This window comes from Lathyrus oleraceus, chromosome 6 (assembly GCF_024323335.1).
Source record: "Lathyrus oleraceus cultivar Zhongwan6 chromosome 6, CAAS_Psat_ZW6_1.0, whole genome shotgun sequence".
Taxonomy (NCBI): Eukaryota; Viridiplantae; Streptophyta; class Magnoliopsida; order Fabales; family Fabaceae; genus Lathyrus; species Lathyrus oleraceus.
The window spans coordinates 433,959,230-434,031,318 of NC_066584.1; the positions used below are offsets into that span (position 1 = coordinate 433,959,230).

A 72,089-nucleotide genomic window follows, 5' to 3' on the forward strand; every position below is an offset into this window, starting at 1 on the left:
TCTAATTTTAAAACCCTTGTTCCAAAGCCGATTGAATTTTCAAAATCCCTTGATTTTATTTATTTTATTATTAAAGTTTTTTATTTGTTTATTTTTTAATTGTTACAATTAATTAAATAGACAAATAATAATAATAATAAATATAGATAAATAGTTAAGGGAGTATTTTCAAACATATTAAAACTCTTGGTCCAACACCAAGTATATTTTCCAAACTCATTTCCCTCGATTAATTTCATTATCAACACAATTATAAATTTTCTCCCGATTAAAACATAACATTAAAATCTTTTCTTAAGCAAACACGAAAGAAATAGATCTTTGGAGTTTCACATTCCTTGAATCCTTGAATGATCGCTCTTGAGGCACACATATTAGGTTAGCCGTTCATTCACTATTTCCTTTCTAAAACATTTAACATAATAACTTAGACGAAAAGAGGGGTCGTTGGAGTCTAGCATGGTGGAACCTTTGAATAATTAACTCCAAGGCACACGTCTCGTTCTTGTTGAAAGTTTATTGTCCATCAAAATAATTTCTTAAAGTAATTGAATGAAAACGGATTTATTTGAGTCTAGCATTCCAATAATACTCTGAATAATTGGTCAAAATACTCACGTCTCGTTCTCATCCAGCATTCATCATTCACCTTTAAAAAATATTCAAACATATCAAACTTATTTCTTTGCCCCCGTGCGATCAAAAACCTTTCACAAGAGAATATTTGTCTAATAATTTCTAATGTGTATACAAACTAGCGCTTAAGTCTCCACCGTGAGCATGCAAGCCCATGTTTTACCATTAGAATGCGATCTAAATACATGTTCAATCCAATACACTTTAAATTAATCAAAATATTTTTAAAAGAACGACGCTTAATCTTTTCTAATGCATAACAAACTAGTGTTTAAGCCTCCACCGAGAGTAGACAAACCAATGTTTAACCCTTAGAATATGATATAAGTATTTATTCATTAAAACAAATCAACCAATAAACTGTACCCCGAACTACAAAGCTTTGAGTTTCTCATTGTACCTGAGAATACGTAGGAGTAAGACTCTTAATCTTGTCTAGCACCCATTAGTAAAAAACTTTTTGCGATTTCCTTTCTTTTTCCTTTTTTATCTTTTTACCACTCAAAGAAAACAAATTACAATAACTAACATTCAATCGCAAGTTTAACTAAAAAGTTTCCATTGAGTACAACGGACATAAAAGATGATAATACCTCCCCCTTGTCTAATCGACTCCCGAACCTGAATTTGGTTACGACGATCATTTTCTTTTTAAAGGGTTTTATCGATATTTTTCCTTTCCTTCTTTTAGGATTAAATAAAGTTTGGTGGAGACTCTGTTTGAATCAATTTTTCCATGACCATCACGAAGGATCGTATTTTTCGAGATGCAACAGTTGACGACTCTATTGGGGATATGCTCCAAGAAAAAGAGAGTTAAACCTAACTTAGTTAACCTTGCGATAAATATTGGCTTTTCTTAATTGTTATCTATATGCATGTTTGTTTAGTTGCTTTCTTTTATGATTTGTCTTTTCATTATATATGCTCATTATCATGTTTATCTATGGATTCTGGGATGGTATCATGAGTAAAGCTCTACACCCGAGCTTTAGAAAAATAAGAGAGGACACATAGTTTAGAATTTAAGGTTGTGTAGTGTTCGTCTTCAAGGACCACTCCTTGTATGCCTCACATGAAGACTTCCCCTAGAGTAAACCTTTTTGTAAATCTCATTATAAGTCAGCTAGCTTATCACATGACTTGATTAATAAAGGTACAATGACTCTGGGAACCACTCTTAGAACCGGTTTTTGTCTTGGTGGTTGCGTAGTGTTAGACTCCAAGGACCGCTGCTTGTGTTCCTAGCATGAAGACCCCACCTAAGATGGACTTTTTCGCCACTCTCATCATAAAACAGCCAGCCTATTGCAAGACGTTGATATGATTAGAGTCCATGACCTTGGGAACCTTATCCATCAACTTAGAAACTACCGGTGAGCGGTTTGTAGGTAGAAAGCCCTAAACTATCCATTATAGGGAGACCTACATCTTAGCATTGTTCTGTGATACTCATGTTGTCTCAGATCCTCACAACCACACATGGCATTTCATTGCATTCATGCGTCGCGTGACATTTCACTTTTTCCATATCAAAACAAAAAAAATCATGCATCTGCATTCATCAGCATGCATGTTATTTTCCAAAACCAAAAATAAAAAACTTACGCACCTTCTACCATTTCATTCAGAAAAACTGACTACTCGACACCGGCACGAGACACGTCGCAACTACAAAATGACACTCAAACAAGTTGAGGCCAACCAGGTTACAATGAGAACAGACAACGACTCTATGCATGAGAAGATGGATAGTATGCTTGAGACTATGTTATTCTTAGCCCAGAAGGAAAAAGACGTTGAAACTAATGCCGAAGTCAGAAGAGTTGCTGCTCAGTTTGGCTCGTCCTCGTTCATTATCCCAGGGGTGATTAACCTTGAAGGAAATTTTCTTCGTCCTGAAGGAGCTCCTATCCACATACCATTGGTCAATGATAACACCCTAAATTATTCTTCCGCGTCTGCTCGACATAGATCTATGACTGATGAGGAAGATTGGTATGATGCTTTCTTTATACCACAACCAACAAAACCCATTGTTGAAACCTTTCTAGACCCAGTTGTGGAAAGACTCCTTACTTTGTTGGAAAAATTCAAGTCTTTGGAAGTTCTCACTACTACTGACTTGGATGTTGTTGATATGTGCCTGGTGCCAGGTCTGGTGATTCCCTGGAAATTCAAGCTTCCAGATTTTCATAAGTATAAAGGGATCAGTTATCATAGAACTCACCTCAGATCTTACTGTCGCAAGATGGAAGCCCACATCAATAATGATCAACTCTTAATCCATTATTTTTAGGTTAGCCTCTGTGAGGCATCCTTTGAATGGTATATGTAGTTGGAGAGAGGGCAAGTTCAGTCATAAAGAGACCTTGCAGAAGCCTTTCTCAAACATTATCAGTATAACACTGATTTGGCACCCAACCACACTCAATTGCAAGACATGACTCAGTGTAGCAACGAGTCATTTAAGGAGTGGAGACATCTTGCAACTCGTGTCCAGCCACCTCTCCTTGACAAAGAGCTGATTGCTATGTTTATGGGGACCCTTCATGCTCAATACATGGAAGAGATGGTGGGACCCACATTTTCGACGTTCTTTAAGGTCGTTTATGTTGGGGAACGAATTGAGAGCCAAGTGAAAAAGGGGAAGATACCTTGTGCTACTGGTTCCTCAAATGGAGGGAAGAAACCATACTCAAACTTCCATAAGAATCCCGAAGGGGAAACCAAGCTATCATGGGAGGACGTAGGGCCAAACAATAAGTTCCATATCATCATCAAGTAGCTGCCATTGTGCCCATTCCTTATCGATATCTGATTCAAAAATAACAACCTTATTAACAACAGGTTTACAAACAATAACCACCACAACAATATCAACATGATGCCCCTGCATAGAGGCAATTCAAGCCAAGAACACCTCTGAGGCATTATGACCTTCTTCTTGTACTGTATAGTTAGATTTTTCCACACTTACTCTATGGAGGACTTTTGACATTGAGGGAACTAAAACCATCTCCTACCGCATATCCATCAGGTTATGATGTCAACGCTCACTACAAATTTCATATCAGTGCACCTGGGCACACTCTAGAGAATTGTTATGCTTTCAAGAATTGTGTGAAAGATTTTTCCGAATCAAAGGTTGTTATCATCACACCAACAAGCCCAAATGTTGCAACAAACCCCATGATGAAGCATGTAGGTAGTCAATAAATCCCATTGAAGGGGTTGCCGAAGATAAGCATCATACCAGATTTGAACAAGTAGAATGGTATTCTGAAGGAAAAAAACTAGTCCAGCAGCAAATCAAGAAAGGAAAACTCAGTTCCTCAATGAAGACAATCATTATATTACCATTTTGCATTCTTGTAGTTATTTCTTGTTTGTCTAAGTATTATTTGCTTTGGAAATTATTGTTTGTAATTGGTTTTATCAATGAAATGATCATGCATGTTTTGAATCAGTCTTTTCGTATTCACTCATCTTTTCTCATTTAATTACAAAGCACAAACAAATACTTCTCCACTTCACTTTATCATACTATTGTTTTAGCAAAGATTGAAAGGAGAATGACGAAAATGAAATACCCATAATTGCTAAAGGTATGCTTTCGAATAAAATCATGTTGACAATATACAAGCATTATTTCAAATCCTCAAACACTGGAGAGATAAGGAGTTAGTCCCTAGTTAACCATTTCGAGTCTAGAAGTAGGTGTTTTTTTATCTAAAAAACCCTTACGGTTAACCCGGGGCAGGGTAGTGTCCAGTTAACACAAATCCGCATTTGAATTACAAGAGAATACATCCCATATAGGGATTAACCATATGATATTATTCGCACACATCCTGAAGTGTCGAAAGAACCATGCAAAATCCAAAAGGTATGTCGTTTGTTCATCAATAACCAATAACTTGGTAGTCATAAGCCTTTCCAAACCAAAAAAATAAAAATAAAAAGAAAGCTTGCTAAGTTGAATACCTAAAAAGTAACTTAGGAAAAAATTAGGGCGATCCCGGTAGACTAAGAGCTTCGAAAAGTAGTCTAGGCAAGAATTAGGGATAAAAAAAATCAAAAGAGGTCATCAAATCCTCAAATCAAACAACACAAAATCAGGTGACCACTAAAACAAAAATCAAAGGGTCACTGACATGCATGTCAAAAACAAAATAAGGTGATTGCCATTTCAAGAAAATCTTCAATCATCATTTTCACTCTTACACCATCAGACTCTCTTGGAAGTCGAATGCGTGTGTTGAATTGAATAAGCGTAGGACTTGAGTTTATCAAGAAGAAGGGGTGGGTTAAAACAAATTTGAGCCTTATATCCTTTGTTTCACTAACCATGAACCATGCCACGTTATAACCCTCAAAAGACCTAATTGAAACATGGTTTATTCTGAAAGCATACTACAACAAGGTTGCGAAAACTGACTCCTAGAGATTTGCTAATATTCTGTATTGGTATCATATTCTCGTTGTATCTTTCACACTTTGAATAGCTAAATCAACATTGCCTTTTGACTAATGATCCATTCGTCACACACTATCACATCATTCCAATAAATGATCTTTTTCAAAACTTGCATGAGCATTGCATTAAAATTATCATTTTTGAATGAAATTTTTTAATTGCAAGTCAGTATTGGGCATCAAGGAAATTCCAAGAAGCAATCAGAGAAGAACTTGATCATTTGCCGATGCTAACCCGAATCAAGACCACCTCATAATCCTATAGATCAGGGGCATGACATCCAATGACTATGTTGACCTAAAATCTGGTTAGTCAAAAATAAAATCTCCAAACATTAGTTGATCAAGGAGGAAAAATCATCTCAGTATTCAGCTCATTTGGGGAAATCCCTTAAATTATCATATTCAGTCAATCTGAGGAAAATCCCTTAAAGCCTCAATCAGGGGAAAGACATCTCAAAATTAAAGTGAAACCCAACTTCCAAAGATCAGTTGATCCGAAGTGAAACGTTTTGAAAACCGTTTAATCAGAGGCAGAACATTACAAGATTCAGACACTAGGGCAAATCATCTCAGACCATGTCATGTCATAATCGCTCCTAAGGTTTCCTTTTCAGGATAGTTCCTTCAAAGACCCTACATATTGCAACAAAACAAGCTACAAAGGGTCAGTTCCCTACAAACTTTCAAGTTGGTCAAGCAGACCGTGCCAGACACTAGTAACTGTTGAACCTAGAACAAGTGTCGAAAGATCATACCAGTAAAACATCATATCTTGACAAGAAACTCTATGGTAGAGCAGAAGCACAATTATAATGCGTTTATCATGTTGCCACGCTCATAAAATCATTTGTAGTCTGTCATGGCATATCAGGTAAACAAAATTTGAGGTTCTCCCAGGAATAAATATGCAGCTTTTCAGGAAGGGATCAAACTTGGGCACCAAGAGCATCCACGTCTATCCTTCAACCATTGCATCGTCAAAGAATGAGTGTAAGGAAGTCAAATTATTTTACCTGCCAAAAGTCCAATTCATATTGACAACTACCAAAAAACCAAAGTCCAAACTCCATTGGTCTCTTAAAACAAAAGTCCACCTTATAGGAATCATCATAAATCCAAAATCCAATCAACATTGGTACCCAAAAAGATCTCACCTTCGAAATAGGGTGACAAATTCCAAAAATACAATCACCTATTTGCATTTTTACATGCATTGCATACATTGCTCCACGCACAACTTTCCCTCCGAAATGGGAAGTTTCCAAAAAATTTACTCATTTACATTCTCATATGCACTGTACACATCATCATGCATAAGCTTTCCTGCCAAAATAGGAAATTTCATCATGCATAAGTTTTCCCGCCGAAACATGAAATTTTATCATGCGAAAGCTTTCTTGCTGAAACGAAAATTTTGTACAAACATAACCGTCTTTCCAAAATAGGAAGGCTCATTGATCACATTAACCACATACATACATAACTCTCTTGTCAAAACAGGAAGTTTCATAGAATAACTCCCTCGTTGAAATGAGAAGTTCTCCACATTACATACATAACTCTCCTGTCGAAATAGGAAGTTTCATAGCAAACTCTCGCCGAAACGGTAAGTTTTCCTCATCACATACATGACTCTCCTGCTGAAACAGGAAGTTTCATAGAAAGCTCTCTCGCCGAAATGAGAAGTTTTCTAAACATGTATCATTGTATGCACATATTTTCTATCAAAATAGAAAATTTCATCCATAACTTTCTTGCTAAAACAGGAGATTTCATAAAAAGAACTCTCTCGCTGAAACGAGAAGTTTTCATCCAATCCCATACCTCTTTTCATACACAGTTTTCTTGCCGAAATAGGAAATTCCATCCAAAATAGAGTCATCTTTCCAAAATGGGAAGTTTTCAGAAAAATCCAAATATACATTCATATTCCCATAGCCTTATTTCCAAAATAGGAATTTCATCAGACACAGTCTTATTAATCACTAACATGCTCATATACATACATGCACAACCCTCCCTCGGAAATGGGAAGCTTCATAAAAATGAACACAAATCATTCGCATTCCTACATGCATTTAAATATCCCCAACAGTTGTATCCTTGCATACATATCATACATCATTCCATGCATGGTATTTCCATCCAAAGTGGAATATTGAACAATATCATAACATACATAACATAAATCAAAATCTATGACTAATCACGAGTATCTAGAACAAGCCTTAGCCAAGTCGTGGTATTTCTCTGAGTGAGCCTTTACCTTGTATGTGCTCATAGAAATATTTCCCAGCAAGTCATTACTCAACTTTGTGTTGATAATGATATTCCCTAGTGTTTACACTACTCTACTCCCCAAACAGAGGTTGCCCTAAAATTTCTCTTAAGAGTTTTTCCTCTACAAAACTTTGTCACTAAAATCATCTTAATTTTAATCTATATTTCTCATCCACGCTTCATCTCTACATTTTATCTTTACATCTCAAAGGACAAAATTCAGGTTCTTTTTGTATTTAATCATCTTCCACCATGAATGTACGAAGATCGATGTCATTCATACCTTGTGGTTCAAGGTGATTAAATATGAGCAGTTGTCATATCCCAATTTTGTCTAAGTATTTTAAACTCATATGATACATGTTCATTTGTCAAGTTTTATATTTTTAGTCATATGCACTTATATCATCAAATAAAGTCACCATAATCATGCATATATCAATTATAGTAAAAAAGTCAATATAAAGTCAACATTTTACATGTTGAAGAAATTGACTAAAATTGCATTTTTTCATTATGCATTTTGAAAAATAAATTCATGATCATTTGATTTATCATCAAAATATCCATTTGAATTTTATAAATCATTTTCATACATCATAAAACAAAAATCAATGTTTTTAGAAAGTCCAAAACATCTCTCATTTATTACATCATTATTCCATTCATAAATTACATCATTATTCCATGCATATATTACATAATTATTCACTATTTAATTAAATAAGTTTCTAGAAGACACTCATACTCTTTGCATAATTCATAAACTATCATTTCTAGAGTCTATAAATAAACTTCATTTCATTCACAAATGACACCATCAATCATTCACAAAAACTAAGTCAAAACTCTCTTCATTTTTTTTAAGTCATTTCTTTATTTCTTTATTGAATTTTATTTTACGTAGGCTCTTATGCTTGTCATTTATTTAACTCTATTGCATTTTTATTCCTGCTTTATTTATTTAGTACCTTAATCATCATCATTTTCCATGGAAACACCATTGATTCAAAATCAAGAGTTTAAAGTGTTCTTGAACCTCCATGAGCAGAAGTGATTAAATGTGAATTATTTTTGTTTATATAATTTTCCTTGCATTATTATTCTTGCTGCACTTAATTAGTATCTTAAACATCACTATTTTACATGGAAACTCCATTGATTCAAAATCAATAGTTTAAAGTGTTCTTGAACCTCCATAAGCAAAAATGATAAAATGAGATTTTTTTTCTGGCTTATTTTTTTTAATTTTGAGTATTCTATGTTGTTTGTAACATCTAGTAGATAAATTTTCATTAATAATTTGCTTAATTTCATGAAGAATTGAGTAAGTCATGACCAAAATAGGGATGAATGTTGTTGTTTTTAAAGAAACTCAAAATTAATCACAACCATTCATTCATCTTTTTTTTATGCATGCTTAGTGCGTCACGTGACGGTGTGTGACTATAATGAACTATTAAATGAACCCAGTTTGCTTCCTCCCATTTTGTCTTGTTTCTTTTTTGCTATATATATCTTTTGTTTGCTTAAGTTGGGCCTTGAGCCATTATTTGTTATATTATTTTTTTATTTTATTTGCTAAACTCATATGTACTTTATTTTTCTTGCACATCATTTATTTTTGTTCATAGTTTTATTTAATTATTTTCTTTTTTTATTTATTATTTTAATCTTTTATTATTATTATTATTATTATTATAATAAGTAATTTATTTAAATCATATTTAGTTCATTAATTATATATTATTGTTTAATTAAATTTTCTCCATCATATCTCTCATGCCTCATGCACTTCTGCATATCATTTTTGTCTCACTTAGAATTATACTGCTATTATTATTTGTTAATTTGTTTAATTAAATAATTAAATTGAATGAATGTTTATAATGTGATAAATATGTTTTCTAAATTTAAAAACTCTTGGTCCAACGTTAAGTGAATTTTCAAAACCCCTTGATTTAATTTAATTTATTATTATTAGTTTTTATTTGTCTATTTCTTTAATTGTTATAATTAATTAATTAAATAAATGATAATAATGATAAATATGGATAAATAGTTAAGGGAGTGTTTTCAAACATATAAAAACTCTTGGTCCAACACCAAGTGAATTTTCCAAACTAATTTCCCTCGATTAATTTCATTATCAACACAATTACAAATCTTCTCCCGATTAAAACATAACATCAAAATCTTTTCTTAAACAAACACGAAAGAAATGGATCCTCAGAGTCTCACATTCCTTAATTTCTTGAATGATCGCTCTTGAGGCACACATATTGGGTTAGCCATTCATTCACTCTTTCGTTTCTAAAACATTTAACATAATAACTTGGACGAAAAGAGGGGTCATTAGAGTCTAGCATTTCGGTGGAACCTTTGAACAATTAACTTTGAGACACACGTCTCGTTCTTGTTGAAAGTTCATTGTCCATCAAAACAATTTCTTAAATACATTGAATGAAAAAGGTATCGTTGGAGTCTAGCATTTCGGTAATACCCCGAATAATTGGTCCTGGCACTCACGTCTCGTTCTCATCAGGCATTTATCATTCACTTTTAAAAAACATTCAAACACATCAAACTTATTTCCTTGCCCCGTGCGATCGAAAACCTTTCACAAGAGAACATTTGTTTAATCTTTTCTAATGCGTATACAAACTAGTGCTTAAGTCTCCAAAGCGAGCATGCAAGTGCATGTTTAACTGTTAGAATTTAATTCAACACACTTTAAACCAATCAAAATATTTTCAAAAGAATGAAGATTAATCCTTTCTAATGTGTATATAAGCTAGTGCTTACGCCTCCACTAAGAGTAGTCAAGCCAATGTTTAATCCTTAGAATGTAATCTAAGTACTTGTTCATTAAAACAAATCAACCAACAAACCGTACTCCGAACTATGAAACTTTGAGTTCCTCATTGTACCCGAGGATACGTAAGAGCAAGACTTGTAGTCTTGTCAAGCACCCATTAATAAATAAAAAATTGCGGTTTCCTTTCTTTTTCTTTTTAATCTTTTTACCACTCGAATAATACAAATAACAATAGCTAACATTCAATCTCAAGTTTAACTAAAAGGTTCTCGTTGAATTTGGTTGCAAATATCTTCCTCTTGCGTAATCGACTCCCGAATGGACGTGATGGATGCTAATATCTTCCTCTTGCATAATCGACTCCCGACTTTGGTTGCGACGATCATTTTCTTTTTTAAGGGTTTTATTGATATTTTCCCCTTCATTCTTTTAGGATTGAATAAAGTTCGATGGCGACCCTATTTAAATCATTTTTTCCGCGACCATCACGAATGATTGTATTTTTCGAGATGCGATAACGGCCTGCATAGGTAGGAGACAAAATGATACAATAATATAGTCCTTATTCCATAAGTCAGCTTAATGGAATGAGCATTTCCACTTGTAATGTGTACTATTTTTCTCACGTAAAACCTTGATCTTATCTTCTAATCTTCAGAGACTTCTGGATAAATGTTAATGGATCATGTTTAGAAGGATCAAGCCTAAATAGAGAGTCTTCAGAACCTTGTCTTTAGATCCTTATCTTCAGAACTTGTCTTCAGAACTTGGTCATTAAAAATAAAAAAGGATAATTACGTCGGTTAAAAGTGTCATTTTGTGGCGGTTCCAACCGTCACAATATATGGATATGGCGATTTTCCAAAACGCTGTAAATTTTGATGCCGCAAAGGAAAAATGGTAGTTCTCTATAAACCGCCGTGCAAACCGCCTTAATGTAGTTATGTTTAAAACGACGGTTCTTTAGTTGTAAATATTGGCAGTTGGAGCCGCCATAAGTTTCAATATTTACTTGAGAAATTAATCGAATATTTTGGCAGTTTGATCCGCCACAAATTTCAGCGTTTTTAAAAGAAATATAAAATATATAGCATATTCATATTCTAGTAATAATTTAATAAGTTAAAAAAATCATTTTTAATCATTTATTCAGCCTACACCACTAATTAATTCTAACATACATAATAATATATAATCATTCGATTTAGAAAAAACTAACTTATTAGATATCTATTTTCTTATCATTCTAATAGTCACATAACACTTATTAATATGCGTTTGTACCTCAACATATAAACCATGGAAGATTAATATATAGATTCTTATTGAAAATTTCAAAGACTTACAAAAAAAAACTTTTTGGTATCAATCAAATCGAGAAGTCTAATGCATTAAAAGCCAAAATAACCCTAATGGACTAACCCCTGAATTAAAGATGGTACTAATCCAGGTGTTTAGGACAAAACATCTAACCTCAATCGAACATAAGAAGGATTTATAGCCAAGCCAAACTACTATTATCTGCAAAAATCAGTGCATTCTTTTCTTGATGTTTATAAATACACTAAGAGTTATGAGCTAAATACCTTTACTTCTTGTACTTTAAAGTGTTATATTGGTATCTCATCTCGGTAACACTTGCAAGGAAGTGTCCAAATCTTATTTCATGGTTATCTTGGTCAAATAGTCTAATGTCATGTCAAACTTTGAAGGAATTAGAATCATGTTTGTTGTTGCTAAAGAAATGACAGAAGTAGCTAAGCAGCCAAAGTTGATACGCACTTGATGAGACAAAAGTGTGGCACTTGAGAAGATCCATATTACTTGAATCATAAATGCCTTTTAATAAAAGTCATAAATATCTGACTGCAAGATTTGAAAAGAAAAAAAGAAGTCAGGAGGAATGCATATGAATGATGAATAGTTACAAATTACCAAAGCCCACCTTCACATGAAGTGAAATGCCAAACTGATCCAAACAACTTACAACTTGTCCCTCTTTAATTATATATCACATTGTAGAATTTAAAATGGAAAACATGAGCATAGTTTGAGCAAAAATACGATAAACTTGACATACATTTTAAGGATAAATCGTAAAATTACCAAGTAAAAATATATATAGGTCATAATAACCTAACTTATTTACTCATCTTCAATAACATCCATTCCTAATCCATTTCCCCTTTCCTACAAGGAACACAAATTCTTTGCAGATGGGGACTAATTCACAATGAAAGGGTCTAGGGTGGATATTACTAGTCTAACGTTGGCCCATTATTTTGAGATTAAATATAGTGATTTTAAGATAAAATAGTCTAAAGAATATTTCTTAGGAATTTTATTGCTTAAGACTTCATGAAATTTGAGTTTCTTTTGGTATTTGCGAGTATGTTATTAGTGTCTGTGTCGCTATAACAACGTCCGCGCCGCTCCCATTTTGGGGTTGTCCACACCGCGCCGCTTTCCGAGATTAACAACATAGGTTCCAGTTACTCAGACACATACCTTCATGGTACCATTAGTTACAATAACACTCAGATATTAAAGTAAGGAATGTACAAGTACCACACAAAGCAACAACAACAATCTCATCCATTTAGTTTCATGTCAGCAATTTATTTCCATCCTACAACATCCAAAAAACCATAAAGGTATCATCTATCTTTGTCCTATTACAGTTTCATTTGACTAAGAACTAGTTATGGCAGCACATAAGAACAAAAAAAACTATACAATTAAAGGAATAAGTTAACTTGGAACTTGACATTCTGTTTCATGTCAGCAATTTATTTCCATCCTACAATGTCAAAAAACCACAAAATTAACATCTATCTATGTTCTATTACAATTTTATTTTATCAAATATTAGTTATGGCAGCACATAAGAACAAAAAAACTATAAAAATTTAAAGGAATAAGTGAACCTGGAACTTAACATTCTATCTCATGCCTGTAATTTATTCATTTAAAAGTAAATATCTATTTCATCTCCATCTATTATTTAGAATTACAAAATAAATAAAAAATCAAGTCATACATCAAAATTGTAAGGAATCATAAAAATATTGTAAATAAAAATTTATAATAGGAATATTAATGTGAAACAATGGACAAATTTCAACAAATATAAACCTCATCTTGAGAAAAGTTTCATGAGAGTTGGATTAGAGCCATAGTCAAGTTTTAGCGATACATCTAGGGTTTGAGAATCGTGTGCTTGATGGTTTAGGGTGATGTTTCAATAGGGTTTGAGAATCGTGTGATTGGGGTTAAGGGTAATATTTTGATAGGGTTTGACAGAATTAGTGGCGGCACCGGCTGAGTTTTATGGAATCAACGCCAATATTGAAGGGTTGGAGATGAATGGGGGGAATCAACACTGATGAAGGGTTGGAGATGAATGGTAAAAATCTACGGTAATGAACTGTTTGAGATGAATGGGAAGAATTGACATAACTTAAGGATTCGAGACAAGGAGGAATCGGTGCAACATAAGGGTTTGCAGATGAATAGAACGAATCCACGCAGTTTAAGGGTTTCATTATTATTATAATTATTATTATTTTTTTGTTAAAATCATTTAGACTTTTTAAGTGTAAAAAAATTATAAAATAAAAAATTAAGAAAATAAGATAAATTAACTTTAAAAGTTAAAATATAAAAGTGAGGAAACATTCAATGTCAAGCCAGCCAAAGTTGGAAAACAAAACAGTATATAGTGCCAAACAGAAATAGTGTGTATATGTTATATAATATTGTTAATAATGGAAGTTAAAACTCCCGTAAATGACTGATAATAGTGACGCTTTATAACACCGCCATAATGAATAGTTAATAGCGTCAGTTAGTGAAACCGCCTTAATATAACCGCCATAATTTCCCATATTTTTTGTAGTGGGTCTTTAGAACTTGAGAGCGCAAAATCTTAAGAGCTTGATAAGTCTTCAGAGACTCTTCTATTAGAGTCTCAGTCAGAAGCTTTAGCACAAACGATCATCAGAACCGTTGTTTAAGAGCATTCCAGAACTTTACATAATCTTGTAAAGCGCACTTTAGTATCTCTTCAAAGTCAGAGTGTGTTGAGAATCAGATGATGTCACACGCCAAATCATCAGAATCAGAACTTGTTAGCAAAAGCTACACACTAGGCAAAACTATTAGGGTACAAAATTATTCTCTAAGAAATAATGTATTGTTATCATCAAAACTAAATGCCAGATGCAGAACCAAATCTTGTTCTTACAATCTCCACCTTTTTGATGATGACAAAACCGTGTATTTTAATGAACAACTTTTACTAGGTTAAATAAAATAAAATATCAGAGTGAGGTTTGTAAGATCCCCCTGAATTTTATTTTTAAAATTATGTTTTAGCTTAGAATTTTAGAGTTAGATTTGCAAGCTCCCTCTGAATGTAAGACTTTAAAATAATCTTAACATATAAAATATTTCAATCAGCATAAAAAAAAAACTTCCCTGAACATAGAAGCCTGGTTATAGAAGTATTCAGAATTGTCTTGGCTTTGAGTATCAGAAAGTCTGGTTATCAGCCTTGTATCAAAGTTTGATTTGTCAGAACTTGTATACGTCTGGTTAACTAAAACTATCAACCTTGTATCAAAGTTTGATTAACTCAAACTCAACTCAAACTTAGATCAACTTGGTTAATGTCTTTTGAAAAGGTCTTAACTCCTGAAAAGCCTGGTTAGCTAGAAACATGGTGAACTTTAATCAAAGTTCTTAGAGTCAGAAGTAAGAATATTAAAGGCAAATGTTGGGTGTCAGAAAGGAAATAGGTATATCAAAATCATATCACTCTTCTCCCCATTTGTCATTAATCAAAAAGAAAGAAATAGACAAAGTAAAAACCAAAATAGAAATTCATTTCATTGAAAAATTGCAAGGTACAAAATCAAAAATGAAAAGAAACACTTAGAAACTAGGAAAGCAACAAGTTTTAAAAACTAAGGTTTAAGACGGGGGTGGCAGTCTGGATAATATAACATGATGCATATCTTCAATCTTGTTGTTCTTTGTCGTGGCGGGAAAATTTTAAGATTAAGCTATTGATTAACTTAACTCAGAAAAATCAAGAGACGCCACTGAACTTTATTATTTCCAAAGGGAATGGGAAAAAGGTCGAACAAAACCAACAAAAAGGTAAAAGAAAAGAGAAACCTGGATACGGAAGTTGGTTATGAAAGGGGAATGTGTTATCACCCCTCACATTTATGGTACTCCATAGGAACCACTTGCAAATCTGTATTTATGAAAAAACTAAGTTGTTTGTTTGATTGATTATAATTTGAAAATAATTTTTTTCGTATTCGAGTGGAAAACTCGGCTTACTATCCACAAGTATGAGGAAATGAGCATTTGCATCATCTTGATATGCAGAACTTTTACTTGTACTTTCTCACATGCAAGTCTCAACATTCAAGTGGAAAATATCAATCATTTCTGAACATATTGTAAAAGTATAGTGGTTCGCATCTCTACGTGAATAGACTAATATCCAATATTTCTAAAATGAAGGCTCTTAAAGGAAAGTGCACAAAGGAACAAAAAGAAGTTTGACGAAGTTTGTATTTTTTAGAAGTTTGAAAAAAAGAGTTTAATTATGCTTAAGTGTTTTAGCTTTTATTGAGAAAAAAGATTTTCTGGATCACTTGACAAAGTCAAGGTTTATTAAGAAAATGTGTGAAGTTTGAAAACAAGAGATTTTTGAAACAGAGATAAGTTTTGAAAATTGTAGAAGTGGGAAGGAAAGGAAGAGACTATCCTAAAGCATAAAGTAAATGACATGAAATAAAAGGTCTCATTGTAAGGTAGCCCAAGGGAAAGCCTTTGTGTGTGCAAGTGTACTAACCACAAGATGGAGCAAGCATTTGAAATTGGTCAAAATAAACATTCATTTCCCTTTGGATTGAGCCACAAGATACAAAAAACAGAAGTAGGTGAATGACAAAAGATCTAAATAAACACAAAGCCATGGAGACATCCAAGTATTGAATTGAAAATCAAAGGGTTTTGAGGGATCATAAGGCATCCGATGAATCACAAAGTATCAGATACTCCAAGCAAGGGGAAATCACTAAGTACTTAAGGTCCAAAGTCCAAAATACTCCTCAAGCAAGGGATATTAACACAAAGTTCATAAGATCAAATTAAAGTTTATAGGGTTTTAGTAATTTTTATCATGTTTTTGTTCTTTTGAAATAAGAAAGTAAAACAAGAAAAAAGTAAAAGGCAAGAATGTAAATCACATGGATATAAGGTGTATAAAGTAAATGCATAAAGTAAATGTTAGGAGGTTAGATGTAACAAGTTAGTGATCAAGAGGCAAGCAATGTATGTATGTGGCAGTCATGTTAGAGTGTTAATACAATATCAAACTCTCAAGGCATGAAGCACAATTATCCAAAACTCAAAGAAGAAAGAAGAGAAAAAAAGAGAAAAATGAAAGCATGCTCAAGTGTTTGACTTATGACCCATTATCAGCAAGTCAAGGGACCCAAACATATGACACAACTTAGGGATCATCTATCACTAACACAAAGTGTCAAAAATATGATCAGATGATCACCTATCAACATATTGAATTAGAGAAGATTGAACCAACCTAAGAGAATATCTATGGATGACTTGAAATATAGAAGCATTAATAAACTAAGTCAACAACTCAAGCTCAAATAAAAGTTAACCAAAAATCAAACAAAAGTGAATTAAAAGGAAAATTAAAATGATTTTTTTAATAAAAAATAAAGAGAAAATTCAAATCAATCACCAAAACGTAAAATAAATGGTTGACAATATTATGAGAAGTCACGAATATCATAAATGAAAAGATATCAAAAGTTGGATGCAAAAATATTTGAAAATGATTTAAAAATAAAATGTAAAAGGAAATTAAAGATAAAGTGAAATAAAAATAACCAAAAATGCAAAAATGATTTTAAAAAATGTGAGAAAAATGCATGTCATGCAGAATATTTTTAGAGACCTTGTATAAAAGATTTGGATCAAATTGAATTAAAGATGAGTGAGAAATTAATTAGAAAAGAAATTAAATTAAATAAAATAAAAAAGAAAATAGAATTAGGGTGCCAACGGTCAAGAAATTCAAAAAAAGCGCCTGGAAACATCTAATTGGATGGGATTCAAATGTTTGGCACCAAGGCGCGTGAAGGAAGCTTCACCTTCAACCTTCAGCTTGACTTCTGCAAATCATGAACTCATGTTTTTAGCAACACCTAAGTATGGAGTTAGCTTCACAATACATCATTGTTCATGTCTCTTTGCATCAAAGCCATTGATTGGCTCTGAGCAAAGATAATTTTCTCAAGAACACGAAGAAACCTAGTTCTTCAAAGTAAAATTAAATGATGAATACACAATATAATTTCAAGGTAGTTGAGAGCTTTTGATCAGTGAATCAAGACGAACACACTGGTAACTTGTTTGCTCAGAAATGTAAGTCATATCTATCTTTTCTGTTAAAGCTTCAGAGGTCAACAATGATAGATTTGGAAGTCTGTTTCCAAGGAGTTTTAAGCCACAATAATGCTTCAGTCAACTTCAAAAGGTGCCGATGAGTGATTTTGGGCAAAAATTTGAAGTTAAAAGAGCTTAAATCAAGGAAATGGTTGACTTATTTTTTAGGTATCAGGTTCAAATGGTTTCAGAGTTTTTTTGGATATTCAAGCTTGGAAATAAGGGAAAATACTTCCTCTATTTATAAGGAATGAAGTGAGATCATAGTACGTGTGGAATGGAGGCAAATTCGTGTGAATTAGGTTAGAACTTTGATGATTTGCAAAATGTGTGAAATGAAACATGAAATGTGTGAGTTGATGATGAAACCAATTTGTTTTGCACTTGTTCAGACTCGTTTTTCTTTGGCAAAGAAGTTGCACATGTGCATGTGGTTCCATTTTGAGAATGACATGAAATTTGTGACCTAAAACTTGTGCAAGAATCAAAGTCCATGGTACCATGTTGCAACTTAGGCCAAATGAAATCGACTCATGCGTTTTAAGATATTCTTTGTGCCAAATGATCTCCTCATAGTGAAGAATCAAATGCAAAAAGAATCAAATCAAAAGGATGCTTGAGTTCAAAATGGCACGGGGGGAAAGTTAAGGTTGTGAGTTGAAATTCTAGGCCAGAATTTAGGTCAACCAGGTCTTGGGCATACTTTTGTGCACACATATGCATCTTGGAAAATTCAAAAAAGGATGGACTTAGAGGCAAAATTGATGTTTGAACCTTGAAGCAAATTTGTAGAGGAGTTCAAATGTGACATTTGGCTCGAAGTAGATTCCAACAATGCTGAGAAATGAGAGGGTTATGGTGTTTGAACCGAATGACATGCCATACTTGATTTTAGGTCAACCAAACATGTACCAAATTATGATTTATTTCCATGCATCCAAAGGCTCAATGATGAACACTTGAATACCAAATGAAGGAAACTTGATTGTACCTTTAAAAATCTTGATGATTGCTTGAAAGTTGGATGGAGATGACATGGAAATAAACATATGAACCATAATTGAGTCAACTTTGAAATCACACACCAACTTGAACTTATCTTGATCAAATGATGTTGAATGAAGCTTGACATGAATATGTCCTAAGATTATAGGTCATGCCTTTAAGTAAAAGCTCTTGTAGACCACCTGTTGACCCAACTTTGACCTTGGGAATCAAAACCCTAGTTTAGAAACCAAGCTTGATACTTTGATTATAAGTCCCAACCTTGTACAATAAGAAAAAGAAAACAACACATATTTTTGTATTTTGAATAAAGTTAGAAAAGTTAGAATAAAAGCAAGCAAAAAGGTAAAAGAAAATACAAAGGGTGCTTGATGATCTCCCAACAAAGGCAAACCTAAAGAGGTGGAGGTTAGGAGGATACCATGCTTGTGATCTTGGTGAAAATGCAAATGATATGATAGGCGGAATATTAGGGGTAAAATTAGGGTAGGATATTCTTTTCATCTTGTTCCTTGAACATCCTATCTTGTTAGTCCAACATAGTCCTTACAACTTCATTCTCTTACTTTAACTCTTGCAGAGTCTTCAGAACTAGAGGAATGGTTTCAAAACCAAAACCTTCAGGTTCCACAAATTGATGTGTTCCAAAAGATGTAGCTAAGGTAGTTTCTTCAGCGGGAGGAGGAACTTCTACTTCAGGTGGTGCAGGGAGAAGAAGTTTGGAGGAACCTTCGGAAGCAAGGATTCAACAATACCAGATAATCTGGCATGAAAGTTCCTTTGAGTATCCTTTAAGTAAGGGAATTACACCTCCCTAAAATTGAAGTCAAATGAATAAATTTCTTGGCTATCTGAAGAGAACCAAAACAAAAAATAAAGAAGATATCCAGAGGGTAATGAAGGCTATATGTTCCTGAGCATTGATGTTGTCGGTAAAGGCATGATGGCCTTTGATGAAAGCACTAAAACTAGCATGTGAGAAGGTGAAGTTAGGCTTAGTTTTAGTTTTTCAGAGTGGGGTCAAAGGTTTCCCCATTTGCTCGAAGGCCATTAATTGCTGCTAGGTCAAATAATACAGGGGTAACCATTCCACATGGTAGATGAAATATGTTGGTCGAAGTTTCCCAGCGAAAAATAGTAGCGATTAACATATGATGGTTATACTTAGGGATAACTCGTGAAAGTTGTATCAAATCAAAGATACTTGGGTCTTTCCATGTTATTTCCTTTTTCTATTGAACCCTATCCAATGAACTAACATAAGAAACATTGTTGATTGAGTGAGCGGGATGGAATACATGATTTCTCATGAAACTAAAATTAAAAGGTTTATCCTCAAACACCAGGGGTTTGCATGATGAGAAATCAGGAAATAATCTCTCTAAGTTATGTGGTTTCTTGTTTAACCTGGTAAGAGGACCCATGAAAGCATGAACAATACCTATAATAGAGTAATGGATTAGTACCCGAGAAAAGCAAATTGCAAAATTTTCTTCTTACATTGGAGGTTCTAGGACGTAAGTGCAATCGCCTATGAAAATAGGAGCTTTGAGTTTGGCAGCAGAAGAAACCTGTGGTTGACATTTAGTGAGAGAACTGGAAGCCATTATTTATCTTTGGAGTTTCTGAGAGGGAAAAAGAAGATGATGAAGACATGGAGGTTGGATATGCTTAGGGTTTTAAAACCTAAGAATTGGGAGAAATGGAAAATGAGAGAGGAAAGTTGTTTTTATAATGACAAAAACATTTCAATGTCCCCATTAAAATTGGATAAGTAGTGCTTCAGTTTTCTAATTTAAAAATCAATTAAATGATTCTTTTATTAGGAATTTTATTATGTGGCCCGCGATGTCTTGAAAAATAGAGTAATGATGACAATCTGCACGCACGTCCTTGACGTGACGGTTTGGTGAAAAGTGTCCATGGTGACTATAACGTGTGCAGACTAGCTTGAATAATATCGAGCAATTACTACGAATGCCACCTTTCTTGCATCTTTTGTACATGATCAAAAGTAGCATTTTTGGGAAGCATCTGTTAGCCTATAAATTTTAGTTGAAGAATTCGACAAAGAATGGTAAGAACCAAGTTTGGAAATGATAAGTGTCAAGAGTCTCAAACATAGCTTCGACATATTAAAGATGGTTCAACCACATCGTAAGATGATTTAAGACATATTGTATTTTAATGCCCACGAAGCTTGGTTTGGAAGAGTCTCAAGAACAAATCCACAAGATTATGACCACTCTCTCTTCAAAACATGTCCAGAATCTCGGGGAGGTTTGCACAAATCTACACTTTGACAAGTATCGAGTTCAACACGTCCATCAGATGTTAGGGACTTAGTGTGTTGTTAGTTGTCATACCCCGATTTTGATCCTGAAATTTTTCCATTTTTTCTTTTATTTTTGCATTTTGCATACATTCATCAGTATAAAATGGATTTTAATATCTTGACTCTTTTTTATTTTTAATTTGATTTTAATTTCAAATTAAGTTTAATTCCAATTGTCAATTTAATCTTAATTGTTTATTTTTACTAATGATTAAAACTCTAATCGATTTTTATTTCCAAATGAATGTTAGAGTTGATATCCAAGTAATTTTAAATGAATTATAGATTATTTTGTTTTGGTTTTTTGCTGATTTGTTATTAGTAATTAAACTGATATTCAAACTAATATTGGATTATTCCTAAAAAATCCACATCCATTTTTATAATTAAAATTCAAAATCCAAAATCCAAAATCCATTTTGTATCCATAATGCATTTCAAATCAAAACAATACATACACATATTTCCTGATATTCAGTAACATTAAACTTTCAATTATTTCCGAACTCATTTTCATACATACATTTTCATTTAACATTCAAGCATAACTATGCATCACTCAAGTATATACTCTCAATGGACGCTATTCTGAACCTCATGTTCGCTATCAATTTTCTCATCAAACAACCAATCGTATTTCTCGTGAATTCTAAAACCTCCAAATCTTGAAATAATGGCGGTTTCCGAAGAAGAATGCTCTTCTATCAAGTCAGCGACGTCGTTTTCGGCAAGGAGACATCTATAGAGTCGGTGGTGATTGATGAGGATGGGAATGTACAAACTGTCTGTGATCAGCCTATTTTTGGCATCGTTAAAGATCTTGCCGTATTGCCGTGGAATGAGAAATTCCGTGCTCGTCGCCCACAGACTCAAGACAAAGACCTCTTGGTTGCTTTATTGCTGCCAATGCATATGAAGATAGGTTGGCTCTGTTTTCAATGTCCACGTCAATGGCTGGGAGTGATATCATTGATGAGAGAATAATATATCCCTCTGAAAGTGAATGAACTGCAAGTACTTCCCGAACCATGGAGAAAACCAGTATAAGCGTTATTATTCTAAATAGGAAGGGGGCTGCTCTAAATGATTTGCTTTTATTGGAATGGAATGTTAAAGCACATACAATCTCTGTTATTTCTCAGTATGTTGACGCCGGACATCTAGTACATAACATTGCTGAAGTTCCCAACTCTTCGGGACTTGCATTTCTATTCCGGGCTAGTGATGTTCTGTTGATGGATTTTAGAGGTCCTCACAATCCATTATGTGTCTACAAGACTCGCTTGAACGTTTTACCCTTTGCAATAGAAGAGCAGACTTATATGGATGATTCTTGTAAATTGCACGATCTTGATGATGAAGATTTCAGTGTTGTCGCCTGTGTTTTGTTGCAGCTTAGCGATTTTGATCCTATGTGCATTGACAGCTTTTGCAGTTTGTCTCGGCAACGACTTTGATTTCGGTTCTCGTTAGAAGCTTTGGGTGCCTTAAGATCCACTGCAGCTTATGGTTGTTCTTCTCTACTGCAACTTGCTGCCGTTTGTTAAGTGTGCGTTCGCAGCTTGTTATTCATTAACCCCTGGACCACAAACATCAGATGCAACAATTATTTATAAGCTCACCGGCTCGGCAATAAACGTGAAAGGCGGGGTTAAAGACAAGTGATAAGAAACAGATACTAACCAAAGGAAGAAGCTTGATCCACGGAGTCTCGTACCGTATAAGCCGTGATGTGAGAGCATTGAGCACCATAAACAGACCAAAATCCCAAGCCAAATCAGATAATAGTAGAGGACAACTACAATGGAATTTTAAAGCAAGTATATCATTTTCTAGAGCTTTTACCTGAAGCATCGAAAGTCTTTATTCTTCATCCAGAAATTCCTAGATGATGTAAGGTTCACTTGATATTTCCGGATACAGTGACCTGCAACATCTCAGGATTCGAGTTACAGAATATTCAAAGAAAGTAGACCTTTCCAATTGTCCGCAGTTAACATCTGCGATGCTGTTTCTGTCACTCATACCTGCTTCATTTTTCACGAATCCAAACCGTAGCTCTTTAGATGGCTCAATTTCTATCCTTTGGGATATTGCAAATTACCCTGTTCCGAGTAATGTACACCTAGCCGGAATCCCACTAGGTATCAAATGGAAGCATTAAAACCTGCATCTGCAAAAAGATCCAAAAAAAATGCGCATAAGAGTTTTGAAAGTGCAAGACATAATAACAATAGCAACAGCAACAACAGTTGCTTTTGTTCATTAAGATAAAACTCCTGCCAGTTACAGCACTAATTGGGCGGATCTACATCCTGAGTTCCGCTATAAAACCGAGTTTCAGAGTCATGAGCCTGAGTTTGACTTGGAAATAGAAGAGAAAATTAACAAAATAAATGGTGGCAAACAGCATACCAACTTCTGCAATAACACCATTTGTTCACCTGCAACAAACAATAATTCACAAAACAGCAAAAATTGAATCGGCGGCGAGTCGCAATCGGAACCGCTGCTCATCGTAAAAATGGTTAAGGCAAAGTTTCACCAGTACCGGGTCGTCGGAAGGGGTCTTCCAACGGAAACCGATGAGCACCCGAAGATTTACCGCATGAAGCTTTGGGCAACCAATGAAGTTCGTGCCAAATCCAAATTCTGGTATTTCTTGAGGAAGTTGAAGAAGGTTAAGAAAAGCAATGCTCGTGCAAGCGATTCCACAGCTATTCAACAGTCAACATTTTGGCAGTCCCAACTTCCCAGTGCGACACACAATCATCAAAATCAGAATATTTTAGAATCAATGGATATTGATGCATTGGACGAAACCACAAATCAACCAACCATAACCTGCAAAAAAAATCAATTAAACCAAATCACGTTTTCACCATTGCAACCTTTTCACTGCAGTAACAAAGATTAACAGCAAAGAGTTAAATTCCAAAAATTCCCAAATCAGGGAAGAGACAAAAATCTAAGAGAAAGTTTGAGTTCAAGGTACCGTTTCCGGAAGTGTAGCGTGAAACAAGATAAAAGCACTTCTGAGCATCAAAAAGACTTCTGGAAATTTTCTTCTTTGAGCTCTAGAGGCCACATCCGAAAACCCTAATCTAGAGCATAAAAGGAGAGAAAGAGAAATCAATCGGAGGACGAAAAAATTAACGGCGAAAATTGCAAAGCGAAAAAACCCTAAAACCGGCCAAACAAAAAACCAACCTTTTGGAAGCGGAGCTTGATTTTGTTGACTGCAGGAGGAACCTAGCGGAGTGAAGAGGTTTAAGCTCACCATCACCACCAAAGGTAAAACGTCCTATTCGGAAATCTTTTTCTGTGTTTAGGTTGAGAGAGGGAGACGAGAGAAGAGCGATGGGTAGCGATGGGTGAGTGAGGTTAGCATTGCAAGCGATTGCGAGCGTGCGAAAATTTTAGGTTGAGAGAGATGGAGAGGTGACGAGTACGAGTGAGGGAGAGAGAGTTTCTTTGTGAGGAAGATGAATACGCTTTTAGTTTTTGACTAGGTGTTCTCTCACATTTTCTGATTATGTTGTCTTTTTTAAAAAGAATCCAAAGCAGTTAAAACTTAATATTATTTAGTTTTCCAAAACCTTTTCATTGATAGGGTCTGTTAGTATGCTGTGTTGGTTCCCACTCATTAAATCTCTCGTTTGAAAACCCAACAGCCAGGCGGCTGGGTTTTGTTTTTTGGTTCCTCCACCATTTATTTGGAAGTGCAACAAATTTCTTTCATATTAGTTTTAATTAGTTTTTTATTTTAATTCTTTTTTAGTTTATCTTAGTTTATACATTTAAGTTAGCATTAAAATATCAGTTAGCTAGTAAGTGATCTGGTGGAGGGGAGTGGCTCTTAGATCTTTAGTGTAGTGGGTTCGATACTCCTAGGTGTAGTTTTTCTTTCTTTTATATTTATGCTTTATTATTCATATTTCTTTTTATTTATTTATTATTGTTTAATAATATAGATTTGTTTTTTTCTTTTAATTGCATCATGCATTCGAAACCATTTTTTTACTTATAAAAAATCATTTCTTTTCTCGATTTAATATCGAGCCCCTTTTTCACACCCTTGTAAGTCGATTGCTTTTTTAAGCATCGCCGTCAACCTCACATAGCTTACTCTTGGGCTTTCTTACAATGAGCCGGTTCTCTTGCACTTACACTCATACTTTGCATTATTTGTTGTTTGGGCCCGATTTAATTATTCCAGTATTTTGAATCCCCATTTAACAAGATGTACCCCACTCCCCCGATGTGTAATAATTTGGTACTGTTTTATTTCTTTATTACTTGACTGTTTAGTTAGATACTAACACAAGAATAAAATCAACAAATTTCAAAAAATACAAAAAAAATATGACTCGATCCAACGTCGAGTATTTTCTCAATAAACAAATTAATTCACTTCTCCCTCCTATTCTATTCCATTTCTCTCAAACTCTCATCAAACGCTTGATTCAACGTCAAACCATTTTTTTCTGATAAAAATTCAAAAAAATATTAATTCATATTCAAGACCTTTTCAATAAAGATGGAAATGGAATGTGGTGTATACCACGCACTCCTGAGACTAGGATTCGAGATGTATATCTCGCCAATCCTAGCTCTCGCCATCATCCAAATTTATCCACTTTGTTTTCCTCAAACACTCATTTAAATTTCTCAAACGTCCATCAATACTTGATCTAGGTCAAGTCATTTTCACAACAAAACTCAAAACACCTAAATCTTATTTAAGACTCTTTCCATAAAGGTGGAAATGGAACATGGTGTATACCATGCACTCCTGAGGTTAAGATTCGAGACGTATGCCTCGCCAATCTTAACTCTCGCCATCGTCTAAAAGTGTCAATGTGGTTTCGTCAAACCTTTTTCTCAATCAAATCTAAGATACTTAAATCTTATTTAAGACTCTTTCAATAAAGGTGGAAATGGAACATGGTGTATACCATGCACTCCTGAGGTTAAGATTCGAGACGTATGCCTCGCCAATCTTAACTCTCGCCATCGTCTAAAATTGTCAATGCGGTTTCTTCAAACCCTTTCTCAACAAAAATCCAAAATACTTAATTCATATTTTAATCTTTTTCTAATAAAGATGGAAATGGAACATGATGTATATCATGCACTCCTGAGGCTAGGATTCGAGATGTATATCTCGCTCATCCAAGTTCTCGCCATCACTCAAAATACATCCAACCAATCAAACTTTTTTCTCGCCGCCGTGCGATTAATCAAAAACCTTTTTCATAAACGAAAGGTATATTGTCTTAAGTGATACAAAACAATGTTTCGCCCACGATTGTTGAGTAGAGATAAATGACGCTTTTCCGAATGTAGATTTATAAATCCGTTCGATGTGTGGTATGCGTCCACTCCTCATCTGTTTTGGGTAAAACAATGTTTTCGTCGATTAATACAGTATAGCTTTCGCTAAAATCGACCAACAAACAAACATTTTTCTACCCAGAACTACGTAAGCCTTGATTTCTCTTTTGAGATACGTAGGAGCAGGATTTTTAAATCTTGTCAGGCCCACTAATAAAAAACTTAGGTTTAGTCCTTCGTCAAAAATCCAAAAACATTTCTTCTCTCTTCTATTCTTTCTTTCCCACCTAATAACTGAAAAGCCTAACACTTCAAACTAACATTAATGCACACAACTGACCTAATGGTTCCCGTTGAGTACAACGGACGTGAGGGGTGCTAATACCTTCCCCTTGCGTAATCGACTCCCGAACCCTGATATTGGTTGCGATGACCATATCTTATCCTTTCTTTTGTCTTGGGTTTTATCGATATTTCCCCTTTCCTTTTTAGGAATAAATAAAGTTCGGTGGCGACTCTGTTCAGTCCATCATTGCGAGCGTGCGATCGTGCTTCGCTTTGAAATCGTATCCCCATTTTTTCGAGGTGCGACATTAGTCTATAAGTCATCCAAACTAGGGATGTTTAGAAAACACTATAGGAGTCGACCAAAGACTCTCGTTAGAGGAATTTAGAGGGTCCAATGGCAATTATCAACGCGAGGGTTGATTTATATCAGTTTAAAAATTGAAACGCGTGGAAGCAAACTAGAATATTGAAGTCCACGTAAGGGGATACATGTCAAGTTCTTTAGAGATAATTGTCGACAGTTATAATTGTATTAGTATATAAGTTGATCTCATTGTTGTGATTAAGGGTCGCGAGTTTCATTTATTCTCTATATAACTAAAGTATCCAAGTCACAGAGAGAAATAGTTTGTGAGAAAATGTATGTTTGCGTCCTTTCTTTAAATTTTTTAAGTATTTTCAATTGAAGCATTTACCTTTATAATACTTATCATGCTTTTTGTCTATTTTCTTCTTCCAAATAAATTTTACGTTGCCTCATTTAGAGTTTGTATTCAGATTGTCAACATTCAAACATCTAAGGTATAATCACAAACACTTTTCGTTGTACTTTTCTACACAAATTATTCTTAGGATTTTTTCGAGTTTAATCCATTAAGTGAACTAAACCTCGTGTTACTTTACTAAATACCAGTAAATAGTGGTACGAAAACCCTTTTTATTACTTTGATACAACCGCAAACTTGCGGCGTGTCAAAAATCATACATGCATTTTCAACCCTTTGAAAAGCCTATCATATTATACTAAAATCATCAAAAAGTGTCTTTGTGCCTAGCTAATTGGCAAATAACTTGAAAAAACTTGTTTATGAAGTATTTTTAGATAGGATAATCAATTAGCCCTTAGGCATTGTTGATTATTCCTTTTGTAACTCCTCAATAATCAACTATTAGGGTTAATAGTCGACTATGAAACGACTCTTTTGAAGATCTTCCATTTTGGACTTGATAATCAATTATTGGATATGCATAATATATTATTAACCTTTAAAAGTTAATACATTGTTTCCATATTTGAGTCATCTTTTGTCCTATAAATATAGTGATTTTTTTCTCATTTCTTACATACCATAAAATGTATTTGATCTCTCTCTCTCTCTCTCTCTCTCTCTCTCTCTCTCTCTCTCCCTCTCTTATTTTCTCACATTTGTCTTAGTGCTTTTGAGAGTGTACAATTTATATATGTGAGGTATTCTAGTCTAGTGTAAGGGCATAATTGTAAATTCTCAACAGGAGAAATTTTGTTTTGGTTGTGAGTTAAACCAAGTTAAAATATTTTGTTCGGTTGTTGATTTAAACCATGTAAAAACTTTGTTTAGTTTGGGAGGATGAGATGATATAAACTCTTAATGAGGTCTATACCCTATATGAGTGAAATACCAAGTTACACAAGTACTCTTGATAGATTCACCTATGTGAATATGGAACATTAGGTTAGCTACTATGGAATTTCAAGGAAACATTTATAGAGACTTCACTAAACTGGGATAGACGTGCATGAACATTAAAGCATAAGCTTATATAATACACCCTAAGAAAATGTTGTGTGTTGGATTGATGTTTAAGATAGAGTTCAAGATAATAATTCACTCTTGTTGAATCGAAATCCTACTTCATATGTAAAGGTTTAAGTCGTAGACACCTATATTTATGCACAATCTTAAAAATATTTGACGTTACTTGTGAAATATTCTTTTTAAATTCAAGTGGGGATTGTTGGAAATGGAAGTTGTAGTTGAGAAATGAAAGGAATATTTGGATTCAATTTGGATACTCAATAAGCATGAAGTATGAGCTAATGTGTGAAAATATGAATTTGAAAAAGTTTCTTAAATTCCAATATTGAAGGGATACCACACTTTAGTAGTGCTCATATAATGTAGTTTGGCCTTTTTGGGTGTGCCCCAAGGGATTCTCAATTTTTTGAAAGAGAGAGAAAGAAAAACCATAAACTATCGAACACGCAAGCCCACCGTTGCCGCCGTCCATCTCACCGACTTGGATCGATTTGGTTGATCAATACGAGATTAGGTCGGGGTGATCCATTATTTTTAGGTAGCTGCATTGAACTATAAATAAAAACATTTGCACCTTATTTTTCTCCTATCTCTATATTTCTTCATTAACCAAAATATTTCTCCTATCTCTCGTCTTCTCTTCTCTTATAATTTTATTTTCTATTTTATTTTTGAGTGGTTGTTTTGCACGATATACGACTAGTATTCATACTAGATACTACGAGTGGTTTCCACACCACATATATAATCGGTCTTTGTACCACGTGAGGGTGATTTCGAACGATTATCTATTGTGCAATAGTAATTGTATAGTTAAGAACTAAGATTTCTTATCTTAGAGGCACTGTGGTTGATTGTCTGCATTGTGGAAAAAGGCTATTAACGAAGAGATAAATTCTCTAGAATTTAACTGGATCGAGCACTTAATAAACTTGCCTCCTAGCTGCAAACCAATCGTTTGTAAATGAGTTTTGAAAGAGAAACTAAAATCTAATGGAACAGTTGAAAAATACAAGGCTCCCATTGTAGCCAAAGGTTTTAGGAAAAGAGAAAATATACATTTCTTCGTTACGTTTTCCCTGGTCACTAGAATTATATCCATTACGATACTGATTTTAATTCCTTCTATTTATAACTTGAAAGTACACCAAATGGATGTTAAAATACCTTTTTTAAATGACGACTTAGAAAAAGAAATATGGACCAATCAGAAGAGTTTTGTCATTCATGGGTAAGAAAACAATGTCTATAAGTTAGATATGCCTTTGTATGATCTAAAGCATGCATCGAAGCAATGTCATGAAAAGTTTGATAACTTAATCAAATGAGTGCAAATTGAACGAAAGTGACAAATACTTTTTATTACAAATTTGAAAATAGAATTTCAACTATCATATGTCTATGTGTAGACAAATTACTCATATTTGGATCATACATTCGACTTCTAAATGTTGTGAAATCACTATTGTGCAATGACTTTTATATGAAAGACCTTGAAGAAGACAATGTGATTCTTGGAATCATATGATCACTATATTCAAGAATGAAATATCTTTAGAATAATCTCATTTTATGGAGAAAATCTTAAAAAATATATAATTACTTTGACTCAAAACAAACCATATGATCATAGCGTAAAACTATTTAAGAACACTAGTGACGGTGTTAGATAAACTACGTATGAGAGCATCATTGAGAGTCTTAAATATACCACTAGATTCATCCTTCCATGTGTTGTAGGGTTGTTGTGCAGGCTTATTAATAGACCTAAATGAGCATTTGCAAATTATTGAAAGAATCACGGGATACCTAATAATGACCATGAATTTTGGTTTACAGTATTTGTGGGTCATATTTTCGAAATTGTAAAATAATATAATAATACTCCAAACCCAATAATGTCCTTGTTTTCCCGCTGTTTATTTTTATAGTATGATGTAAATGTTGATTCTAAAATTAAAAAATATAAAAGAAAAATCTAAAAGGCATCAATAGTCACACGTGGAATCTAAAATTACCAAGAGTTGAATGATTCCCATTTTGTTGTTTCTTGCAGGCAAATAACAATAGTATACTTGTTCGCAGTTCATTTTTTTATAGCAGTACCTGTCAACTTGCATCTGTACTCGTTACTCTAATTATAAAAACAAACCATAGCAAATCAGAGAGGTTGATTGGCATTAGCAAGAAGTCAAGAACTAGGCAAAGTGAAAAATGGAAGTCACCAACAAATACATAGTGATAAAGAAACACATAGAAGATGCACCAAAAGAGTCCCACTTTGAGATCAAAACTGAGCCTTTTTCTCTTTCATTGGAGCCAGGTTCTGATAATGTCATAGTCAAGAATTTATGCATTTCTATTGATCCATATCTTATTAACCGCATGAAAAGCTACAGCGCTTCCCACAAATCTATAAGCATTACAGCTCCCTTAACTCCCGGCGAGGTACTCATTTTTGTTGTTGCGGATATTTGGTCTGATTTTTAAAACATTGTAGCTAATGTTATTGTTGTTGTTGTCGTCCTTTGTTGGTACTTTTGTAGGCTATTGATGCTATTATTATTGGAAAGGTTGTGGCATCTGGGAATGCTAAGTTTGGAAAAGATGATTTGGTTTTGGGAGTATTCACTTGGGCTGAGTACAGTGTGGTTAAGGAACAAAACATAATAAGAAAATTAGAGTCTTCTGAATTTCCACTCACTTATCATCTTGGAATTCTTGGTAACTGTTTAATATTTATCAACTACTGTTCTTTTCTGGTTTTTACTTTTTACACACTGTCATAAAGTTGAGACAGTAAGAAGAAAAATGCTTCTTTTATTGGTTTATACTAAATTTGAAGAACTCAAATTATGTTTTTTACTTTTTTTGTGTGTAGGGTTTAGTGGATTGTCAGCTTATGCGGGATTTTTCGAAATTTGCAAACCTCAAAAGGGTGAAAAGGTGTTTGTTTCAGCAGCATCTGGATCAGTTGGAAATATTGTAGGACAATATGCAAAACTCTTGGGTTGTTATGTTGTTGGTTGTGCTGGGAGTCAAAAAAAGGTGAGCCTTATTATGATCCTTTAGAACTTGATTTGGGCTTTAATCAGAAAATACTAATCCATAAAGGATTTATCGATTTATCTCAGGTGGCATTACTCAAAGAAAAACTAGGATTTGATGATGCCTTTAACTACAAGGAAGAAAGAGATCTAAACTCCACTCTTAAAAGGTTTGTAAGAAAATGAAATGATTTTTGAGTTACATTTAAGTGTTAGATTCACTTGTAACGTCTGAGTGACACTGACACGTGCTAGTGACTGAATATATTTTTTTTATCTAAAGTGTCACCGCTACGTAAATATGTTATATATATCAGTGAGATTGAATGATCGTACGATACTAGAAATATTTTATGAGATTTAATTCCTTTGATGAACTTTTTTGTTTTGATTATAGGTACTTTCCGGATGGAATTGACATATATTTTGACAATGTTGGGGGAGAAATGCTAGAAGCAGCAGTTGCTAACATGAAAGCATTTGGTAGAGTGTCTGTTTGTGGTGTAATCTCTGAGTATACTGATGCTGAGAAGAGAGCATCACCAAATATGATAGATGTGGTGTATAAGAGAATCACCATTAGAGGGTTTTTGGCTACTGATTTTTTGAATGTTTTTGCTGAATTTTCTACTAAAACATTGGATTATCTTCGCAATGGCCAGTTAGAAGTGATTGAAGACAAGTCATTGGGTGTAGAGAGCATCCCTTCTGCATTTGTTGGGCTTTTCAATGGAGATAATGTTGGAAAGAAAGTTGTAGTTTTAGCAGAAGAGTGATTAGTAAGAGAGGATAAAATGTTACTATTGTTTCATGAACTTTATCTTTTATGAATAAGATTGTTTTTATTCAAACTTGCTTTATTACATAGAAATTTATTAGCTTTTTCAAACATAAATCACTTTATATTTAATTCTCTTTTAATTAAAATCAATTAACTTATAAAGGTTTTTGTCACGGCAAAACCCAACACATTACCTAAAGTTTTTCCTAATACAAGAAATCATGTTTGAAAGACATAATATGCTAAACAAAACTAGATGCGAGACAAAATCCAAAAAACTAAACTTTGAAACCATCTATCTTTTCTAGTTCTTCTTGATGTGTCTCATAAGGATGGTCTTCATCACCTTAAAAGTTGTTGAATTGTAATTTCTCGTGTCGAAGCAGGTTGCTCGACAGAGTAAGGAAGTGTCGAACCACCTAGTGTGTGGAGTTGTGTTAGTGTGTCGAAGTGTCGAAGGATGTTGCTTCACACAAAAATTCGACTTAGGCCTATTTTATTAGTGTAAGCTATTTTGGGATTTATAGTTTTGGGCTTTGCCTTGAGGTCCAAGTTAACCTAAATCTATAAATAGAGGGAGTAACCCTTATTTTTGTAATAAAGTGAAGTTGCAAAGTGAATAAGAATTTTTCACAATTCGCGGGCAGAGAGAAACTCCGTAGAATTTTAATTCTTCTTCTCCTTCATCGTTCTTTACACTCTTTCTTTCTCCATTGTTCTTCTCTTTTCATTGCTATTGTGTGGGTAATAACAATCTTGTTCATCAAGACTGATTGAAATTATCCACATGTTTTGGTGGATTTCCAACATCTGATATCAAGAGCTCCGGTTTAATCGATTCGTGGGAAAAAAATCACCATGGCAACGAATCATCCAAACAGGCATTTTCCAGCAAATCTTCTGATTCTCAAGAACAACAATTATGAGAATTGGTACAAGCAGATAAATGTTGTGTTCTATTATCAAGATCTTTGGGATCTTGTGAAGGAAGGAGTAACAATGCTTGTAGAAGACGCGACAAATCAAGAAAAGGTTGCACATAAAGAATTGAAGAAGAAAGATTACAAAGCTCTCTTTATAATCCATCAATATGTTGATGCAGATAACTTTGGAAATGTTAGTGATGCAGAGTCACCAAAAGAAGCATGGAAAATTCTGGAGAATTTTTTTGGAGGCGCGGAGAAGGTGAAAGAGGTGAGGTTACAAACTCACAAAAGAACGTATGAATTGCTTCAGATGGAAGACAATGAAAGCATAACCGATTTCTTCACCAAGGTTACAAAACTAATGAATCAAATCAAGGTATGTGGAGAAGTGTTGACATCAAGATCTGTTGTTGGAAAGATCTTGAGGTCGTTGGCTCCAAATACGTAGTAGTAGCCATAGAAGAGTCGAAAGATTTATCAAAATTGACAAAGGAAGAGCTTCAAGGGATGCTTGAATCTCATGAACAAAGAATGGCTGAAAGAGCTGCAGGAAAGTCAAAGAGTGATATGGCTTTGCAGACTCAATCAACAAAAAAAAAGAAAATGCAAAGGAAGCTGGAATGACAATAAAGGCAGAGGAGGTTACAACAATTCGACTGGTCGAAATCAGCAAGAAGGAAACTGGTCGAATTAGAGAAAACCCTAGAACCAAGGCAACCAAAGAGGTGGTGCTGCAGGTAGAGGAAGAGGTGGTGGTCAAAAGCCAGACAAGAGTCACATTCAATGTTACAATTTTCAAAGGTATGGTCATTATTCTAGTGATTGTCTAGAAAAATAGAAGAATCAAGAAACTTATGCAAAGCTGGCGAAACACGAAGAAGAAGAGACGTTGCTGATGCTCATCACACATGTCTAAAAGAAAATATTGGTTTGTCAACATAAAACCCTCAATGAAGAACATGGTGAAATTTATAAATGACAACACTCTAGCAGCTGAAGGTGTTGACGATGTTCTGATTATGAGGAAAGATGACAAGAGGTCAGTAATTTCAAATGTGTTGTACATACCAGGCATGAAGAGTAATTTACTCAGCATAGGGCAGTTGGTCGAAAAGAACTATAAGGTGTCAATCGAAGACAAGATGATGAGAGTTCTCGACTCAAATGGAAGGTTGATCTTGAAGGCTCCAATATCTCAGAATAGAACCTTCAAGATTGAACTAAATGTGATGGAACATAAGTGCATTGCAACAGCAACCAACAGAGATGAATGAATATGGCATTATAGACTTCGACATCTCAATTTCAAAGACATCAGAGATTTGAAGAGAATAAATATGGTTTCAGGATTACCAGAAATCGACATTCCAAACGAAGTGTGTGAAGAATGCGTGCAGGCGAAGCAGCATAAGAACAACTTCAGTAAGGATGCAGGAAGCAGGTCGAAGGCAATTCTTGAATTCATATACTATGATGTATGTGGCCCTCTCCAGGTGGATTCGATTGGAGGCAACAAATACTTTATTACATTCATAGATGATTTCAGTCAAAAACTGTGGTCTTACCTGATCCGGAAGAAAAGTGCAGTGATTGAGGTATTTGACAAGTTTAAATCTATGGTCGAAAGATAGAGCGGTCGAAAGATCAAGATTTTGAGAACTGATGGTGGTGGAGAATACGTGTCGAAAGATTTTGATGCATTATGTGTGAAATAAGGGATTGTGCATGAGGTGATGCCACCCTACACTCTACAACATAATGGAGTCGTATAAAGGAAGAATAGAACCATTATGAATATGGTTAGAAGTATGTTGAAAGGAAAGCTTCTACCCAAAGAATTATGGGGAGAAGTTGTGTCGACTGCAACATATATCCTGAACAGATGTCCGACGAAGAAGCTAGAAGAATCACGCCAGAAGAATGTTGGTCTGGTGTCAAGCCTAGCTTGAGTCATCTGAGGGTGTTTAGATCTATAGCATATAGACATGTTCCAGATCAGTTGAGAAGAAAACTTGATGACAAGTCGAGTCAGATGATCCTGATAGGATATCATTCGACTGGAGGATACAAGTTGTTCGACCCAGTGAATAAGCAAGTGGTGATCAACAGCGACGTGATCATAAATGAGCTTATAGAATGAGATTGGACTGAGAATGTCAAGAAAGATTTAGTGAGAATCTTTTATGATGAACTAGCTAGTGAAGTCAAAAGAGAAATTCGACAAGAAGAAGTCAGAGGTGAAGCAGGCCCAAGAAGACCTCAAAGAACAAGACACATGCCTGCAAGGTTGCAAGAATGTGTGATTACATCAGATGATGTGGTCAATGAAGAAGGTGAGCTGGTACACTATGCTTTCCACGTAGATGTCGAACCTGTCAATGCAATTGAGGCATTAAAAAATTTGAAGTGGATGAAAGCAATGGACGAAGAGCTGAAGTCAATCGAAGTAAACAACACTTAGTCACTTGTCAAATTTCCCCAAGACAAGAAGGCAATCAATGTGAAGTGGGTATACAAGGTGAAGTTGAATCCCAAAGGATAAGTGACTCGACACAAGGCGAGACTTATGGTGAAAGGATTTCTTCAGAAAGAAGGAATCGACTTCGATGAGGTTTTTGCACCTGTTGCTAGGATCGAAACAATCAGGTTGGTTGTTGGTCTAGCAAACATAAACAACTGGCATATGTGTCAGATGGATGTGAGATGTGCATTCCTTAATGGTCCCTTAGAAGAATAAGTTTATGTTGCACAACCAGCTGGGTTTGTGAAACATGGCGAAGAAAGAAAAGTGTACAGGGTGCATAAAGCCATATACGGACTTAAACAAGCTCCAAGAGCTTGGAACAAGAAGTTATATGGCTTTCTAAGGGAGAAGGAATTTGTGAAGTGTACAAGTGAACATGAAGTATATGTAAGAAGAAGCAAGAGTGAATTGATTATACTATGCCTCTATGTCGATGACTTGTTAATAATAGGTAGCTGCAAGAAGGAGATCGAAGACTTCAAAGGTGATCTCAATAAGGAATTCGAAATGTCAGATCTAGGTGACATTTCATATTTCCTTGACATTAAATTCTACTAGAGTGGTAGAGGTTTGATGATGCATCAAAGAAGGTATGCAGTCGAAATACTTAAGAGATTTGAGATGCAAGATTACAACCTAACTTCGACTCCAACTGAGCCAAGATTACAACTGTCGAAAGATTCAGATGAAGATGATTTTGACCCAACCCAATATAAAAGACTTATTGGGTCACTTCGATACCTCTGTCACACAAGGCATGACTTAGCATACAATGTAGGTATGGTGAGTAGGTTCATGCAGAAGCCAAAGGTATCACATCTAGCAGCGGTGAAGAGGATACTAAGGTATCTGAAAGAAACTCTCGACTATGGCATTTTGTTTCCTACAACTGATGAAGGAAAATAATGCAAGTTAGTAGGATACACCAACTCAAGTTGGTGTAGTGATACTGAGGATCGAAAATCCACAATTGGCTATGTGTTTATGCTAGGTGGTGCACAAGTTGCCTGAAGTTCGAGAAAATAGCCAGTAGTGGCATTATCTTCGTGCGAAGTAGAATAAATAGTTGCTTCTCTTTGTGCATGTCAAGAAACATGGATGATGAATCTGGTCGAAGAGATAACAGCGAAGAGTCATGGAGCAATTACCATGAAGACCGACAACATGTCAGTTATCAATCTTGAGAAGAATCCGATAGCACATGGTCGAAGCAAGCACATCAAGATGAGGTTCCATTATCTTCGAGAGCAGACAGTAGATGGGAAGATGAATATGGAACACTGCAGAACTGAGAATCAGATTGCAGACATCATTGTAACACCTCAAAATTTGCCCTCCTCTCTTGGGACTAGCATAACATATTGCATATCATTTTTAGGTCATTAGGCATTGCATATGGCATATCATGTGGTTACATTGTGCAAGTCATCCTCCTAAGTCTTGATTAGAAGATGGAGAGGTTATGTGGTTACATTGTTTAATGTCTGGTCGATCATTGTTTGATGCCTGTCAACATCATTGTTCGATGCCTGTCAACATCATTGTTCGATGTCCTGTCAACATCATTGTTCAATGCCTGTCAACATCATTGTTCGATGTCCTGTCAACATCATTGTTCGATGTCCTGTCAACATCATTGTTCGATGTCCTGTCAACATCATTGTTCGATGTCCTGTCAACATCCTTGTTCGATGTCCTGTCAACATCCTTGTTCGATGTCCTGTCAACATCATTGTTCGATGTCCTGTCAACATCATTGTTCGATGTCCTGTCAACATCCTTGTTCGATGTCCTGTCAACATCATTGTTTGATGCCTGTAAACATCATTGTTTGATGCCTGTAAACATCATTGTTTGGTGCCTGTAAACATCAGTGTTCGATGTCCAGTAAACGTCAAGTTTTCTCCCAGTCATCAGTCAGTGTCTGGTTGAAAGTGTTACTCTGAGGAGTGCAGCATCATGACGTCAGATCAACAATGTTCTCCAGTAGTGCGATACTGGATGTGTTTTTCCGTCGGACGGAGATGGAAGTGAAATCGAAGGATGTTACGCGATCAGCGCGATTTTCGGGGCTCAATCGGAGAAAGGGAGATGCTGAGGCATTTTCTGGGGGTTCAAATGAAGATTGGAGTTGAAGAATACATCCGAGATGAGGTCCTTAGGATTATCTTCTGTTCATGTGTCGCCTTAGACTTTGGCGGGGTCCAATAGAAGTCGTTATGGGTGTCTTCTGAGGAAGAATTACACATGTTACCTTCCTTTTGTGAAGGTGTACCCTCTGATATGTCGCCCTCAGAGTGGTTTGGTGTTATTTCCGTCATTGCCAGCGGAATTATCACGAGAGATGGGAGAACGGGGTTCAAATGGAGAAAAGGAAATGTTGCGACATTTTCTGGAGATCGGGGTTCAAACGGAGAAAAGGAAGTGTTGAGGCATTTTTTGGAGAGTGGGGTCCAAATGGAGAAAAGGAGACACGAGGTGTTTTCTGGAGAATGGGGTTCACATTGGCGATCACACGTTATCGTCAGGCGACTGGGGTTCAAACTGGAGAATGGGGTTCATTATTTTGGCAAACAGGAGAACGGGGTTCAAATGCAGTGATCCGGGATCATTTGCGCAAAAGAAAATTTCGGGGTTCAAGAAAATAAAAAAAAAGAAAATTTCGGGGTTCAAGAAAATCAAAAAAGAAATATAATCCCCAGCGGATGTGTGGTGTTCTAACACATGGTTATCCCTGTGCTACCATTTATTTTGGTATCCAGGTTGATGTTGCTGTATCGGTGATCAGGCCGACTTTCTCCGTACCAGACGGATTCTTCTTCAAGATTGTGTTCTTCGCCGATTCTGACAGGCGTTGTTAATTATTTTCTCACCAGAGTGCAAATTATTCGTCTGTTCTTGGTATTCAATCACTCTTCATCCTGATCATCTGAAAGCCGAGGCTATTCATATCGACAGGTTCACAGTGGATTGAATAGGGGCAGCTGTAACACCTCAAAATTTGCCCTCCTCTCTTGGGACTAGCATAACATATTGCATATCATTTTTAGGTCATTAGGCATTGCATATGGCATATCATGTGGTTACATTGTGCAAGTCATCCTCCTAAGTCTTGATCAGAAGATGGAGAGGTTATGTGCAAGCTAGGGTTTCATTGGATTGGATCACTAATCATCTGAGGATATGGTGGTTCAAATTAGGGTTTTGATTCTCAAGGAGATTGAGCTACATCTTGATTGAAATAATACATCATCATCATCATGGTCTTGATATTATCCAAGAGGTGCAAGAGATTGATCAGCTACCTTGGGATTAGGGTTTTGACCACTGGTCAACCCTAATCAATTGCATTGGGCCAAGCAGGGCATAGCAAGGAGATGGGGTCTATAATGGATATGGGGATCATCACATGATTGTATTGAGCTTGTGGAGGCTAGGGTTTCACCATTGAGCCATTTCATCAGAGAATTGGGGCTCAGATTGATCAGTGCATTGCCAAATTCATCTATCAGTTGAAAAGTCAATTGTGGTCAACTGTGCTTGATTTTATGGATTTGGAGGTGGGAGAGAGTTGGATATACTTCATTCATGTTGAAACAAGTTTCATTTGACATGTCAAATCTCAAGAATGAAGAAAATAAAGTCAGGACAAAAATTGCCAAAAATAGAAAGTGACTTGTAATGGAAGTTTCCAAAAATGGAAAGTTTTTCACCATAAAACTACATGTCCAAAAAAGCTTCAAATGAAAATTTGTTCAACATGAAAGTTGTAGATCTTGGTCTCACCTTTCCAAAAAGTCCAAGAACTTAAAATTCCCATGTATGGTTGGCAAGTTATGGTCCATTCATTTTCCAAAAATACCTATAATCAAAGTGGCATAACTTTCACATGGAATGTCCAAAATGGTTGATCTTTTTATGAGCAAACTCCATTTGACATGTACTTTCATGGTGCATAATCAAAATTCATCAAAATTGGTCAATGCAAAAGGTCAATTTTCAAGTGCACTAATTAAAATCCAAGGGCAAAATGGTCCAAGTTGGGAAATACATGGAATTTTGGAATGAGGATTTTTGCAACACATCACAATTGCCAAATAGAAGTTGTTTGAGCTGTCATGAGCTGTCATGGTTCAATATTTGGCAAGGGCATTTTGGAACTCTCACTTAAATTTCACATTATGCTAATCACATGAGTTTTTGCTAATTGGTGATTAAGAGAGTGATTAAGGGATAGTATAAATGTTTAATCATAACAGAATTACAATGAGAATCACAATTCACAAGAAATCTAACTAACTTTCCCTCCATTTTCTCCAAAAACTCTTCAATCTTCATCAAACTTTTTTTGATCCAAACTCCATCAAATCTCAACCAAATTGCAAAATTCTTTTTGATTCGTGTTCCTTGAACCTTCATCTACATCTGTTTTGGTAAATTAGTGGAAGAAGCTACAAGATTCGTGACTGTTCAAAGGAAGCTCAACAATGGAGTTTTGATAATTCTTCCAATTGAAGCAACCTCGAGCCAAGGATCTTGCTCCATTCACCTTCCTATACCTTGATGTACATCTGTTTTGGTTTTGGCTTGAAGAAACATCCAAATTCATCACTGCTCCATCATAAGGTGCAAAATTCGAAACTCACTATTGCTTAAATTATTATATGCGTCTTGTAGATCGTTCATCATAGGTTAACATGCTGCTTGTGGTTTGTGAATTGATTGAGTGTAGAAAGAGAAATCACAATTTTAAGTTTGATGTTCATTTCTTTTTTTGGTTCGATTCGTGATGTATAGTGAGAGTTAGGAAAAATCGTTGTCATATTCGTAACCTACGTTGAGAGACGGAGAGATTGGTATATCGCTTGTGCAATTTCGTGAAGAAAAGTTCGTAACCGAAGCTGGCGTTGAAGAAGCGATGAACGCGTGATGAACATGAACAATTCTGGAAAAATAAGCTGTTCAATCCGTTTCACAGCGTGGCCATTTTCGAAAACTTGTTTCCCACTAAAACCGGCCAACCAGAAGCTGCCACGCAATAAATGAGGCTGTACCACATTTTGGACTATTTACGGAACTGCCATTGCAAGCTTATTTAATTCATTTAACCATTAAATAATTATTCCATAAATTAACAAATCTTCTGAAATTCACATAAAATCCAATTCTAATCCAAATTTAATGGGACTTTTTTTGTTAGATTCATAATTTTCTCTAGTTTTTTATAGGTATGATAACACAAGTTGTGCTTGGAGAATTTTTGACTTTGCCTATTGATCTTTGACTTGTGTGCATCTTGTGTATGTTTCACCATATCCTTCATGAAATACTCATACATTATCCAAATTGAATGAAATTTCACATGCTTGTTCTGGACATCTTGATGGTGATTTTCATGTATAGTTTGTGAATTTTGGATCTCTGGTTTGGTAGATATGATGTGTGCAAGTTGAGTGTGACAATTTGTGTCACACTAGGTTAGGTCAATTTCATGAATTTATTTGACATGCCTATGCTTTTCCAATTGATCTCAAATTTTGCATGCTGTGTCTTGTATATGTCTAGTCTCACCATGATTTTTTGTATGAATTGTGGATTCATTTTCCATTTAATTGAGATTTTTGATTGCTGTTTAGCATTTTTAGGGCTTTGTTTGAGTGTTTGTCTTCCAAGTCTTGTGAAATGCTCATACCATATCATATGAATGTGAAATTTGATGGAGTGATTCATAACATGTTTAGATGTAGTTTGGCTTTGGTCCCATTCATTTCTTAATTGTTTTCACTGTTTGGCATTTGATTGAAGTTGATGCTCATTTTGCTACCATGTGTTGACTTGTTTGGATTTCTGCTGACTTCATGATTTTATTTGCCTGGCTTAGGAATGTTGAATTGCTCCAATTTTTTGTGTGAATGATCATTGGTATGTCAAGATAACATGTGATTTTTTATGGAATTTTGGATGGAGTTTTCTAATTGATTGATAATTTTCTTCTCTGTGTGCTCATTTGGTAACCTTGTGTGACACATGTTGGCATTTCATTTGTGAAATTCTCATATGGTATTGGATGAAGATGAAATTTGATATGTGGACTGTAGACACATTATAGGACATCATGGTTTTGATCCCATTCATTTCTTAATTGTTGTCACTGTTTTATGATTTTTGGAAGTGGATGTTTGTTTGGATGCCTTGAATTGGCTTGTATAAATATGTCTGGACTTCTTGATTTTCATTGACCTATTTCCTTTTGTCCAATTGAGCTGAAAATTGATATGCTATACATTGAATGTGTCCTGTTTAGGTGTGAATTTTTGTGGAATTAATTGAATTGTTTTGATATGGATTTGATTGAGATAGTTCTATTTGGTCATTTGAAGTTGCAAATTACATGATTGATGTTAAATTGTGCATGAAATGATAATGGTGAATGGTATGAGAATGGCACCAATTGCAATTGCTTTTAATTTGTTTGAATGTGATTTTGGTTGGTTTGCACTTGCTGTTTTGATTTTTTTATCCCCCTTGGACCCTAGGCTTGGCCTAGTGGTCTAGTTTCTCACATTTGGTTTGGACTTTCAGGTTGAAATGCAAAAGGCTTAAAGGAAAAAGTGCAAGTTGACTAAATTGAGTTTTGTTTGATGTTGTCCACTAACATTGGTTTTGTGTTGTAGGGTTTGATGCTTGAGCATGAGCTCATGGCTTGCACTTATGTGCATTAACTTGTGTTGTCTGTATAGATTGACTTTTGCTGTTTACTGTTGGTTTGTCTGAGTACTGATGATGCTTGATTGATTTCAGGTACATTTAGTCGCTTACAGTTCTTTAAGAACTTGCTTGCTGCTGCTTGGTTTTTAAACCAGTTGAGGTAGACTCTCTTGTCTCCATGTAGTCTGGAAGACCTGGCTTGTTATTTAGCCAGGCAACTGTCTGAAGTCCTCCTTAAGAGGCGATGTCTGTGATTGTTTACTTTTGTGCCAAACAGGTAAAGACCTCTATGAGGCAATTGGCGGAACCCAAGGGATATGCAATCTATCCCCCGCTATTCTGTTGAGTCGTCCCTCTGCTCACACCACTGTGTTGATGCATTGGGACACAAACCCAAGATCTTGTACTTTGTACAGTTGTGTCAGAGTCTTTGAGCGTAGAAGGGTCCCTCCATTCTGGACCCACGCTCCTTTGTCTAAAGCTCTCCCTGGACAGGGATAAGAGCTGTGAAGTCTAATCTTCACTCACCTTTCATCAGCTTCACCTTAGCCCCTCAATGGCAAGGTTAAGAGCTAAAACTACCTCTGTACAGATGACTTGCTTCGGCGGTCGAACCATTGTTTGAGCCCACTTGACTGGATATAGTGTGTGCTTTGTGAATATTTGTTTGAAATGTTTGTTTTGTTTGTTGATGCTTGCATGCTTGCTTTCTTCCTGGATAGGATTAGCTTGCTGTTGTGCAAGTAGGTAGAAACCACAACATAGGGCAATGATGCATGATAACACTAGGCTCGAGTACAGCTCCCTGGTAGTGTGTCTCCCCTTGGTTTCTGGCTAGAATTTCTTTCCCTTTCAGGGGAACTACATCGCCCTGATCCTCGTTCCAGACGAGGTATGTAGGCAGGAGACCGTGCGAGGTCTCTCCGGGCACCTTTTTTCTTTTTGTGTGCGTTTGCTTGTTAACCCTTTTGTGTGTCAGGATATGGATGTAAGCCCAGCGATTGGCTGTTCGTATCCTGACTGTGTTTGTTTGGTTTGAATGCTGATGTAAGTCCAGGGATTGGCATTCAGGCTCCATGTTTGCCTGTGGGTGTGTGTGTCTCGTTTGGCGTGCGTGAGCCGAACTACGGCAGCTCTGATTCTCGTTCCAGACGAGATACGTAGGCATAGGATGCGATGTCCTAGCGAGTTCTCTTCCTCTTAACCCCACCTGTGTTGTCTTCGGTGCGTGTGTGTGTGATGTCTGTTTGTTTTAGCAACCTTTTCTTTCTTTTAGAGCGTGGATCCCGTTGAGTACGACGGACGTGAGGGGTGCTAATACCTTCCCCTTGCGTAACCGACTCCCTTACCCTTTCTCTTTGGTCGCGAGACCATGCTTTTTCCAGGTTTCTCTGAGCGTTTCCTTTCCCTATCTTGGGATAAATAACGCGCAGTGGCGGCTCTGTGTTGTTTTTGTTTTAGCCCGCCGGTTGTTTTTTCGCGGATGCGACAGCTGGCGACTCTGCTGGGGACTAACGGATGTTGACCTGTGCTGGTCCATCTTCCCTAAGCGAGTCTCTCCTAGCGTTCTAGGGTAGTTTAGGTTGCTTGTTTTGTGTTATTTATTGCATTTATTATTCTAACAGTGTATATATTTGCATAAATATTTGCATGCATCATACTATCATGTTGTTGCCGTCCTCTGTGCAGGTGATTCCTCTGTTTTGGGGTGGGTGTTCTGAGTGGGGCTAAAACCCAGGCCCGAGTATACACCTAGGATTAGTGTGGTCTCATGTTCCTCATTTGCTATATTAGTATATTGTTGCAACGTGACATACCACAAGCCGGACGTGGTTCATTGGAGAGCTTTCCATTGTGGAAGTACTCCACTTTGGTTTAGTTATCTCTTCTGAGCTATTGACTTCGGTGACCGATCATTTCCCAGATCTTTGGTTTAGACGATCTCAAGAGAGCTACAATGGCACACCCGAAAGGGCAAACCCATTGAGTATCTCTGCTCGTTTGTCGAGACTATTATCCGCCTTAGGATGACCTGATTAGAATTTACCTGTGAGGGGAGGGTGATTCTTGCAGATGCATGTTCTGTTGGTGACTCAGATGGTGACTGTTGGTTCCGTTGATCAGAGTCCTATTTATAAGTCGGATTTATGGCCATTTCTTTCTGAGACGCCGGAGTGCTGTCCGAGTTATTTATCAGTGGGGATCCGTTTATTTCAGGATTCCCCGGGCCGATTCAGAGGTTTGCAGGTTGTCTGATCAGAGATTGTTTGGTGATGATGATGATGATGGTGATGTATCTGTCTTCCGTTTATTTCGGAACCCTTGAGTCGGATTTGTGGTTACATATTTCCTCAGATGGTTGTGATCGGTTCAGAAATCAGGGCTGTGATTCAGAGCAATAGATGATCAGATGACTTGGAGGATGGCACTATGCATTGCATTCATTCATCAGCATCATTAACATTTGCATTTACCTGCATCTAACACATGTTTATCCATATGCAGGGACACTTTTGATCGAGATCCTGGTTGAGAGACTTTCTGTTCAGATATGAGGACCGGTTTGAAGGATGATGTGGTTTACAGTTTCTTCAACCCAGAGATTGACGAGCTGAGAGATATGATAGCATTGATTACGCCCGACCATGTGGGGATGTTCAGAGAGGCATACGGTAGTATCCTGAAGATGGTTTTCAGGCTCACTGACAGTGACAGAAGTGCCATTCATACTCTTCTCCAGTTCTATGACCCGGGCCTGAGATGCTTCGTGTTTCCAGATTATTTGTTGGGGCCTCTGATGGAGGACTATGCTAGCATTCTGGGTATGCAGATCCGCGATCAGATTCCTTTCTGTGCTATTAAGAGAGAGCCTGACGTCCTTGGGATTTCCCGTGCTCTTTATTTGAGTCCGGAAGTGACCAAGGAGGGTTTGAAGGAGAAAGGAAAATTACCCGGTTTTCATTTGAGTTTCTTGGAGGCTAAAGCCAAGGAACATGCTGCAGTGGGTAATTGGAAGACGGTTTGTGCCTTGATTGCTGTGAGCATTTATGGTGTCATCATGTTTCCTAATCAAAAGAGCTTTGTGGACCATAATGCCATCAGATTGTTTATACAGGGGAACCCTATTCCTACTCTGATCGGAGATGTCTATTACTCGGTTCATAACAGAAACGAGAAGCGGCGTGGGGGTTTGATTCGCTGCTGTACTCAGTTGCTATTCCGGTGGTTTATGGGATATTTGCCTTCCCGAGGTGCTTTTGCTCATATTGATTCCACTGTCAAGTGGTCTGTCAGATTGATGGGTTTGCGGGCTGATGACATTGCTTGGACTCATAACGGTATGGCTGGATAAGACTTCATATATAGCTGTGGGAGATTTCCCAATGTGCCTCTCATAGGTGTTCAGGGTTGCATTAATTACAACCCGACGCTTCTTAGGAGACAGATGGGGTTTGCCATGGAGGTTCCTCCTCTCGAGCGAGAGATTCAGGAGTCCTTTTACTTCTCAACTGAGGGCGATCAGGCCAAGTTGATGCAAGTGTCTGGGTCATGGCGTAACGTTCAGAGAAAGGGCAAGGTCCCGTTTGGCAAGGTTAACAGCCGGTCTTTTCCTCTATTTGATGATTGGTTGCGGAAGAGGATAGAGATTACACTTCTACCATTTCCGGGAGGTGATCCTTGGTGTCCTATGATTGAGGGTCCGTGTTCTTCAGTCAGTATGGAAGAATTCCTCGAGATGAAGAGGGCCAGAGATCAGTTGCTTACAGAGAAAGCGGAATTGGAGATGAGTGTTGCTCGGATTCAGATGGCTAACCAGGAGATCAAAGTGAAGATGGAGGATCAGGACAAGCGACATGCCCTAGAAGCGAAGCGCTTTGAGATGGATACCGCTTACTATGGGAAAGTTAATCAGGCCTTAGCGTCATCTACCAGAGAGCACGACATTACCAAGGAGAGATTGGCTAGGGCTTCTCAGGTCATTGAGGATGAGAAGAGGAGGCAGATTCTCGTGAAGGATCAGAGAGACGCTAGAGCCAGAGTCCTTGCCGTGGAGTGGGAAGCGGAGAAAGCAAAGATTATAGCTGAGAGAGATCATTATAGGGCTGAGAGAGATCATTACTTCAGGCAGATGAAGATTCACCAGAAAGAGGTGGGGAGATTACAGCAGGAGAATACCGAGCTCAGGTTCGCCGCAGAGTTCGTGAAGATGGTTGATAAGATAGGGCCATCTGTGGGACCCTCATCAGGCTAGCTTTCTTATTTGTGTTGAATTACCGTCAGGCTTGTTGACGGAATTCACTTGCTTGTATTTCCTTCCTGATTCTGGAGAATTGTAATGGATTTGTATTAGCTTGATGTATGACTATGGCACTTATTGTGCACTTTGCTATGTGATGGTTATTTTCATTCAGTGATTGATCTTCAAGCTTTATTTGCTTTACCGTATGCACTCACACAAGCACACACATGGTTGGGGGTATTTTGCTAAATCATGTATCTCTGATCTGTATGAGGGAATCAACTGCTGAATGTCAGAATGTTGCTGCCGGATTATTATATGTCTCAATGGAGCCAGGATCGAGAGACAAAGTGTCCCTCATGTGGCTAAACACTGCATTCATGCATAAACCATAATAACTTGTCTTTTGTTTTGCAGGTATCAGTTTCTAACCTGTTTGATTGACACAGGAATGATGAATCCGCCTAACGCCGACATTCTCGAGCTGAAAGAGAAGATGGGAGAGCTGATCAATGTCATGCGAGAGTTCGCCTTAGGGCAGAAAGAAATTGCCGAGAAGGTGGGGAAGATTGAAGACTGGCTGAAGATGGGGAACATGCAAGGAAACGCTTCGTCGTCTAGACCGAAGAAATCCTTTGGTGATGGTCAGCCTAAGAAGGAGGATGGCGCGAGTGCTGTGTCTGTGCATGCCCAGAGAGGACACGGTAGGGATCGTTACTACCAGCACACTGCTGCGGTAACCACCCCTGCTGGTAATCAGTCAGTACGACAGCAACGTCAGCCACCTCAACAGAGAGCCGGGTATCAAGTGAGAGGAAAGGGGGTCGATCGCCATTTTGACAAGCCACCCGTGACATACGCTGTTCTGTTCAAAAGGTTGATGGATTTTAGGTTGGTTCAGCCAAGGGCGATGGTTTCGATGAGATCAAATCAGAGGCCTCCTAACTATGATGAGAACACCCAGTGTGAATTCCATTCTGGAACACCGGGGCATAACATTGAGGGCTGTAGAGCATTCAAGAATGTTGTCCAAGACCTGGTGGATTCCAAGGCCCTCAGTTTTGCGCCATCAGGGAATGTTAATGCCGATCCCATGCCAGTACAGGGTCAGGTGATGGGGGGTGTAATTGCTGGAAATTCAGATCACGTCTGTGTGGTGGGGGAAGAGATTGACAGCGACCGCGAGCTGGAGTCGTGGATAAAATCGTGCGTACCAGGAAGCTGGAAGGCCTAAAAAGATCAGCACTGTCACTCATCCGGAAGAGTAATGGTTCTTGTTTCTCAATTTTATTTGCATGAAAGCCATACGTGTTTCCCGACACGTACTGGTTCATTGTAAGGGCCACCTCATGTTAAATTTTGCAACAATTTGCATCATTAATAAATGGATGTTTTTCAGTCAAAAAGCGGTGTTCCCTGTCTTTCATTTATTTTTGCAGTTTAAAAACAAATAAAAATGGCAATGTTTGTTTTCTTTTTTTTCTTTTTTTGATTTGTCTCGTTCCGAATTCAAAAATAATTCTCCGGATCTCGTTGATAACAATTTGGTTACACCTCATATGACTTCGACAAACCTATCTATCATGCCGAAGAAGAAGGCGAAGAAGATTGTGATCTGCTGGAATTAGCCAGGTTGTCAAAATAAGAGGAGAAGGTGATTCAGCCGCACGAGGAGCGGGTTGAGGTTGTTATTCCAAGCACCGCCGAGGTCAGGAAGGAAAAAAATTGGGGCCGCTTCAGAGGCGAGTCGAGAGCAGAATGGTAGCCCTGTGGAAAGAGCATGTGGATATCTTCACCTGGTCGTGTCAGGATATGCCAGGGTCGGATACCGATGTCGTTGTGCACAAGCTGCCATGGAGAGAAGATTGTCCTCTAAAGAAGCAGAACGCCAGTGCCTGTATCAGAGAGCCATGGTGACTTTGTTTCATGATATGATTCATCATGAAGTTGAATGCTATGCTATGATAGCAAAGTCCCAAGCAGGAGAGGGGCATCTGGCAGACCAAGGCAAGTCGTTTGACCGGTGGAGATAATTCAAACTGAGGTTGAATTCAGATAAGTGCACTATCAGAGTGCGGTCCGGTAAGTTGCTGGGGGTTTATTATAAGTAAGAGAGGAATCGAGGTCGATCCTGCTTTAAAAAAAAAAAAAAAAAAAAGGAAAACTGCCTAAATCGAGAATGGAAAGAGAGGTTCTGGTCTCCTTGGGTAGATTGAACTACATGTCATGGTTCACATCTCCTCTAACAGCCACGGGTGAACCCATAGTCAAGCTGTTGAAAAAAGATCAAGCGGTCAGGTGAAATAATGATTGCCGAGGGGCATTGAAAGAATAAAAGAAAAAGTTGCAGGAGCCTCTGATTCATGTGGAAGGAACAACTGTTAATCTGGTACTTGACAGCCCTCGAGGAGTCTATGAGGTGCGTACTGGGGCAGCATGACGAGTCTTGTCGAAAAGAGCATGCAATTTACCTTAGCAAAAAGTTTGCCGACTGTGAAACAATACATTCACTGTTCGAGAAAACTTGATGTACTTTGGCATAGGCTGCTCGCCGACTGAGACAGTATATGCTGGTTCATACCACTTTGTGGATTTCGAGATGGATTCGATCAAGTATGCGCTTGAAAAGCCAGCATTGACCGGACAAGTTGCGAGAGGATAGACGATTTTGACTGAATACGATATTCAGTACACCTCTCAGAAAGCAATTAAGGGGAGTGTATTGTCTGATTACATCGCTCCGCAACCCGTTGAGGATTATCAACCGATGAAGTTTGAGTTCCCTGATGAGGACATCTCGAGGTACTCTAATCGAAAGATTGAGAGTAACCGATCCCGGAGGAGGGGCCTGACCCTGAATCTGAACGGGTTCTGATGTCTGATGGGGTTAATGTGAAGGAGTTAGTGCTGTTGTGGTTACGCCAAAAGGGATCTCATGTTCCCTTCGTTTCCCGGATAGCATTTGAATGCACCGACAATGTGGCAAGTACGAAGCTTGTATACCGGGTATCAAACCTCGGTGCGCCTACTGGGGCAACGCCTTTCTAGTTAGTATATGGAATGGAAGCCGTGCTACCGGTTGAGGTTCAAATTCCCTCTTTGAGAGTCCTGATGGACGTAAAATTGCAAGAGGCGGAATGGGTAAGAATCCGGTATGAAGAGCTGAGCCTGATTGAGGAAAAGAGGCTGGCAGCCATCTGTCATGGGCAGTTGTACCAGTAACGGATGAAGCGTGCTTTTGACCGAAAGGTACGACCTCGGGTATATCACGTGGGTGATATGGTGCGGAAAAGGATCCTTCCTCCTCAAAACGATCGTAGGGGCAAATGGACACCCAATTATGAAGGTCCATTCGTGGTCAAGAAGGTTTTCTCTGGCGGAGCCTTGTTGTTAACGACCATGAATGATGAGGATTTTCCATCCCCTGTGAATGCGGACGCAGTTAAAAAAATACTTCGTATAAAGAGACCCGCTGGACGAAAAGAACAAAATAGTCCAGGCAAAAATGGGCATCCCGGCGAACCAAAAACAGAAGGAAAGGTTCGGGCAAAAATTAGGGATAAAAAAAGAAAAGAAATTGTACACCCGGCAAGTCGAAAACCTGAGAAGGCGACTTGGGCAAAAAAGGGTATCCCGGTGGACTGAAAACCTGAAAGGGCGGTCCAGGCAAAAGAGGGATTGAAACGAACAACTGCGTCTAGCATGATCGTTTGCGCTTTGGTTAAAGCATCATGGATAATACCCGGTAGGGAGCGATCAGAAGCGTCTTATTCAGAAGGCAGAAAACGGAGAGTCTGAGGACATATGGGGTGTAACCGAGTTGGAACTCGATGAGATCACGGGTTTCACATTGCCATTAGGATGGATTTTTTCCTTTTGTGCAATTACCTCTTTTCAGGAATTGCTTCCTTTGTATTGCTCAATTTGAGCCACACTTTTTCCAGTCAATAAAATGCATATTCAGTCAAATAATTTTGTTTTTTGTTTTTCATTACTGCTTTGATTGCAAAAACATCCGATTATTTTGATAAAGAATCTTGCATTTTAAGACATACAGGTTCCTTCCAATGCATGTTTATAAGATTGAAAGCTTGAAATCTTATTCGGAAGGTTAAGTGACCCAAGTGGTGAAATCTTGACACGCCTGGGGCATGGTTTTATCTAACGATCTATTTTGCGGGAACTGTTAGATATTTTCACTCACTTGCAGGTTGTGATGTGGAAGCTGTTGACAAAACAAATACCCGTGGGAGTCCAATCAGGGACGAATGTATGAAGGAATGACGAAGAGACGTTGAGACGTACGACGATCCTTGAATGATAATCAAGAAGACTCTTCAAAATCGGAAGATTGGAAAGTCTGTAGAAATTCCCCGCAGAGTCCAATCAGGGATAAGCGAGATAGAGAAACGACGGGAAGACGACGAGAGAGCCGTCCGACGACCTTTGGAATTAATCAAGAAGACTCTTCAAAGTTGGAAAATTGAAAAGTCTGTATAGTCCCAGGAGTTCGCTCTCCGTCGAGCGCGGAGCGATTGGGAATACAAGATGATGGAGCAGAAAAGGTCCAGACGAGTCTGGGAGTTCTCAAAAGTGGAAAGCTGATACGAGATTGGGAGGCGGATACCGTGGTTCGACGAGTCGACGGGTGTTCTATACCAACTTTTCGCATTTCCCCCAGCTAGGTCCCCAAGCAGAGTTGAGAGGAGTAACTCCCCAGCAGATCCAAGGTCTATGGTTCCCCTAGCAGGGTCAGGATGGTTATCCCCGGCAGGTTTAAAACGGTGTTTCCTCAGCAGCCAGGCCTGAAGGTTGCTATTCCCCGAGTGGAGCGGGTTTCAATGAAATATATCTCCAGCAGTGTTCATCCTACCAGTGGATCGGATGAGTTTCCGTAGCAGACTGATATCTGCATCCCCAGCAGGTGTCAGATCGGTGCTTCCCCAGTTGCCAGGCCTGGAGGTGGCTGTTTCCCAGCAGAGTATCTGTGAGCATTTCCCCAGTGAAGTCGTCAGGTATCTGTGAGGGTTTCTCGAAGCAGAGTCGAGATTTGTATCCTCGGCAAGTCGAAGATTGTTGTATCCCCACAAAGTTGGTGGTGCTAATCCCCAGCAGTTTCCCGAGCGGATTGGGTGCAAAGGAAGTTCTTCCCCAGCGAGGGTTGCCTTTTCCCAGCAGCAGTGCTATTCCCCAGCAGGGTGGAGAGCGGAGTGTTGACGAGTTCCTCATCAGAGTGTCTCGTGCTCCTTAGGAGAGTCCCTTGAGGGGGATACTTTTTATGCATTCATCATGTAGAATAAGCATAGCATGTTGCATAGAAGAATAAATCGCGTAGCATTTCCATAATTTTGGAGCATTACGCAGAAAAAGTCATTCATCATTGCAAGCATAAGCTAGTCTCAAGCTGTGGTATTCGTTTGAGAAGTGGTTTTGCTCGAAGATGAAGAGGTTACTCCGAGGAGTTTAGCCTCATGATTTTAATCAAAGGTACCCCAGTAGTGCGATACTGGAGGAAGTTTCTGTCGTGCGAGACAGCAGTTGGAAGGTGTTACTCCGAGGAGTCTAGCATCAGGATTTCTAATCAGAGGTGTTCCCCAGTAGTACGATGCTGGAGGAAACTTTTCCTCGGACAGAGATGGGAATGTTACGCGATCAGCGCGACTTGAGCCGTGGTTACCGCTTGAGATTTGGTTTTGCCGGACAGTGAAGACGATACTCCGAGGAGTTCAGCATTGTGAGTTTGGAGCAACAGTATTTCCCATTCATTAGTAAGTGTCTGGTCGAGCTTTCTTTGATGTCAGTAAACATCATCATTCGATGTCCAGTAAACGTCGAGTTATTTCCCAGTCATTGTTTAATGTCTGGTCGATCATTGTTTGATGCCTGTCAACATCATTGTTCGATGCCTGTCAACATCATTGTTCGATGTCCTGTCAACATCATTGTTCAATGCCTGTCAACATCATTGTTCGATGTCCTGTCAACATCATTGTTCGATGTCCTGTCAACATCATTGTTCGATGTCCTGTCAACATCATTGTTCGATGTCCTGTCAACATCCTTGTTCGATGTCCTGTCAACATCCTTGTTCGATGTCCTGTCAACATCATTGTTCGATGTCCTGTCAACATCATTGTTCGATGTCCTGTCAACATCCTTGTTCGATGTCCTGTCAACATCATTGTTTGATGCCTGTAAACATCATTGTTTGATGCCTGTAAACATCATTGTTTGGTGCCTGTAAACATCAGTGTTCGATGTCCAGTAAACGTCAAGTTTTATCCCAGTCATCAGTCAGTGTCTGGTTGAAAGTGTTACTCTGAGGAGTGCAGCATCATGACGTCAGATCAACAATGTTCTCCAGTAGTGCGATACTGGATGTGTTTTTCCGTCGGACGGAGATGGAAGTGAAATCGAAGGATGTTACGCGATCAGCGCGATTTTCGGGGCTCAATCGGAGAAAGGGAGATGCTGAGGCATTTTCTGGGGGTTCAAATGAAGATTGGAGTTGAAGAATACATCCGAGATGAGGTCCTTAGGATTATCTTCTGTTCATGTGTCGCCTTAGACTTTGGCGGGGTCCAATAGAAGTCGTTATGGGTGTCTTCTGAGGAAGAATTACACATGTTACCTTCCTTTTGTGAAGGTGTACCCTCTGATATGTCGCCCTCAGAGTGGTTTGGTGTTATTTCCGTCATTGCCAGCGGAATTATCACGAGAGATGGGAGAACGGGGTTCAAATGGAGAAAAGGAAATGTTGCGACATTTTCTGGAGATCGGGGTTCAAACGGAGAAAAGGAAGTGTTGAGGCATTTTTTGGAGAGTGGGGTCCAAATGGAGAAAAGGAGACACGAGGTGTTTTCTGGAGAATGGGGTTCACATTGGCGATCACACGTTATCGTCAGGCGACTGGGGTTCAAACTGGAGAATGGGGTTCATTATTTTGGCAAACAGGAGAACGGGGTTCAAATGCAGTGATCCGGGATCATTTGCGCAAAAGAAAATTTCGGGGTTCAAGAAAATAAAAAAAAGAAAATTTCGGGGTTCAAGAAAATCAAAAAAGAAATATAATCCCCAGCGGATGTGTGGTGTTCTAACACATGGTTATCCCTGTGCTACCATTTATTTTGGTATCCAGGTTGATGTTGCTGTATCGGTGATCAGGCCGACTTTCTCCGTACCAGACGGATTCTTCTTCAAGATTGTGTTCTTCGCCGATTCTGACAGGCGTTGTTAATTATTTTCTCACCAGAGTGCAAATTATTCGTCTGTTCTTGGTATTCAATCACTCTTCATCCTGATCATCTGAAAGCCGAGGCTATTCATATCGACAGGTTCACAGTGGATTGAATAGGGGCAGCTGTAACACCTCAAAATTTGCCCTCCTCTCTTGGGACTAGCATAACATATTGCATATCATTTTTAGGTCATTAGGCATTGCATATGGCATATCATGTGGTTACATTGTGCAAGTCATCCTCCTAAGTCTTGATCAGAAGATGGAGAGGTTATGTGCAAGCTAGGGTTTCATTGGATTGGATCACTAATCATCTGAGGATATGGTGGTTCAAATTAGGGTTTTGATTCTCAAGGAGATTGAGCTACATCTTGATTGAAATAATACATCATCATCATCATGGTCTTGATATTATCCAAGAGGTGCAAGAGATTGATCAGCTACCTTGGGATTAGGGTTTTGACCACTGGTCAACCCTAATCAATTGCATTGGGCCAAGCAGGGCATAGCAAGGAGATGGGGTCTATAATGGATATGGGGATCATCACATGATTGTATTGAGCTTGTGGAGGCTAGGGTTTCACCATTGAGCCATTTCATCAGAGAATTGGGGCTCAGATTGATCAGTGCATTGCCAAATTCATCTATCAGTTGAAAAGTCAATTGTGGTCAACTGTGCTTGATTTTATGGATTTGGAGGTGGGAGAGAGTTGGATATACTTCATTCATGTTGAAACAAGTTTCATTTGACATGTCAAAGCTCAAGAATGAAGAAAATAAAGTCAGGACAAAAATTGCCAAAAATAGAAAGTGACTTGTAATGGAAGTTTCCAAAAATGGAAAGTTTTTCACCACAAAATTACATGTCCAAAAAAGCTTCAAATGAAAATTTGTTCAACATGAAAGTTGTAGATCTTGGTCTCACCTTTCCAAAAAGTCCAAGAACTTAAAATTCCCATGTATGGTTGGCAAGTTATGGTCCATTCATTTTCCAAAAATACCTATAATCAAAGTGGCATAACTTTCACATGGAATGTCCAAAATGGTTGATCTTTTTATGAGCAAACTCCATTTGACATGTACTTTCATGGTGCATAATCAAAATTCATCAAAATTGGTCAATGCAAAAGGTCAATTTTCAAGTGCACTAATTAAAATCCAAGGGCAAAATGGTCCATGTTGGGAAATACATGGAATTTTGGAATGAGGATTTTTGCAACACATCACAATTGCCAAATAGAAGTTGTTTGAGCTGTCATGAGCTGTCATGGTTCAATATTTGGCAAGGGCATTTTGGAACTCTCACTTAAATTTCACATTATGCTAATCACATGAGTTTTTGCTAATTGGTGATTAAGAGAGTGATTAAGGGATAGTATAAATGTTTAATCATAACAGAATTACAATGAGAATCACAATTCACAAGAAATCTAACTAACTTTCCCTCCATTTTCTCCAAAAACTCTTCAATCTTCATCAAACTTTTTTTGATCCAAACTCCATCAAATCTCAACCAAATTGCAAAATTCTTTTTGATTCGTGTTCCTTGAACCTTCATCTACATCTGTTTTGGTAAATTAGTGGAAGAAGCTACAAGATTCGTGACTGTTCAAAGGAAGCTCAACAATGGAGTTTTGATAATTCTTCCAATTGAAGCAACCTCGAGCCAAGGATCTTGCTCCATTCACCTTCCTATACCTTGATGTACATCTGTTTTTGGTTTTGGCTTGAAGAAACATCCAAATTCATCACTGCTCCATCATAAGGTGCAAAATTCGAAACTCACTATTGCTTAAATTATTATATGCGTCTTGTAGATCGTTCATCATAGGTTAACATGCTGCTTGTGGTTTGTGAATTGATTGAGTGTAGAAAGAGAAATCACAATTTTAAGTTTGATGTTCATTTCTTTTTTTGGTTCGATTCGTGATGTATAGTGAGAGTTAGGAAAAATCGTTGTCATATTCGTAACCTACGTTGAGAGACGGAGAGATTGGTATATCGCTTGTGCAATTTCGTGAAGAAAAGTTCGTAACCGAAGCTGGCGTTGAAGAAGCGATGAACGCGTGATGAACATGAACAATTCTGGAAAAATAAGCTGTTCAATCCGTTTCACAGCGTGGCCATTTTCGAAAACTTGTTTCCCACTAAAACCGGCCAACCAGAAGCTGCCACGCAATAAATGAGGCTGTACCACGTTTTGGACTATTTACGGAACTGCCATTGCAAGCTTATTTAATTCATTTAACCATTAAATAATTATTCCATAAATTAACAAATCTTCTAAAATTCACATAAAATCCAATTCTAATCCAAATTTAATGGGACTTTTTTTGTTAGATTCATAATTTTCTCTAGTTTTTTATAGGTATGATAACACAAGTTGTGCTTGGAGAATTTTTGACTTTGCCTATTGATCTTTGACTTGTGTGCATCTTGTGTATGTTTCACCATATCCTTCATGAAATACTCATACATTATCCAAATTGAATGAAATTTCACATGCTTGTTCTGGACATCTTGATGGTGATTTTCATGTATAGTTTGTGAATTTTGGATCTCTGGTTTGGTAGATATGATGTGTGCAAGTTGAGTGTGACAATTTGTGTCACACTAGGTTAGGTCAATTTCATGAATTTATTTGACATACCTATGCTTTTCCAATTGATCTCAAATTTTGCATGCTGTGTCTTGTATATGTCTAGTTTCACCATGATTTTTTGTATGAATTGTGGATTCATTTTCCATTTAATTGAGATTTTTGATTGCTGTTTAGCATTTTTAGGGCTTTGTTTGAGTGTTTGTCTTCCAAGTCTTGTGAAATGCTCATACCATATCATATGAATGTGAAATTTGATGGAGTGATTCACAACATGTTTAGATGTAGTTTGGCTTTGGTCCCATTCATTTCTTAATTGTTTTCACTGTTTGGCATTTGATTGAAGTTGATGCTCATTTTGCTACCATGTGTTGACTTGTTTGGATTTCTGCTGAATTCATGATTTTATTAGCCTGGCTTAGGAATGTTGAATTGCTCCAATTTTTTGTGTGAATGATCATTGATATGTCAAGATAACATGTAATGTTTTCTGGAATTTTTTATGGAGTTTTCTAATTGATTGATAATTTTCTTCTCTGTGTGCTCATTTGGTAACCTTGTGTGACACATGTTGGCATTTCATTTGTGAATTTTTCATATGGTATTGGATGAAGATGAAATTTGATATGTGGACTGTAGACACATTATAGGACATCATGGTTTTGATCCCATTCATTTCTTAATTGTTGTCACTGTTTTATGATTTTTGGAAGTGGATGCTTGTTTGGATGCCTTGAATTGGCTTGTATAAATATGTATGGACTTCTTGATTTTCATTGACCTACTTCCTTTTGTCCAATTGAGCTGAAAATTGACATGCTATACATTGAATGTGTCCTGTTTAGGTGTGAATGTTTGTGGAATTAATTGAATTGTTTTGATATGGATTTGATTGAGATAGTTCTGTTTGGTCATTTGAAGTTGCAAATTACATGATTGATGTTAAATTGTGCATGAAATGATAATGGTGAATGGTATGAGCATGGGACCAATTGCAATTGCTTTTAATTTGTTTGAATGTGATTTTGGTTGGTTTGCACTTGCTGTTTTGATTTTTTTATCCCCCTTGGACCCTAGGCTTGGCCTAGTGGTCTAGTTTCTCACATTTGGTTTGGATTTTCAGGTTGAAATGCAAAAGGCTTAAAGGAAAAAGTGCAAGTTGACTAAATTGAGTTTTGTTTGATGTTGTCCACTAACATTGGTTTTGTGTTGTAGGGTTTGATGCTTGAGCATGAGCCCATGGCTTGCACTTATGTGCATTAACTTGTGTTGTCTGTATAGATTGACTTTTGCTGTTTACTGTTGGTTTGTCTGAGTACTGATGATGCTTGATTGATTTCAGGTACATTTAGTCGCTTACAGTTCTTTAAGAACTTGCTTGCTGCTGCTTGGTTTTTAAACCAGTTGAGGTAGACTCTCTTGTCTCCATGTAGTCTGGAAGACCTGGCTTGTTATTTAGCCAGGCAACTGTCTGAAGTCCTCCTTAAGAGGCGATGTCTGTGATTGTTTACTTTTGTGCCAAACAGGTAAAGACCTCTATGAGGCAATTGGCGGAACCCAAGGGATATGCAATCTATCCCCCGCTATTCTGTTGAGTCGTCCCTCTGCTCACACCACTGTGTTGATGCATTGGGACACAAACCCAAGATCTTGTACTTTGTACAGTTGTGTCAGAGTCTTTGAGCGTAGAAGGGTCCCTCCATTCTGGACCCACGCTCCTTTGTCTAAAGCTCTCCCTGGACAGGGATAAGAGCTGTGAAGTCTAATCTTCACTCACCTCTCATCAGCTTCACCTTAGCCCCTCAATGGCAAGGTTAAGAGCTAAAACTACCTCTGTACAGATGACTTGCTTCGGCGGTCGAACCATTGTTTGAGCCCACTTGACTGGATATAGTGTGTGCTTTGTGAATATTTGTTTGAAATGTTTGTTTTGTTTGTTGATGCTTGCATGCTTGCTTTCTTCCGGGATAGGATTAGCTTGCTGTTGTGCAAGTAGGTAGAAACCACAACATAGGGCAATGGTGCATGATAACACTAGGCTCGAGTACAGCTCCCTGGTAGTGTGTCTCCCCTTGGTTTCTGGCTAGAATTTCTTTCCCTTTCAGGGGAACTACATCGCCCTGATCCTCGTTCCAGACGAGGTATGTAGGCAGGAGACCGTGCGAGGTCTCTCCGGGCACCTTTTTTTTTTGTGTGCGTTTGCTTGTTAACCCTTTTGTGTGTCAGGATATGGATGTAAGCCCAGCGATTGGCTGTTCGTATCCTGACTGTGTTTGTTTGGTTCGGATGCTGATGTAAGTCCAGGGATTGGCATTCAGGCTCCATGTTTGCCTGTGGGTGTGTGTGTCTCGTTTGGCGTGCGTGAGCCGAACTACGGCAGCTCTGATTCTCGTTCCAGACGAGATACGTAGGCATAGGATGCGATGTCCTAGCGAGCTCTCTTCCTCTTAACCCCACCTGTGTTGTCTTCGGTGCCTGTGTGTGTGATGTCTGTTTGTTTTAGCAACCTTTTCTTTCTTTTAGAGCGTGGATCCCGTCGAGTACGACGGACGTGAGGGGTGCTAATACCTTCCCCTTGCGTAACCGACTCCCTTACCCTTTCTCTTTGGTCGCGAGACCATGCTTTTTCCAGGTTTCTCTGAGCGTTTCCTTTCCCTATCTTGGGATAAATAACGCGCAGTGGCGGCTCTGTGTTGTTTTTGTTTTAGCCCGCCGGTTGTTTTTTCGCGGATGCCACAATCATGACGAAGGGAGTGCAGGTCGAAGTGTTCAAAAGACTAAGAGCTATGATGAATGTAGATAGCTTAGACACAATGAATTAGGTAGTGTGTTGAATTGTAATTTCTTGTGTCGAAACAAGTTGCTCGACAGAGCAAGGAAGTGTCGAACCACCTAGTGTGTTGAGTTGTGTGTTAGATACCCAAAAGTGCTTATTTGAGCTATCAAATATGGGTATCTTTCACTCCATTTCCTTGCTAAAGTGTTCGAAACCACCTTTGTTTTAGATGAAATGCAATACAATGATAAACGATCTTGGTACCTTTGATTTGTGTGTTATTGTGCAGGAAGTAGGCATGAAATAATAGAAAATGAAGACACAAGAAATTTGGCAAAGGGATCAAATAAAACAAGCATTCATCAGCTTGCTCGCTAGGCGAGGGCTGGGGCGAAGGACTCGCTAGGCGAGCGTCCAGCGAGAGCCCAACGAAAAGCTCCAGTATTTTACAGTGGCAAACATCACCACACTCGCTAGGCGAGCTTCCAGCGAGGTGTGTGGCGAACACGTCCAGACTTGGTGAAAAGCGCAGCCAGCACTCACTCGCTAGGTGAGCTCCCAGCGAGCATTCCAGTAGCAAAACCTCTCAAGCTCGCTGGAGCGAAGGTTGAAGCGTGACCTTCGCTAGGCGAAGGTTTTGTTCACTCAGCGAACATGACAGTCTGGCAATGGTTGTTTCTCTGGGCGCAGGTGCCTCAGGTGCCTCATTTAGGGGCTCGCTAGGCGAGCCATTCTGCTCGCCTAGCGAGCATGACAGCTCAGTAGCAGCTTTATAAGTAGCAAGGGCTACTTTTTGGAGCCATACCTTACTTTCCATACTTTTGTACTTTTTTAGATATTTTCCAGCATTGCTCTAAGGATCTTTTGTGACCTAGAAACCATTTTTCTTCATCTCAAAACAATCTTTCACAAAAAGAAGGTGGATTCCCATCCAATCTCGATTATTCGACTCAGATGTTGATCAACCTTCTTCCGAAACTTGTTGAACAAGCTACCATGAAAATGAGTAGCTAAGTCCTTCATTTTGTCAAGGTTAGATGTAGATGATCATTAGCTTTGTGTGTAAATGTAAGGATCTTCATTTGTAAACTCTTTAATGGTGAATATATGGTGAAAACTTTGTTCTTATTGAAAACTCTTTGTGTTGGTTTATGATCGAGAGATGTTTACCAACTCTTAACCTAGGTTTTCATCCAATCTTGTTTGTTAGCTAGAGATAGTAATGAATGATTTTGTTCACCATAAGGTTGAACCAAAAAGTTGTCATTTTGATAGATTGTGTTAGAGATAAACAATGGATCAAAATGGGAAAACTCACAATGTGTGTTAGAGATAAACACATTGGGAGGACTTTGTGAAATAGTTTATCATCTAAAGGAGTTTATAATTTTTGTTGATCGAACATATACATGCAAAGTGATCGTCGAACCCTAACTTTGACAATATTTCTCAAATATTGAAACCAAAACTTTTACCGCATTTTATTACACTTTTATGCAAGATACCGTGACAAACACCAAACCCCATTGTTACCTTAAGCTAAGAATTAAAACAACTGTCGAAAGGCGGTGATATCTCACAATCCCTGTGGAGACGATAACAAAAACCCGACACTTAAAAGTACATTCAACAAAATGGCGCCGTTGCCGGGGATTGTGAATTGATATTGCGAGCATCGCAATGGTTGCTTAATTTTTAGCTTTTGAATTTTTGACTTGTGCTTGTAATTTGTTTGGTTTAGTGTGGAGCTTACGTTTTATGCGAGGGCAAATCCCTGTGGACGAACTTCTTTTTGATCCCGAGATCGAGAGAACCGCAAGGAGGCTTAATAGCAAAACGAGACGAAGGAGGCCACAGGCTAGACAACGTCAAGAACAAGGAGAAAGTTCTTCTATCACACATCCACCACCGTTCATACCTACCATGGAACCACCACCACCGCCCATTTCCACTCCATGCATAAACAGTCCAAGAAACACTGCTCAGTTTGCCAACCACACGGGAAGGCAAGCTGAGATGAAAACGGGAACTCTCAATTTATTATATGGAAGTCCATTCACCGGAATGGACCATGAAGATCCCTTTGCTTTTCTCACAAAATTTTATGAGATAGCATTGGCGGCCGGAGTGGATCAGGCTCAGGAGCTACCATTATTCAGAAGATTATTTCCCCACGCTTTGCTCGGCAAAGAAAAAGATTGGTACTTAGATCAAACACCAGCCGTCATGACAGACTGGAACGTGTTAGAAGAGAAGTTCATCGAAAGATTCTTCTCCCATAACCGGTTCATGGAATCCAAGACGGCCATCTCAGTGTTTGCACAAGGAATCAATGAATCCTTAAATGAAGCGTGGGAAAGATTCAAATCCATGCTTCGGAAATGTAAAGGGCATGGATTTGATGAATTGACTCAAATCCATATTTTCAAAAATGGACTTCAACCAAATTGCAAGACGTTGTTGGATGCTACCTCGGGTGGCTCTTTATTGTCTAAAAGTGCCGAAGAAGCTATAAATATCATAAATCGAATGGCTCTAAATGATCTTCAGAGTCAAAGTCGAGGCAACTCTTTGAAAAATCCGGGAGTGCTTGAACTTGGGACGAACAATGCCATCCTTGCCCAAAACAAACTCATCTCACAACAAGTGGAACTCTTAACGCAGCAAATAAAAGAGTTGAGAGAACCTTCTAAAGCTAAACAAATAGCTTGTTGTGAGCTTTGCAAAGGTGAGCATGACACCAGATTCTGTCCACCTCCGGGGTTCGAAGACGTAAACTACATGGCAAACCAAAGGGACTACCAACCGAGACAACAATAACAACAACCTTATCAACCACACCCTCAAAATCAACAACAACATTTCCAAGGGAACCAAGGGTTCCAACCTAGGAGTAACTATTACCATAACCAAGGTTATGGAGGTGGTTCTTCTAGTCGTCAAAACCCTCCCCAAAATCCTTATCAACCTCAACAACCGTCGGCCGTAACTTCTAAGTTGGAAGAGACATTGACACAATTCATGCAAATGTCAATGGCTAACCAAAAGAGCAATGACGCGGCCATAAAAAATCTCGAGACTCAAGTTGGGCAATTTGCTAAGCAACTCGCGGAACAACAACCCGGTCCTTCCTTTTCGGAAAACACGCAAATAAATCCTAAGGAACATTGTAAAGCGATCATGACGAGAAGTGGGAGGGAGTTGATCAGTGAGAATAAAAAAGAGATGAGAAAGAAAATGAGGAGGAAATATTGGAGGAAAATATTGATGGTGAAGTGGGGGAGTGGAGTGAGGAGGAAGAAGTTGAAAAGAACGAAAAGAATGGTGAAGTTGAAAAGAAAAAAAGTGTGGAAATTGAGAAAAATAAAAGTGATGAAATAAGGGGGGAGGAAGTGAAAAAGCATAGATGGAGGAGTTCTAGAGTTGCAAAGGGAAAGGAGGTAGTGAGCACTACTCCAATCCAAAACCTTCCTTATCCTCATGCCCCGTCCAAAAGGGAGAATGAACGGCATTACGCCCGGTTCATGGATATTTTTAAACAACTACAAATCAACATTCCGTTTGCCGAAGTCTTGGAGCAAATGCCCAAGTATGCCAAATTCATGAAGGACATACTTACAAAAAAGCGGAGGTATACGGAACCGGAGACCATCGTCCTAGATGCGAGCTGTAGTGCCATTATTCAAAGGACGCTTCCAAAAAAAGAGGTTGATCCGGGAAGAGTTACTTTGCCAGTTAAAATTGGTGATATCTATGTCGGGAAAGGACTAATTGACTTGGGGTCAAGCATTAATCTTATACCTTTGTCTATTATAAAGAGGCTTGGCAACATTGAAATTAAGTCCATCCGAATGACGTTGCAATTGGCAGATAAGTCGACTACCCATCCTCATGGCGTAGCCCAAGATGTTTTGGTTAAAGTCGACAAATTCTTTTTCCCGGTCGATTTTATTGTTATTGATATGGAAGAAGATGATGATGCTCCGCTCATCTTGGGCCGACCGTTCATGAAAACCGCGCGAATGATGATAGACGTTGATGACGGTTTAATGAAGGTGAGAGTTCAAAATGAAGAAGTTACATTCGATCTATTCGAAGCAATGAAGCATTCAAAAGATAGAAATGATAGCTTTCGCATCGATGTGATCGAAGAGGCAATTTTGGAGGTTTCTAAGCATATTCATGAGATATCTCCTATGGAGTTAGCTCTTGACGACTCATTGGAAGTTTTCACAGTTGAAGAAGAGCAAGCTCTGGAGGAATGCTTAAGGGAACTTGATGGTTTAGACGAACTACAACCGTGGGAAGTTGAGGAGGAAGACTTGAAGAAGGAGGTTAATGACGAAAAAGCGCCTATTGAATTGAAAATATTACCTTCTACTTTGAAGTATGTATTCCTAGATGAGACCGAAGCAAAGCCGGTCATCATAAGCAACCTTTTGTCAAATGATGAAGAAGCCCGCTTGATCAATGTGCTAAAAAAAATCAAGAAGCCATGGGTTGGACTCTTTCCGATCTAAAAGGAATTAGCCCTTCCTATTGCATGCACAAGATCTTGATGGAAGAGGATTTTAAGCCGGTAGCTCAACCACAACGCCGCTTAAATCCTACCATGAAGGAGGTTGTAAGAAAAGAAGTTGTAAAGTTGTTGGATGCGGGAATGATTTACCCGATTTCGGATAGTCCATGGGTTAGTCCCGTGCATGTTGTTCCGAAGAAAGGTGGAATTACCGTGATCCGAAATGACAAGGATGAATTGATCCCTACTAAAGTTGCAACGGGGTGGCGAATGTGTATTGATTATCGGCGGTTGAATACCGCAACTTGAAAAGATCATTTTCCACTCCCGTTCATGGATCAAATGCTCGAAAGACTCTCGGGGCAAAAATACTATTGTTTCTTGGATGGCTATTCCGGGTATAACCAAATTGAGGTTGACCCGGCCGATCATGAAAAGACGGCTTTCACATGTCCGTTTGGAGTTTTCGCATACCGAAAAATGCCCTTTGGGTTGTGCAATGCACCGACGACTTTCCAAAGATGTGTGCAAGCCATTTTTGCCGACCTTATTGAGAAAACAATGGAAGTCTTCATGGATGACTTCTCGGTATTTGGTGGGTCCTTTAGTCTATGCTTGGCAAACTTGAAAATGGTGCTTGAAAGATGTGTGAAGACCAATCTTGTGCTTAATTGGGAGAAGTGTCACTTCATGGTGACCGAGGGGATAGTGCTTGGCCATAAAGTCTCTTCAAGAGGGCTTAAATTTGATCGTGCTAAGGTTGAAGTGATTGAAAAGTTACCTCCTCCGGTGAATGTGAAGGGAATCCGAAGCTTTTTGGGGCACGCCGGATTCTATCGGCGCTTTATGAAAGACTTCTCAAAGGTGGCTAAGCCTTTGAGTAATTTGCTAGCTAAGGACCAGGTATTTCTCTTAACCGATGAATGTTTGCAAGCTTTTGAAACTTTGAAAGAAAAATTGGTTACCGCTCCAATTATAGTCGCTCCAAATTGGAATTTAAATTTTGAGCTAATGTGTGATGCAAGCGACTATGCAATCGGAGCGGTACTTGGCCAAAGAAAAGAGAAATTTTTTCATGCGATACATTACGCAAGTAAAGTTCTTAATGAGGCTCAAATTAACTATGCCACAACTGAAAAAGAATTACTTGCGATAGTGTATGCGCTTGAAAAGTTTAGATCTTATCTTATAGGGTCTAAAGTCGTAGTGTATACCGACCACGCGGCGATTAAATATTTGCTCACCAAACCGGATTCGAAGCAAAGGCTCATCCGTTGGATACTCTTGTTGCAAGAATTTGATGTTGAAATCAAAGACAAGAAAGGATCGGAAAATTTGGTGGCGGATCATTTATCCCGCTTAGTGAATGTGGAGGTTACCCCGTCAGAGAAGGAAATCCGGGAAGAATTTCCTGATGAAAAACTGTTCAAAGTTCAAGTTAGGCCGTGGTTTACAGACTTTGCAAACCACAAGGCTAGTGGTTTTGTGCCTCCCGACCTAACTTCGAACCAAAAAAGGAAGTTTCTTTCGGATGCCAAGTATTACGTATGGGATGACCCGTACTTGTTTAAGTTGGGTAGTGATAACCTTTTAAGGAGATGCGTTACTGGCGATGAAGCGCAGAGCATCCTTTGGCATTGTCACAACTCGCCTTACGGCGGACACTATAATGGGGTGAGAACGGCCACTAAAATCCTTCAGTCAGGATTTTATTGGCCCACTATTTTCAAAGACGCACATACCCATGCGCAAAGTTGTGATAGTTGCCAGAGAAGCGGTGGGATTGGTAAGAGAGACGAGATGCCTCTCCAAAACATCCAAGAGGTTGAAGTATTTGATTGTTGGGGCATTGATTTTGTAGGACCATTCCCACCCTCTTATGGTAACGAGTATATGCTTGTCGCAGTTGATTACATTTCTAAGTGGGTTGAGGCGATTGCCTCACCTCGGGCGGATGCGAAAACGGTGAGAATTTTTTTGAAGAAAAACATATTTTCCCGTTTCGGAACCCCCGAGTGTTGATAAGTGACGGAGGGTCACACTTTTGTAATGCACCGTTGGAAAGCATTTTAAAACATTACGGTGTATCACACAGAGTGGCAACTCCGTATCACCCACAGGCTAATGGGCAAGCTGAGGTCTCTAATCGTGAGATTAAGAGAATCCTCGAAAAAACTGTCAAATTCGAAAAAAGAGTGGTCACAAAAATTGGATGAAGCGTTATGGGCATACCGTACCGCCTTTAAAGCTCCAATTGGCCTAACTCCTTTTCAATTGGTGTTTGGTAAAACTTGCCATTTGCCGGTCGAATTGGAGCACAAAGCCTTGTGGGCTCTGAAATTTTTAAATTTTGAAAATGATTTGGCCGGTGAGAAAAGGAAGGTGCAACTGCTTGAGTTGGAAGAGATGCGCAATGCCGCATATCACTCAAGTTGGTTGTACAAAGAGAAGGTAAAAAAATACCATGACAAAAAGCTCCGAAAGAAAGAATTCGTGCCCGGACAGTTGGTCCTACTGTTCAATTCCAGGTTGAAGTTATTCCTCGGAAAGTTGAAATCAAAATGGTCCGGGCCATTTCGGGTCAAAGAAGTTAAGGAGTACGGGGCTATTGTCATTGAGGACCTGGAAAAGAAGGACAGTTGGACCGTTAATGGCCAACGTTTGAAGGTTTATCTTGGCGGTCATGTGGATCGCGAGAGCTGTGCTATTCCTTTGGATGCTCCTCTGTGAGCATCACACCGTCGAGCTTAGTCGACGTTAAATAAGCGCTTGTTGGGAGGCACCCCAACATTGTAAGTATTTACAGTTTTTCTGTTCTGTTGTAGTGGGATTCCAATTGTTAAAACCTTGCTGAATGTACCAAGAATGCTGTTTTTGAAAAGCCAAATGCTGTCATGCTCGGTTGATGCTCGCTAGGCGAAGCAGTAGCGAGCAGATTCGCTAGCTGCTCGCTAGGCGAAGCAGCAGCGAGCGCTGCGTGACAGCACTAATTGAAATTCTCAGCAGGCCACTCATTTTGGGCCCAAACACAATTTTCTTCTTTTACAACTCTGCTGAGGCAATCGCACGAACACTCACCACACTCTCTCATTTTTCATTTCTCCCACAAACACTCAAACCCTAAACTGAAGCATTGCAAACTTCACTGCACTTCAAATTCAATCAACCCATTTTGCTAAGGTTTGCCCTAATGCCATTTCTTTATGTTTGAACTTTGTGAATTTCTGATTTGCATGTCATTTAGGGTGAATTTGGGGGAATGGGGATTTTAGGTTTTGCATGTGGGAAATTTTAGGTTTTGCATGTGGGTTTGTAATTACATATAGCATAGAACGATTCTTTTCTTGATAGATTGTTTTGTTCTGAAATTGACACCTTGAGAACGTGGGTTTTGGGAAAATTTCACTGTAAATTCTGCAGAACCCAAAAACCCGTAAGGTTCGCTAGCAACTCGCTAGGCGAACCTGGGCGCGAGCATTCGCTGCCACTTCGCTAGGCGAAGCAGCAGCGAGCATGACAGTACTTTGAATTCTGGTTTTGCTGTCTAATCTGTTTTGTGTTTGTGTTGCTTCCTCTTTATGTTTTGCAGATGGAATCCAGATCCGGAGCTTCGAAGAAGAGAAAGGGAGGGAACACTTCCCGTCCCGTACCAATACAATTTGACACCGACAAATTTGTCGGGCCGAAGCAAGCCGTAAGATACGTTGCTTTGGAGAAGCGAAAAATTCTACCGGAAAAGAGATTCATCATCAACCCTGAAGGCACGAACCGAACATTCGCCGGGTTGATTGACACCAAAAAGTGGGATCGGTTAATTTCCCCCCTGGAGCATTACGATATCGCAACGGTGCGTGAGTTCTATGCGAACGCACTTCCGGATGATGACGAGCCATTTACATGGACATCTAGAGTGTCCGGCCATCCTGTTGCGTTTGATCGGGATGCAATTAACCACATCCTTGGTGAACCGCTCCAGCTGGGAGCCGAGGAGAGAGACACCTACCACACAGAATTAAGGCTTCACCGGGATACGGATGCAATTTCTGCTGCCCTGCTCTTGAGAGGGAAATCAGTTGAGCTGAACCCATCTGGGGTTCCCATGAGATACCATAGGGAGGACATGACTCCCTTGGCTCAACTGATCCTGCTGTTGGTTCTTACAAACATCAAACCTAAGTCCCACACTTCTACCGTGCCGATCCCAGTGGCACACTTGGTACACTGTATCCTCACTAACGTCCAGATCGATGTGGCGAGGATTATTGCTTTGGAATTAAAGTTCGTGATTGAAAGCGGGCTGAAGGCGGGGGCACGAGTGAATTGTCACCTGGCTTTCCCTTGCCTAATCATGAGTTTGTGCATGCAAGCGAGGGTGAGGCTACCCTCTAGGGGTCAAGTAAGGATCCCGCCACCCATTGATGACCGTTACGTGGCCAAGTATTGCAGGGCGAAGAATGTACGAGGTAGTTCAGCTGCTGAGGGTAACCGGGCTTCTGATGGTCCTGGTACTTCTACTCTCGGACCCGATCCTTACCAGCAGGCTGTCTGCAATTACAACTGGGACTGGATGGCGGCAACTCAGCGTGCCATGCTCGATATGCACGATTCTATGCAGCTGTTACAGCTGCAGGGACGTGACCCCACCGGTGATCACTCATTGATGACGCGTGAGCAATTTCTGCTTAACGCTAACTGGCCTGTGGACAGGCCTGTGTTTGGAGAGGGGGCGGGTGCTGGTGCGTCTTCTGGTGCTGCTGATGGAGATGATGATGATGATGAGGCTACCGGTTCTGAAGCCGGTAGTGATGAGGGTTATGAGTCCGTGGAGGGCTAAGTTATTTTATTTTTCATGTTATGTTTTATTTCTATTGTATTTTCAGAATTATGTATTTTGATTTTGGCTATGTACTTTTGGGGTGTTTTGTCCCCCATGAACAATTTTAAATTTTGAAGTTAATGTTATTATTTATGTTTTAAATTTTGTTTGTTTTAATAAATTTTTGGTTGGTTGAGTGGCAAACCTTCTAGATTGGTTGCTCCTCAAAGAAGTATCCAATGAAGGTGCATCCGAGCTTGGATGGCAATGATAAAAATAAACAAGTGAACAAGGCTAAGGTACATGGTTACCTCCGGCTAGTTTTTTAGAATGCACTAAGAACTTTACTCTTTTTTGTAATTGAGTATTGTCTTTTTGCAACATAATTGAATGAATGTTTCATCTAGGACATAAAACCACAAATTGTGAGGAAACCTCCATTTTACACTTAAATGTTGGATTCTAATAAGCTTTGTTGATTCATTTGATTCATGCTTTGTCTTTTATTATTGTGAATATGTGGAAGCAATTAGAAATGATCAAGGCACTTGTTTTCTATCGAGCACAACCAGTTCCAAATACAACTTACTTGTGAGCAGAGAGAGTATTCGTTAACCCCTTTGAGCTTAAACAGTTGAATCTTAGCTTGAAATAAAGCGAGATTTCAAAAATCTTTTTCTTGAAACCCGGAAAATTTTGATAATTCTTCTTTTGCCGTAAAAAGTCAAGAGCATTCACTTAGGGTGAATAAGAAATAAGTTGGGGAAAACGAAAATGAGAATCGGTAAGTGCCACAACTCTTGAAAAACCGAGCAAGCATAATATATATATATATATATATATATATATATATATATATATATATATATATATATATATATATATATATATATATATATATATATATATATATATATATATATATATAAAATAGAAAAGAGAAACATCTGTTTTGTAAATATGATGTGAAAGAAAAAAAAATATATAGAGAAAATAAAAATGAATGCTTGCTTGGAAGAAAAATAGTGAAAAACAAAAATTGAGTTGTGAAATAAGAGTTGTGAAGGTTTCAAATGAGAAATAAATGGAATGAAGTTGAGATGTGTGAATAATGTACATTGAATGTCTCTTTTGCATCGGCAATTTCGTTTTCAATGGCCTTAGAAATGACCCTTGTTTGTTAACCTAACCAAGCTTCAACCGAAAAGCCCTTAGTGATCTTCGTGCTTCCACATTACCATTTATAGTTGTTAGACATTGTATGAATTAAATTGATTTCTTCATTGTTTGTTAGAGAGTGAGATTATTCCCGCGGTTGCAAACGCGTAATTTCTTCAATCCTTATTCGAAGAGGAGAGATAGGGTGATTCATTCAAGATAATATTGTTGTAGATAGATACATATTTCGCATTGCTACTAAGTCTTAGTTCTTGTGTATTATTTTATTCGAACCGTTGGAAATTTGTATCTGCTGATTCGCTTGTGTTTGAGCCGTTTTATCCAACTTCGGAGAAACCTTTCTCTTAAAGCAAATCCTCTTGTCCTTCAAGAGGCATACTTTGCTTGAGGACAAGCAAGAATCTAGTTGGGGAGAGTTGTTAGGTACCCAAAAGTGCTTATTTGAGCTATCAAATATGGGTATCTTACACTCCATTTCCTTGCTAAAGTGTTCGAAACCACCTTTGTTTTAGATGAAATGCAATACAATGATAAACGATCTTGGTACCTTTGATTTGTGTGTTATTGTGCAGGAAGTAGGCATGAAATAATAGAAAATGAAGACACAAGAAATTTGGCAAAGGGATCAAATAAAACAAGCATTCATCAGCTTGCTCGCTAGGCGAGGGCTGGGGCGAAGGACTCGCTAGGCGAGCGTCCAACGAGAGCCCAGCGAAAAGCTCCAGTATTTTACAGTGGCAAACATCACCACACTCGTTAGGCGAGCTTTCAGCGAGGTGTGTGGCGAACACGTCCAGACTTGGTGAAAAGTGCAACCAGCACTCACTCGCTAGGCGAGCCTTTAGCGAGCTCCCAGCGAGCATTCCAGTAGCAAAACCTCTCAAGCTCGCTGGAGCGAAGGTTGAAGCGTGACCTTCGCTAGGCGAAGGTTTTGTTCGCTCAGCGAACATGACAGTCTGGCAATGGTTGTTTCTCTGGGCGCAGGTGCCTCAGGTGCCTCATTTAGGGGCTCGCTAGGCAAGCCATTCTGATCGCCTAGCGAGCATGACAGCTCAGTAGCAGCTCTATAAGTAGCAAGGGCTACTTTTTGGAGCCATACCTTACTTTCCATACTTTTGTACTTTTTTAGATATTTTCCAGCATTGCTCTAAGGATCTTTTGTGACCTAGAAACCATTTTTCTTCATCTCAAAACAATCTTTCACAAAAAGAAGGTGGATTCCCATCCAATCTCGATTATTCGACTCGGATGTTGATCAACCTTCTTCCGAAACTTGTTGAACAAGCTACCATGAAAATGAGTAGCTAAGTCCTGCATTTTGTCAAGGTTAGATGTAGATGATCATTAGCTTTGTGTGTAAATGTAAGGATCTTCATTTGTAAACTCTTTAATGGTGAATATATGGTGAAAACTTTGTTCTTATTGAAAACTCTTTGTGTTGGTTTATGATCGAGAGATGTTTACCAACTCTTAACCTAGGTTTTCATCCAATCTTGTTTGTTAGCTAGAGATAGTAATGAATGATTTTGTTCACCATAAGGTTGAACCAAAAAGTTGTCATTTTGATAGATTGTGTTAGAGATAAACAATGGATCAAAATGGGAAACTCACAATGTGTGTTAGAGATAAACACATTGGGAGGACTTTGTGAAATAGTTTATCATCTAAAGGAGTTTATAATTTTTGTTGATCGAACATATACATGCAAAGTGATCGTCGAACCCTAACTTTGACAATATTTCTCAAATATTCAAACCAAAACTTTTACCGCATTTTATTACACTTTTATGCAAGATACCGTGACAAACACCAAACCCCATTGTTACCTTAAGCTAATAATTAAAACAACTGTCGAAAGGCGGTGATATCTCACAATCCCTGTGGAGACGATAACAAAAACCCGACACTTAAAATTACATTCAACAAAATGGCAAGCTTTGTTGATTCATTTGATTCATGCTTTGTCTTTTATTATTGTGAATATGTGGAAGCAATTAGAAATGATCAAGGCACTTGTTTTCTATCGAGCACAACCAGTTCTAAATACAACTTACCTGTGAGCAGAGAGAGTATTCGTTAACCCCTTTGAGCTTAAACAGTTGAATCTTAGCTTGAAATAAAGCGAGATTTCAAAAATCTTTTTCTTGAAACCCGGAAAATTTTGATAATTGTTCTTTTGCCGTAAAAAGTCAAGAGCATTCACTTAGGGTGAGTAAGAAATAAGTTGGGGAGAACGAAAATGAGAATCGGTAAGTGCCACAAC

The 72,089-nt window shown here is 38.1% G+C and overlaps 1 protein-coding gene and 1 long non-coding RNA gene across 2 annotated transcripts; one reads left to right on the top strand and one right to left on the bottom strand.

Moving 5' to 3' along the window:
* Positions 1–23,382: 23,382 nt before the first annotated feature.
* LOC127092730 (uncharacterized) lies at positions 23,383–24,358 on the bottom strand. The gene is made up of 3 exons (XR_007792270.1): positions 24,264–24,358; positions 24,049–24,157; positions 23,383–23,897 (listed from the first exon to the last, which is right to left on the bottom strand). It is a non-coding gene; the product is annotated as an uncharacterized LOC127092730 (long non-coding RNA).
* Positions 24,359–30,523: 6,165 nt separating this feature from the next.
* LOC127097476 (2-alkenal reductase (NADP(+)-dependent)) lies at positions 30,524–32,366 on the top strand. Its single transcript, XM_051035974.1, has 5 exons — positions 30,524–30,922; positions 31,021–31,198; positions 31,356–31,522; positions 31,609–31,691; positions 31,919–32,366. Exons 1-5 carry the CDS (start codon positions 30,689–30,691, stop codon positions 32,295–32,297), a joined length of 1,041 nt encoding a protein of 346 aa, XP_050891931.1. The 5' UTR covers positions 30,524–30,688; the 3' UTR covers positions 32,298–32,366.
* Positions 32,367–72,089: the final 39,723 nt, after the last annotated feature.

Bases quoted from the DNA above. Each gene is read 5' to 3' on its own strand.
- LOC127097476 (XM_051035974.1), top strand. From the start codon at position 30,689: ATGGAAGTCACCAACAAATACATAGTGATAAAGAAACACATAGAAGAT. The intron at 30,923-31,020 runs GTACTCATTTTT...GTACTTTTGTAG, and splicing joins CTCCCTTAACTCCCGGCGAG to GCTATTGATGCTATTATTAT. The intron at 31,692-31,918 runs GTTTGTAAGAAA...TTTTGATTATAG, and splicing joins CTAAACTCCACTCTTAAAAG to GTACTTTCCGGATGGAATTG.